The sequence below is a fragment of the Melospiza georgiana genome, chromosome 12 (assembly GCF_028018845.1).
Source record: "Melospiza georgiana isolate bMelGeo1 chromosome 12, bMelGeo1.pri, whole genome shotgun sequence".
Lineage (NCBI taxonomy): Eukaryota > Metazoa > Chordata > Aves > Passeriformes > Passerellidae > Melospiza > Melospiza georgiana.
In genome coordinates, this window is record NC_080441.1 from 6,550,185 (window position 1) to 6,605,737 (window position 55,553).

Consider the following 55,553-nt stretch of genomic DNA (forward strand, 5'->3'; position numbering starts at 1 on the left):
CATAACAGTTCAAATAAGGATGTGCTGGCACATACTGTGCCATCTGCAACATTTTTTTACTCATTGGAGAAAGTGCATTTGGTAGGTAAAATCATGTGCTGCTACATCTACTACTACAAGACCTTGATCAGCTGTAGTTACTGCTTTGTGTAACTGCCATTACCCCACCCAAAGTATTTGGGAGTTTTTCAGTCAATCAGCTAAAAAAACCCCAAGAAATAACTTGGACAGACTGCAACAGTTGTTTTGAGCAAAAAAGCTTTTTGGGGGTCTTGTCTAAAGAGGGTTGAAAAATAAAAAGCTAAAAACAAATAATCCAATGGCTCTCAGTTTTATTAAATAAGCAAAAATTTTTATATATATAAACTATAACATATTTCATATTATTAAATAATTGTGCAAAACATTTACATAGAGCAGGAGGGGAACAGGTGATAGCCTATACTTCTTTTAGATTCTTGCAATTCTTTTAATACATTTACAAACTTTAAATACAGACCAAAATGAGCAATATTGTATAATGACTCTTGAAAGGCTAACCAAACACTGGCATAAGAATAATTTATGTGATGGTGCAATTGTATTTTTCCAGTTGAAATATTGCAGGGAATACACTTAATGAGGGCTCTGTCACACAAACAAGCAATAGGTACATCAGGAGTGTGAAAGCTGAATGCTCACCAGAGAGGTAACTGGGACAGATGCTTCAGGTAAACTTTTGGCAAGTCAAGATCAAGTAATACTTCAACTTTGGAACAAAGTTTCACAGAAATGTTGCACGTTCCTTCCCCTTAGTGTGGAGTTATAAAAATTACAATAATCCAATGTTCCTGTTTGTGGATTGATATAGATCAGGTATGCATACAGGTCATCAAATATTTTTAATTTTATTATTTTAACAAAATGCCAAAATGCATAATTTGGGACAAACTGGCATTAGAAGTATGTAGGGGAAAACTCACCTACTTAGATGTTTTTGGTTTTGTTTTTTTTTTTTTCAATGAAGCTCCTTCTGCTTGTTCTAAGCAACCATACTCCACACCTATTTTTAACTTTACAGCTAAAGCATTTTTACAAAAGCTAAACAGACTCATGCTAGTAAATAAATTACATGCTGCAGCAACTAGAGCAGTGCCCACTTACCACTACAGAGATTTAAGAATACCACATACTGGTTTAACATCCATTTTCACTCATTTTGTCATTAAGACTTACATTATATTTGGGTCAACCAAAAAAACCCAAAGAGATTTATAAAATTTTACAACAATTAAACAGTAATGTTTAATTCTACAAATGAATAAAGCCAACTACTGCAGCTCAATATGACAACAACAGGACTAACAGCAGTGAAATCATGTACAATTTACTATATTACTGACATGTAATTCTTACAAAAAACATGAAATAATTTAGACTGACATCCCATAAAGCATTTGGTTTTTGATTGATGAATTTAAAGTTACACACTTTTAAGTGACAAATTATGTGAAAGTAATATAGCTGAAGATGAAAGAGAAGTAAATCAGAACTCCCAGAGAATGCTCTGGCCCCAGTAAAGCACTAAAATCTACTGCTCAACTCTTATCAACTGCAGTAGTCCATGATTTTACCTTCACACTTTTTCCCCCCTCATCTAGAATTGTTTTTTCATGGATTTTATTAAAATATAGTTTCTAGAACTGTTCTTTTACAGTTTTAAAAACATTTAAATACCATGCTCTAAAAAAGAGCATTTATACAAAGTCTTATATTTACAATATAGACAGTTATGATCAGGTGTTAATAAGATCAACTCTTCCATGTAAGAAGAAATCCAAGCTTATGCGCTAAAGATTAATGAACGTGTCAGTGTCCTGAACTGTCTTGTAAACATAGCTGAAAACAGGTGTGGATGACCAAATTATCACTTAAAGTAGTTGATCAGGAAAGACTACATCACATAGAAAAGTTGCATTACCTCTAAGGAGGACTAAACAAGCACAAAATTTGCAGGTTATTTCCACAAGGCTGCACTGCCAATTCTGTAACTATGCATGAGAGATGCCAATAGCTTCTCAGAATAAGACAATTTGCCTCTGAAGTGCCTTAGGGAAATAGTATGCTGGGTTTGTGTTCTCACAGCATTCCCAATGTTTAAAAAGGAATTCTTCCATCAGTAAAACAAAGGTTAGTGAAAATTAAAATGACTGGACAGATCCAACAAAAATGGATATCTCCATAAGCCACCCAGTGCTTCATACAGGAATCTTTGTTGAGTTTTCCACATTAGAAAACATCAAAATCACCTACTGATCCTCTCTTAAAATAGCTTATCTTTATAAATGGAGAAAAATGGAACAAACATTTTTCTGCATACAAATATTTAATTCCATGCAAGATGGAAAACATGAGTGCACAATAAACTTCATCTCATACCTAAATAATTTATAAATTAATTGGTTAGAATAAAATAGGGTCTATAGCAATTACTGTTACATTTTAAACACATGCAGATGAGTTAACAGCAACATTTTTACATAAAGTTTAGTGCAAGAATGTATCTGCTTAATAAATAGACTGAAGATACCTATGTAATGCTTTGAGGTGTACACGCAGTATTTGTGCACATAATAACCTGGTTCTCAAAAGTTGTCCCTGTTTGTCTATAAACTACAAGTGCCCATTTTAAATAAAAAAATCCATAATTATTCATGGGCTACTTCCCTGTGACACATGGTGTCACAAACGTTGTGGTGAAAATGTAATACTGAAGTTAATCTAGAGATTATTTTTTTTTATACACAGTTTTTATACAATCAAGAAAAAGAGATACAATTTGTATCAACAAACAAAAGGTCATTTCTGGTTATTTGAGGCATTGCTCTCAGCTGCTTATATCATGCAAGAGAAGAGAATAAGAATTAATTGCAAATTAAAAATATGAAATGTTTTTGAAAACCGGTCAAGAGTTAAATCTGTTTTCCCCCAGCTGTTATAAGTGTCTGAATCATTTTCCCCACTAACAGAGAGAATAACCAACTAATTGAAACTTAAGTTATTTGTAAGTACAGGATCATTTTCAAATTACTTCATTTCAGATACATAATGACATAGTCATTATATACATCACCTGTACCAACACAAGAAAATTTATCCTGTGTGAAATGATACAGTTATCAAATGTCAGTAAATTAACTGTAGTTGCACCCATAATTGTGGTTTCTTGTTGGTTCATTTGGTGGGTTTTTTTAATATGACAGGAACCTATTTTGCATGTGATAAAGAGCCCACAAGATTTTCTGAATCAAACCAACCACTACAGTAACACAAGTGGAGGAAATGATAAACTTTGTTTCTCAGACAAACAGATAACTAGAAAGCAGCATGCAAGCCATTATCAAAACACCAGAAACAACCCTGACTGCAGCCTCACGTTCTGTGTGTTTCACAGTAAGAAACATTTAGGCAGTGTCACACCTTCTCATGAAGAAACAAAAGGCCATAAACCAGGCCTTCTCAACTTTCATGAAAAAAACTACAGTAGAAGTCAACAAGTCCTAGCTCGAGACATGTCGAGTTAGTCATGGTTCAAAATGTTGAAATATACAGTGGATTCAAAAAAGGGCGTACAGTCAGTGCAGCTTAAAAAAACCAATAAACGCCTCTTTTGGAGACATTTAGCTACAAAGGTTCCCACCCTGAGCAAGATACCAGTTGCGCAAACAATGCCACACAAAATTAGCTCACCTGTTGAAACAGGAACTCTAAAAGCCTTCACGAGGCAAATGCACACCTTAGCGTGGATGTGAAGAGCAAAAACCAGGACAGCTCTGCCACAAACCCAAACTGGAGCATCTCTTTGCAAGCAGCAGCCTTCCCCCTCCACCCTTTCTGAAGATGATCTTGTACAGCCACCTTGAATGTCAGGCTCACTCAAACACCTTCCTCGCTCCCAGAGGAAGGGCTGCAGTTACTGATGAACTTCCATGTTAACATCCAGTTTTTGCTGCTTCAAGTTGAGTAATCCAGTTTACATAATACTGACAATTTATTTTCAGCTTGTCTAGTTATTTGGGCCAGCAGCTGCTTACTGCACATTTGAGAGGAGATTCTGGAGAGAAGCTACAGTTAAAGTTTCAGTTTACTGAATGGCACTCATGCCTTTACATTCTTTAATGTTTTGGTCCTAATTTAATAAAGTATTTGGCTTCTGTTGGATTGAGCCAACATATTGAACAATGTAATAATAGTTATTCAAACTCTTGAGGGACAGATCTGAAATTTAAGTATCAACAACTAAGCTGATATTGAAAACCTGAAATCAGTTTTTCCTTTTATAAACAATTTTAATTTTTAAATTTAGCAAATTTACTTTTTCTTCACTACTTAAGATGCCACTAGGCAGTGTCAAATGACAAAGCTGAAACCCTAAAAGTCATCTTGGTGTGTATAGAGCATACTTTTAGAGGCCGATTAGGTATTTATAAGCAAATTGTAAGTGTACACTAATACATGCAATATAATTGCTAACACTAATTTTGTAGTAACAGCTTTGAGACACTGATTGTGACATTATAGTTCTTAGTGAGCTATCCATGCAGCAAGGTATGCATTTCCTATAAAATACTATTAAAAATCCCTATATTTTAAAATCTTAAAATTTGCAATACAATCAACTTTTATATAGTGCCTCAGCATATATATGATTGCTACTGTGTACAGAACTTTATACTATCTTAGTAGAAAATATTTACAATAGATTAGCCTCTTCCTTCATGTAAGTTTTCCTCTGGGTCCTATGTGCTGTACAGGTTCAATTATCCAAAAGAGGCTGTACTGCTCTAACGCCCTGTTCTTAATTTGGCAACAATCATAGCTGCCAGCTGTTGTGCATCTGTCATGTGGGGATTCTTCTCCATCACAGAAAGGACAACACTTGGAGGGAAAATATTGCAGAGGTTCTTGTATGTTTGATACTGATGTTCTGGGATGATGTGAGGTTCCCTTGGCTCACCACATATCCCAATCCAGGGATTTCTCCAGAGCTGTTCCATCTTCTCAGGCATGCTTCTAACCATGACAGGTTCATAACATGGCTGCATGAGGTTGTTACTCAGTGGGTAGGAGTGGTAGGTGTAGGAGTCTGATGCACAGGGCAGTGGGTCCCAGCTGGCGTGCTGCTCCCGACACAGAGGTGGCCGTCTCTGCCTCGTGGGGTTACTCTCATAAAGCCGAGAGTCAGAAATGCTGTCCATTCTGGTCATCACCAAGGCACGGCTTGGTTGTGCAGTTGATGGATGAACGTTTTGAGGCACAGGGTATTCTCCTGGACAACTGGACCGTGCTCCAACAACTGGATGCTGGGCATGTAGGCCTAAGTGGGAAACTGACTGTTTGCGAAGGGATTGCTTAGGCTCTTCGGGTCCGTAACTCTGACCTCTATTTAAGGCTTCATGGTAACCATGAGGGAAAGGCTGAAGACGATTTTTCGATGGCAGTCTGTGGCTCTTCACATTGTCTTCTGGACTGGCATCTGCTACACCCAGATACAAGTCATTGTAAGAGGAATAAGAATCATTACTTGTATGGCTTAAGCAATTGTCAGGACAGGGGCTTGAGTTTCTAGAATACATCCCCTGGTCCATATCAGCCCCGTAATAATCTGAGTTACGGATACTACTTATGCTTAAGTTGGAGAAATCACTGAGTAAGGAGTAATAGCCATGGTCCCCCAGCGACTCATATTTGGGATACTGGTCAATATAGCTAACTGAGGTGCCATGGCTATTGGTGACTAGTATAGGAGGATATTGCACACTGGACATATGTTCCAGTGAGGATTTCTGATGTACGAACTGTGAGGAACCTGGCACCGGACTGCTTGCAGAACGAGTATTTAATGCACCAGCTGCATGGCTTTTTGGTGGAGGGAGCGTTGGTACACTTAATGCAGAAACCAGAGACGGGACAGAGCTGGCCTCGGACTTCCGGGCTGCTGATAACTTTTCCTCAGGCTCCACAGCTACTGACCTAATGCTTGGATCTGACTGACGTTTTGGGGCAATGCGTTTCACTTCAGAACTGATTTCTCCTTTGGAGCTGGATGGCCCTGTGCCACATTTGGCCAAGGCTCCCTCACTCATAGTTTTCACAGCAGATAATTTGGCACTTATTCGAAGCTCATCCGCTACTGACCTTTGAGGCTGGTTTGCACGTTCTGGGTGGTAATATTTACATTTGTGCCCATAGGTGCACTTTTTACCTGAAAGAAAAGGGTTTTCAGGTTAAATAAATCAAAAACTCATTCATACCACCAGTTGCTATCTTTTTTCTTTACATCTTTCACCACTTGGGAAAAGTAGTATTTCTATATTAAAACTCTAAGGATAATGATGTATTTTTTATATATACAGGCAGTCACAGACTCTGCTATCTGCATCCATGTCTATCTGCATCAAAGGCAAGACACACAATTTTTTTTCCTACTGACTTATGATTTCAATCATGACAACATACACACAGTGCTATAAAAACAAATCAGCTTTAACACAGTTTTATAAATTACAAATCTCCTCCCTTAAATACAAACCAGAATAAAATAGCAAAAAGCTGTATTATGCACAAGGTGTATCTCGTAATCCTCAATTTTCTGCTACACTGTTTTTATAAATATGTGCATGAGGGGTATAAAAGCAACATTGTGCTTGGATGGAAACATGAAAAGTAGTACATTTTGTTCTGATAATGACAAGATGTTGATTGCTAGCTTCACCTACCTTTAAATGCAACAAATCAATCTGACTTGGGCACTTACCATAAGGACACGGTTGTTTCTTATGTTCAGGAATAACTGGCCTTTTTCTTAAGAAATTTTCAAGGCTTGGACCATGACGTCCTAAAGGATCATCTGGAGGCATAAATCTAAGGGAAAAGAAATTAAACATGACCAGTTTTTCCTGAGAATGCTGAGCTAGCAAATTCATTTACTATTGAAGAAAAACCCCATACTTGTCATTCACAAAAGAATACATTAGCAGCCGCTCCTCTATGAACTTCTTCCACTCTGGCTTTTCATTCTGAAGATCCCGATAGTTATCATTGGACACAATGATGCCATCTGAGTCAAAGGCAAGTTTTACTATGAATCGATCATCATAGCAAACCACTCTTCTTCCCTGAACTCTTCGAGATGGGGTGAAAACAAGAATTTTTTCTTTCTCCAATTTACGCAAGATTTCTTGATCTGTAAAATAATTTTAGTTGAGCAGTTTTTAAAAACTTATTAAAAGAAAGAAATGCAACCTTTGCATTATGAAAATTCTTGCCTTTTTTGTCTGACAAAGTATCTTGCAGTTATATTCATACACAGCCCTCGTTATGATTAAAAACCACCTAGATGTGGATTTAATTTCTGAGGTTTCAAAGCACTGAGTAAATATTCAATATGTGAACTTCATAACCACTCTGTAGCCATGTACCTTTACTCAGTCGTCTTGAACACGTCAGAAATTCAGGTGTTATTGTGTTACTGTATTACTGTATTACAATAGCCTAGAGTAGAATGCAAGGATTTTCTATAGGTAAAAACACATGCTGCCTTTTCAGTGTTCAAGATAACCCTACTAACTGAGTCCCTGGCCTGTTAATACTTATTTCATGCTCACCCAGCAAATAAGATTCAGTTCCTGTATGCTCAACATTTGTGAATGGGAAAAATTCAACTGCTGCTTCTCAAAAGTGTTGAAACCACCCAATAATGTTACAAAACCCACATCATTGTTAACACATGCAGATATTTAAATGCTTGTTTCCCAACCAATGAAACTGTTGTGTTTTCAAACAAACAGTTGAGTGCAACATCACCATCACCACACCCACAGCCCAGTACTGGGACCCATCAGAAACATGACAATATTTTTTTTTTCCCTTTTTAACCAAGGGGTCAAAGAAAATCTTGGTGTTACCTGTAATTGGTGCATCAGGTCGAGACTGTTCTTTTCTCCATGCAGGTACAAACACAGTGATATCTTTATGTCCTTTTTCCAGAAACCAATCAACAGCTAGTTGAATTCCCCGGCAGGAAAATCCTTCTTTGTTCCCATGGCTGAAGAACATGCAAGTTTTAGAAACAGCAAGGACAAAAGTTACATTTGGTTTTGGTTTTTGTTGTGGTGGTTTGGTTGCTTTTTTCTTCTAAAGCTGCCATGGTCAAAGGACATAAGGAAAACAAAGTCTGTAAAGTTTTATTAGGCCACCTTGCATAATTGGAAAAAGACAACTGTACTGAGGTATTCAGGCATCAGATTACAACAACCATGCTATTTAAAAGTCTATAAATTATGCAATTTTACTATCCCCAGAGCAAAAGCAAGTAAACAGGAAGTTTTCAATTTTTTTTTCATTTTATTAGCTTACCTAATGAAAAATATCACTTTCCCCGACAAACTGAGTTCACCTTAAGTAGCACCATAAAATGCTACCACAAGAAGAGGAATGAACAATGCTGATTGCCATGGGTGATAAGTGCTTTTAAATATAAACTATTTTCCTCTGATACTAAATATTCTTCATTTTTATTAGAACTTCTTAGAGGAAAGAAGTTATTGTGTAAAAGTTGTTTAAGTCCCGTCCCAATCAAAAATTTGTTTTCTGAAACTCAAAGGAGTTTCTAAAACAGCATACAACTCCCTCATAAAAAAATCACACTTACTCAATGATAAGCAATGGCTAGCTGAACTCTGTATTCTACAGACATGTTCAAAAGTGGTATGGGACAGGTATCTCTTGGGTTAGTGTTGACTGAAGCAGCCAAGTGTACATAGAATATCCTGAGTCACAAGGGGCAAGCAGCACAGCCATGCTGGTCAGCAGGTTTAGCTCATGTGTTATCTCTGTTCTGACACAGCTGAATTGCTCTGAATACTGATCAGGCTCAATCATCAAGAGCTCAAATACCATGAGCTCAAATTCACTGCATTTCATTACCATCCACTGCATGTCACTTTGGAAAGAACCAAGATTTCCTACTGTACTTGGTTACTTTCCTTTAATGTCCAGAAACAATTTTCAGTATTGTTCAAGGACTTCAAAATACTAAACCCACCCACACAAAAGCACACTACAAATAGATTGCTTGAACAAAAGACTTGAGGTGAGAACTTGGATTTAAAATGAGGGCAGGGGAACTGGAATATGGATTACGTATAAAGGAGTAACAGCATAATTAAAAGCCTTGACTAAAGAGTCCATAAAATAGATGCATTATCAGTGTAATAGTCTACATGACTTAAAATGACTTTGCCATCAGTAAAAAGTATTTTTTAAAATATTTTAGTGATTTATTATTTTCAAATATTGTGCCAGGGACACCCACCTCATAGCAACATTGCTTCCATCAATGACAATTGGCCTCAAGTTATCACTGTTATCCACCACTTCATCTTCCAGTGACAATTCAGGGCTTGTTATTTCCTTTGGGCAAGGGCCTCTTGACACCAGAGTACCAGTGGTACTGCTGGCAGTGCTTTGTCCCTCTGATTCACTTTTGTTGCCAAGTCTCACAAGCTCTGCTAGAACATCATTGATGAGCGCATCCGCTCCCAACTTATTCAGTACAGCCTGGATCTGATCTCCTGCATACCCAAGCTTTAAAGCAAAATCCATTTTAGCTTGGTATTCCTTGTCCAAATTTGTTTTGCATTCATCTAGCTTCAAGTCTTGTGTGATACTGCTCTGTGAAAAGCTTGGGCGATCCAGGCATGGGGACCGGCAGAGCGGCCGATGCGGTTTGGTGGAAACCTCCTTTTCTCTCCACTGAGCACTGCCTCTGAAGTATGGTTGCTCAGGCTCACTTTCTGAGCTCGTCCATTCCTCAGATTCAGCACTGCATTCTCCCACATCTTGCTCCACATTTCTGTCTTCTCTGGAGTGCCTCTTCTCCATTTTCAGCTTCCCTACCATAGACCAGGCCGTCATCACGTTCAGCTTCCAGCCAGAGCGCTCAGTTCTCGTTCATTTCCAAAGCCACCTGGAATTCATGCCCAATTGCATCATGTTGGCCAATTAAAAGTTTACACAAGGCTGGAGCTAATCTGCCTTGCTTACTATATTCTGGCATAAGCAACACCAACATGAAGTTCCTTAAAAAGAAAGAAAAAAAAATTAAAATTAGGTTTTGATCAATTCTGCAAAATATTCAACTACAATGATTTTGTTTATAAGTCAGTAGATGTCCCCAGTCATTCACATTTCTATGTAAACTGATTATAATAAAGCATATAATTACACTGTCTGTGTAATCACAAATAAGACTCTCTTTCCCTCCCTCAGTTACTCTACCCACAAAAAAAGGACAATTCCCACACAATAAACATAGAACTGGAATGGATTATCTCAGTAATATTTAAAGATAATAACCCAGAAAAGGGTGAGCCACCATTTTCACTAGAAACGTGTCTTCTACTGCAAGAACAGCCTGTCTACACTAGGAACAACTGTGCAGTGTTCCAGTATGCATAAAATTTAACACAAACCATTTCAGCCTCCTTCAGTAAGGATTTACTATCAGAACTAACAAGTTTACCTAGCAAAAGTGTCTTCTGGAAAACAAACCAGACATTTAAAAAAATAACACAAGCCACAAAAGAAAATCAAAAGCATCACCAGCGTGCATATAAGTCAAAGCTTATTCATTTTTTCATATCCTTTTGGTTTTCGGTAACAAGATGCAGAAAATCACAGCACCTAATACATCACTTACAGAATCAGAGAACAGCCTCTTCACCATTTGTGAGAGGCCATCCCTAATTCCTCTGGGACAATTTACAGGTGTTTCCCTGCTGCTTCCTGGAGTGCAGGTGTTTCCTGGCTCCTCTCTGACACTCAGAAGCACATCTCTTCCCCTGATGAATCTAGTTCAAAGCTCTGCTAGTAAGTCTTAGAAAAGTTTCTTTCTTGACTGTTTCCCTACATTAAATGGTGGAGTTCTGTTGTCTATGGGAATATTTCAAAGAACAACAGGTCTAGAAGAGTGATAAAATTTGATAAGCAACACCATAAAAAAGTCAAAGGATCTCTGAGACAGGTCTATATTGGCCTAACCAACCCCCTAAAATTGTCTCAAAGTGAAACTGAGATTACTAACCTGCAAAACCTTTATATAGTAATATATAATAACTATAAACAGGCAAAGCAGTAACATTCTACCAGACTGCACTTTAATTTATGCAAACAGAAATGCACACACACACAGACAGCTGCTCAAAAGCCTTATTTCCTTAGGAAAATGCTAATCACTCATACCTAAAAAAAAAAAACAAAACTAAAAGGTCAAGTTTTGAGTCAATCAACATAATTTTTTAAAAAAGAATAACCATACTTTTTCATGATCCTGGAGGACTTCTTCCAACTTAAAGAATTCTGTGGTAGTTTAAGTCCTTTATGCCATATGAAATAAAAACACAATTGCATTTGAATGGAAATTCCAATCTTGACTAATTAGGTTTAAGTTAGACTTAAAAAACATCTGTTCTTTCATGCTATTTATTCAAATAGTATCCCTCTAAATACTTAGGTATTATTTTTACAGTATTCTCTTTTCATTCCAAGTGATTTTTCTCTCAGATACCACTAATGGCAGTATATTTACAACCCAAGTACTTGCCAACTTAGATGTATTAATAGCTTGACCTGGAATGGATTTTAATTAGGTCTTATACATAACCTTGTACCTTGCCAACATTAAAAAAAAAGGATATAAAAAATTATTATAAAAGAAGGGTAAAATACAAGGTTATCAGCACACTGTACCTACAGCTTACAAAATATTGCAATGAAGGAATGCTGTACAATACATGTGGCAAGACTAATTTTTTTTCAAATTATTGAGACTGTACTGCTTTGGCACTGGACAAAGAACAACATGATTCTGTTCATCCAAGTTTAAAGAGCTCCATTCTTCTTTGCCAGTTGTCATCTCTCTAAGCACAATGTCACAAGAATTTGGCTTTTGTTAAACTTATCATCTTGAAACCTCCATTCTCTCCCTGACCCTCACAACGCCTTTGGTGCCTCCCCAGACTGTCCAAGCCATGTGCAATCACAGAACAGTTTTTCCTTGCATCCCCACTGTGTCCCACACTCCCTCTGTCTGTGAGATGGCCCAGGCAGCCCCAGGCTCAGGGTGATGGGAGTCACCTTGACCAGCACAATTACATTCCCCCCAAAGACGGCCAAACATGAACACACACTTAAAGGAAAGCAAGCTATTACAAATATCTAATTTAAAGCTATTCCAGAAATACAGACACTGCAGCTTTAAAATTGTAATTCTCATGATGCTCGCTGCTAAGCAACCAACCAAGTTTCCTTCCTAAACACCTCTTTCAGCACAGTCACGAGCAACTAGTAGAACTGATAATGTGATTCAGAAAAAAGAGTCAGACAAAGTCATGTCTATTTTGTTCATAAGGCCCAAACTGAAAGCATGTCTTCAACTTTGATGGTATTAAAACAGAAAAAAAAATATCTGCACGGTAATAAAGTACTGTAATATAAACGAACACTTGCAAATTATTCAACAATCACTATTCAAATGACAATTACTATTTCGAGCTGGTCTAGAAATACTCTATTCAAAGCCTGTTCATTTTGGCAGGACCAACAGAAATTCAGGTAAAACAATGGACTGAACAGCTTCTTCTGGTCCCTTATGGCACTGCCTTTACCCGGACTGCCGGGTAAAGTGACGGCCCCGTGACGGACGGAGGAGAAGAGCGGCTCTGACAGAGCCCAGGTGGCTCTGCCATTGCCCCGGTAATGCCCAGGAGATAAAAGCGGCTCTGACAGAGCCCAGGTGACTCTGCCATTGCCCCGGTAATGCCCAGGAGATGGGAGTGGCCCCGGTAAGCGGCCCGGGGCCGGGGCTGCCTCTATTGCCGCTCCCCTGCTCGGGTGCGGGGCAGCCACGGCCCGGCTCGGCCCCTGCTCCGGGAACCGGGAGCCTCACCCTCCTGGGCCGCACCGAGCCGGGGAAAAGGCAGAGTTGAGTCCCTCGAGGAAACTAAAGTCACCTTTCTAGGCAGGAATGACTCCATGGCAGTTTGCACAATAACGAGTTTTGTTTGAGAGCCGAGGGCCGCCGTGAGCGGGGGTGCCCGCACCGCGCGCCTGTCCCGGGCCGCGGGCAGCGAGCGCTCGGTCTGTGCCACAAGCACTCAAAAGGGAAACACACATGTAAACTGATTATAACAAAACAAATGAATTGCTCTGAATACTGAGCAGGCTCAGTCATTAAGAGCTCAAATACTATAAATTCACTGCATTTCATTACCATCCACTGCATGTCACTATAGAAAGAACCAAGTTGTCCTACCCTACTTGGTTACTTTCCTTTTCCTGTCCAAAGAAAAATAAGTTGTTTTTCAGGCTCCCTCAAACCAGGCTATAAGTAAGCAGAGTCCTGTGTTAACCAATACCTTAGAATGGAAACAGCCAAGATAGTGTTAGTGCCTATGAAATGAGAACCTTTCTTAAAACCTTTAAAATATGAATTAGAAAAACACTGGGTGATTTATCAGTTTCTATTTGCCAAAGGAATACTTTAATTTTAAGATGCTTAAAATGAATACATGTTCAAATAGTTCTTGTACTTTTTAATCTAATAAATTAGACATGGTCTAAAGAAAGATCTGAGCTCAGATCCACAGTCACTTAAACATTTAGAGACATGTACAGTAGCATTCACAGAATATGTGCTAAGTCAAGCAGCATTTTTAACAGAAGTGTTAAAATGGCAGATCAGGCTTTTCAGTCCCTTGATAAATTAGAGCCACATAAATGACAGCATTTTGATTCAGTTTAATGGATTTTTTTTTTCTTATCTTGCTATGCAATGTCAGTCTCAACACATTCCTGGGAAGTCTCAACACTGTCATTTTGATGAACAGAGAAACCCTAAATTTACACAAATCAAAGGCCTAATACTGTATAGTCTTTTATCAAGTGAAACTCAGTGCAATGTCAAGAAAAATATTTTACTTTTTCTACCTATTATGGCTCCTCTGAAATAAAACACTAATATACATTAAATCTAAAGTATTAGCTATTTACACCAGCAGTGAACATCCTGCCCTTAAAATTAATATTGAAACATCAATTGAAAAATAGCCTGCTAACTATGATTAGTAATAAATTTTATTTAGAAGCTTCCTATTTTCTGAGTCAATTCAGATAAAGTATTTTAAAAGAAAAACAAACTTGCCATTTCTGTTTCTCCATCTGTCTCTCCCCCTCCCTTAACCATCTTTGGAGAAGAACAATAAGGAATGTGACTTAGCACTCCTCTATTACAGAGGCAAAGGACAAAGGAAAATTTTCAGTGTTGACTCACCAGTTAAGGTAAATGTAATTGTTACCACCACCCAACCCTGAAGGGGATGTTCTTCCTTGACAAATGCTGATGGAACACTTGTAATAGTAGGAAAAGTTCAGTTGTGCAGAGAGGGCTGAATTTCAGGAATTCATGCACCAGAATATATAGAACTGGGAATTATTTCAGAAATACCACTAGGCTTTAGCTTTCTGATCTACAATCTATATTGTAGTTCTTGTCTACACTGAACAGTGATGGAAAAACCCCATCCTAAACACACACAAATAAATACAGATAGATATATACATATATACATATACATGTAAATTCTAATTCTGTCAGTGTATCACTCAATAAATTTCATGGATCAGTTCAGAAAAGTGAAATAGAGCTCTTGCTTCCCAAATGCTGCAAAAACTTAAAAGTTTGGTAGTTATCCTTCCTCACCAAGCTCTAGCACACTGTTCCTGAAATCCTTTTATCATGGCTGGCTCAGTTTAACAAAGTTATGAATGTGGTTTGAGAACAATGGAAATGCAGGGTACTGCAAATGAAAGTAAATAAATAAAATGAATAAAGTAAGCCCCTGAGTTAGCAGAGCAAACATTTTTAAACATCATGAGAATATAATTGAGTGGGTATGAAAAACTAGATCCATGAAATCATGCCATGGACTTCACCAAAACACATTATTAACTAGAACCTGCTTGTTCCTGACTCTCCCTGGAGTATGAAGAAGCTGATGGACTCATCATGACAGCTGGAAAATGGATTGGGTGGGAATTTTTTGAGGGAGGAATTAGTTTGTTTCTTAAACACAGATCAAGTTTACAGTGCACCTCATAAAATTAATTACAGCTGTGCAAAAGGGAACAACATCTTGCAACATATAGGCAAGAAAGAACCATCATGACAGACAAAAACATATAAGCATTGTCATGTAAAAAAGTAATTGTGCAAGTGCCACCCTAAGGACCTAAGTTTCACACTTTCCTTTTCAACACTGCTGAATGCAAGTTACTGGTGTCTGGCTGGATTACTGAACAGGAATCAGGGAGTGACAGTATCCTTCAGCAATGACAAGACAAGCTGAATTAGATTCAAGAGCCTGTCCTTCCTTCCCCAACTGTGAAAAGTAATAAGCACAACTCTGCCTTTTAATGGTCTTTTTATTTCAGGAAAATTAGATTAAATACTGCATTTCTAGTGATCACGACTTTAAAAAAATCCAACCCAAAAACCTTAAGAAGAACATCCCATATCTGCAACTGAGTTGCTATACGTTTCAAATTTAGATTTAATTTATTTTTTGGCTGACCTTGATGAAAACTTCCTCATTCAGATTAGCAGAAATTGTACTGAGTTACTATGTTATTGCTCAACTTCGCAATAACATGCAAGAAACTAAATAGAAAAGCAGAGCACTTGGCTGCATCAGAAAAAAACCTCATAGAAGGTGCTCAAAACTTCATTTTACTTTTCTAGCTCTGCTCAAACTGTAGATTTGTACATCACAAACACTAGGTGTTTGTCCTGCAAGACTGACAACAATATGACTAAACATTTGTGGCACCTTTTATAAAGGGTTCAGAAATTAACCTAGAGAACTTTTGGAAAATGCCAGGAACAGAAAAACATAAACCTACCAACAGACACCAGGGAAATGAGAACAAGTATTTTGATTAGCTCTAAGTTGGAGAAATCATGGCTATTTCTGAAAACCCAAAATAAAATATATGAAATACTAGGGTCACAGTAGATATGGAACATTAAATAAAGCAATGTTTTCTTTGCTGTGCAAATATGTGATTAATCCTTTGGCCCAAATCTACAGCTTTTACTAAATCTAAACTTGCCAAGAAGTCATTTTGTTTTCATGACTACACAATTTAACTCAAACCACAAGACAGAAACAACACCATAGAATAGAGAACTTGGTGGGAAAGTATCCATTTTTACTGCACTCTTAGCATATTGTGAAGTTTTGTTAAACTGAAAAGTTATTCTAAAAAACGACAGCAATATCTCAATGTTTGAGGCACTTCCAATTTACTTCAGGAAATACTTTCAGTGATCACTGATTTATGTATTGGAATATACATAAAAGCAAGCTGGGTCTAGCATATCACATAGAGAAGCTGAAATTGCTTGTGAAGGAGTCAACAGGGGAAGTTCAGGTTGGATGTTAGGAGGAAGTTCTTCCCCTGAGGGTGGTTGGGCACAGGAACAGGCTCCCAGTGCAGTGGGCATGGTGCCAAGCCTCAGAGCTCATGGTGGGGTTCCTGGGTGAAGGGCCAGGAGCTGGACTTTGATGTCCTCACAGCTTCCTTCCAACTCAGGATATTCTATAATTCTGTGAATTATAAATCAAGAGAGAACTGAAGAGAAATGCAAAAGTAGTATAACATTTAAGCACCTTGCCTCAAACTTCATTGATTTTGTCATACTCATAAGTATGAATTCAAAAGGACAGGATAGACATAGCTGGAATTCTAAACAGAGGAAACAGCATTTTAGTTCTTTCTTAAATTACATGATTCCTGTTTGGAGTTAACCCAACCTAGAAAGAACAGGTAGTGCTGAGCACAAAACAAGTATAAAGTACAGGCTTTCTGAAGGGAAGAAAATGGAGTATTTCTTTTGTATTAGGTATTTAATCATTATTTCCTAAGGCAGAAAAAAAAAAAAGCAAATAATTATACAGTAAACACAGACTTAAAAATAGGTGTTCTAACAATTATATATAGTACCTTTTCCCCACCAATTTTCTCTTTCCAATAATCTTAAGGAGCTACAGCTAGCATTATTGCCACTCAAAAGATCTGCTGTCCCTACTAAGGCAATGTTTACACTTCAGCAGACAACATGACATAAAATGAGAGCAGACATGTAACTCCTAAAGCTTATTTGTGGGCAGTTCCTTTAAACTGAGATGATTTATTTGGATCTGTGACCAAAGGAATACACTAGTTCTCCTATTCCACATTCTGATAGGAGGCCATTTGGTACTACCTACTCTGCAGATATAAATGACTCATTATTGCTCTGTGAAGGGAAAAAAAAAGTTGTGATTGCAGCTAAGTCAAAGACACATCAAGGATGTGATGCATCTTAACTTATACCAATTCAATTTGTAATTGAATATTTAGAATACTACTCTGGCACACTAAACCAAATGCTCCTTTAACCAAAATTCTCATCCAAAAGCAGCCTCTGAGAAACCTGAAAAACAAAGGGTGCTGTTTCTAAAGAACTCAATATACTGGATGGACCCTCACATGCTGTGCCATCCAGGAGGCAGGACGGACTCACCTGTTAGGATAGAAGCTTTCTGATAAACTGAAAAAATCACTTTATAAACTACCAAAAAAAAAAAAAAAGTCTGAAGCTGTTGTGGTGTGATGAAGCAGAGAAAGACGCCTCACCCAGTAAGTATCAAACAGCACCTTTATGGAAAGCAGCAAGAGGAGCTTGAAGGCATCTTGTGGCTTTATATTTTCACTCCAGTTCCCTTGCTTTTGCAAAAACAAAGTCAGTACACATCTAATTAAGTCTGCAATAAGGATGGTGTTGGACTAAGTGATCTCCTGAAGGAGGTCCAACACAAACAAACTCTTTTTCACTAAGATTCCTTTATTCATATGATAGCAACACTGCTCATTTCCAAGGTGAAGAAGCTGGAAAGCCATCATCAAGGAGACAAGCCAAAAGCCAACCGTTCTGTTTTGAAAATTAAAATGGCAAATCCCTATGCTCCAGCAAATTCATCACTCCCTTTCTAAAGGGAGATCTACCCATGGACAAGACTTGAGGGAGGAAGGTTTTCTGGTGTGATGGATTATTTTGTTTTAGGGGTGGAGTTTTTGTTTGTATTTTAAATCAATGTATTTAAACTTAGGAATCAGAAAAGGTAGAGACTTGGCAAAGAGATGGAAACTAGTATTTGATCTTACAAAAAAAGAAAAAGCATTGCCTCAGGGGGGCAATTGCATGTGGTTTTAGGTTGAAATTGTCCGACTTAGTTTTGACTTTATGTGATTTGGCTGATGTGTCTGTGGGCTCAATAAAGGAGTGCATATTTCTTGTGGATATCTTCACTAAAGATAGGAGTCTAAACCTTTGGCTTTAACCTAATGTTCATACTCTGCTCTGTTACAGCATTCAATTAAAACTGGAAGTCGTGTCAGCTAATGAGAGCAGATATTAATCTTGATGAGGGTCTCTCTCCAGATGGAACAAATGCAGAAAGGGGCTCTTAAATTCTGGCTGTGTACCAAACAAACACCTTGGCCAAGGCTGGGATTTGTAAAATGCTTTAGTTCTACTGTACAATGATTTTCTGATGAAATTCCAGAAGAGGCCTACAACAAATGATGTAAAGCCTAGGTTTTATTTTGACATGGTGAATCAATCTGCTTTCTAGCAAGCCATGTCAAAAATAACCCATGAAAGAAAATTACAATAGGTACCTTTACAAGTCAAAGATACTTAGCTGAAGTACTTATTTAAATATAGAACATATATATTTGAGTCAAAATTGCCAGCTAATGAAGATTTTTTTCTTATTATAGCCATGAATAAATTGGTCACCTCAGAAGAATGAAACTACATCTCAGGAGATATTACACTGCTCAGCTCTGCACTTGCAAATGTGTTTCCTAACTCTGAAATATATCTAATGCAATTCTACATGTTGTGGCACCAGACAGCCTGGATCTGTAAAGGTGGTCATGGTATTCTTATTTCCAGGTGAAATATCTGTGATACCATGTACACATCATATAAAATATAGCTTATCAACAAAAAGGGACAGTTCACAGGAAACTAAAACCACCCCACATTAACAGATGGCAAAGCCTTTTAAAAATACCACTATTACGGCTCAAACAAGCTTTTCATTTACAATGTATAAAAATCAGCCTTTTACAATAAAATTACACACACAAAAAGTTGCTATATTAAAAAGTATATAGTTGTCCAGCCATGAAAACATGGCTCTTCAAAGCCCTTTATGCCTAGCAGATTCCTTGATGCAAACAAGGACAGCATTCTCAGGTATGTGTAGCATTACAGCCATTTTTAATTTTTTTTTTTTTCACATTATAAGTTGGACACATCAATATATCAAATTAATTTCAAATGTGGCAACACCTGGGAATTTCTTCAAAATTCATAAATTGATTTTCTTCATCTCTCTGAGCCCTACTTTCATACCTGAACTGAGATGTTGCCTTCCTTATTACCAAAAAGCCCCAGTGCTCCTGCTCTTGATTCAAACAGAATAAAAGTTCAAGTGATAGAAGCAATTTGTTTTACTTCTACTAATTCACACATTTATAGTAGAATTATAAGTGTTCAAGAAAATAACATTTCAGTTGCAAACTGTACAGTGGCAAGGAAAGTCAAAACCAGCAGATGTCTACAATGGAATAATTTGCATTGGAAAAGGTTTCCAGAAAGATCAAAGAACAGAAAATCAGAACTTACCTATCCCTTCATCCATCTTAAACCCTTTTCTTGTCATTCTTTCCAAATAGTGAGTTTGGGTTAGGTTTGGATTTAGCAGTTAAATTTTCTTTTTTAAAATACTTTTTATTGCAATCATTCAAATGAAATTGACTTAGGAAGCTTTATGGATTGCTTCTATTAAAACTTGCTAAACATTAGATTATTTTAGAAGGCAAACAGATCCAGAAAATGTCAACACTGACAGGACTGATATACAGAAAACATGTGACATTGGAGAAGAAATTACATATTCCAAAGGCAGCTAAATTACTCTATATTTGAAGATGACCTTGAAATTTCCACTAACTCATTTTTCCATTAAGAGGCAAAAATAATTTCATCAGTAGCACTAGCCAAATTTGTGAAATATACCTTCCAGTCATACATACCATAGTTCAGTTACAACATTTGGCAAGCAGAAGATACATCTTATCAACAAAGGATCCTTCCTATACAAAAAAGACTACTTGACAGGCTCTTCTATTTCAATAAACAAACATAGAAGGAATAGAAAATCAGATGGACCTGGAATGCTGCATATTCCCAAGCACTCAGAACTAATGATCTGCATAATGGAAGTTCATAAATGACCAGCATTTTAATATGCCTCCTATTCTTACTCCCCATTTATGGCAACACATGCTAATCACTGCAACACACTGCAAGACTAAAACAAAAAAAGTAAAACAATATCAGACGTATTTCAATAAACCCAAATAATTTAGATTCACGCCTATCAGAAGACACAATCTAGCTTTTGCTGCAATTTTACTGTTTTGCTAGCTTGTGAAGTAAACGGCTCCTGTGAAATATAATTTCCAAATTATTTAATAACAATTAGAAAAACAAACAGCTGTGAAAAAAAATAACATTTTCAAATGAACTGATTAAAAAAGTATCTCAAACCTCAAGCATACTGCATGAGTGAGCAGTTCCTTATTCACAGGTGCATTATAAAGCAAAATGGAAGGATGCAAGTGGCAATCATCAGGTATCCTCTACAAAAGTAATTTCCTTATTTCACCACCTTTCTTCCTTAATGCAAGTTTCCTGCATTGTTCTTTTGTTCAGACAGGGAACACCTTCCCAAACAGCGTGCTAACGCAGCCTGTGCAATCTCTCCTTGGTGTTTTCAATGACTAAATGCCGGGGAATTCCCCGGCTCCGTCCCCCGGTGCCCAGGCCGCTCCACCTGCCCTGTTCCGAGCGCGGTGCCGCAGCCTGGGCGAGGATGCTGCCATGGGTCCCAGCCAAGGCCTCGCGTCCCGAGCCCAGCGTGCGGCTGCTGCGGGCCGGGCGGCAGCGACCAAGGGCAGCGGCCCCGCAGCGCGGAGGGACGCGCCACGCCGGCGGCCGCCGCTCCGGTGCGCGAAGGGCGGCAGGGGCGCCCCGGGCAGCGGCGGGAGCGGCCCCGGGCAGCGGCAGGGGCCCCCCCGAGCAGCGGCGCTGCCCGCGCTGCGCCCCCCGCTAGCGGAGCGCGGTCGGACGGCGGCCCAAGGCCGCGCCAAGGCTGCCGCCGGGCCCGGGCCGCGCCCGACGAGCGGCAGGGGGCGCCCCGCAGCCCCGCTCCCCCCGCCGCGCGGACCCCGGGGGAGGGGAGCGCTCCGCCGGGCGCCGCCGCTCCCCCGCTCCGAGCCCCCGCGGCACCCCCGCGCCCGGCCGGGGCCTCACCCGCTGCTGTCGCTATGGACACCGTCCGCGGCTCCCTGCGGGGTCTGGCGGCGAAGAGGTGAAGGACGGCGGGGCTCGGCGCGGCCGCGGCACGGGCCCCACTCCGGCCGCTCCCGCCGCATGGAGGGGGAAGGGCTGGCCGGAGCGAGGGGAGATGAGGGGGCGTGGAGGAGCAGAGCCAGGACGGGACGAGATGGGGAGGGATGGGGGAAGTGCGGGCGCGGAGTTCAGCGCCGACGGGAGCGCGGGGGCCGCTGCCGCCGCCTCATCGCCGCCCGCGCCGCACCGGGCCCGCGCCGCCGCCGCCCGGCCGCCGTCGCCCGGCAACGCGCGCGCCCCCGCTGCCGCAGGCGCGCGGCTCCGCGCGGCGCTCCGCGCGCTCCCGACGCCCGCGCACGCGCAGCCTCGCGCGCGGCGGCGCGCGCCGGCCTCCCCTCCTCCTCCTCCTCCTGACGGCAGGGGGCGCTGCAGGCGGGAACGGGAATCGGGAACGGGGACGGGGACGGGCACGGGGAACGGGAACGGGAACGGGAACGGGGAACGGGAACGGGAACGGGCAGCCCCGGCTGAATACCGAATGGCGGGGCCGAGCCACGGTTGGGCTCCGGAGGGGAACGGGAAAAGGGAGATGTGTCCCCTGGCGCTGTCCCCTCCGGCCATCCCATCCCTGCTGGAACAGCAGGAGGAGGCTCGGGGCGGGCAGATGGATGCTATTTTATTGCAATATCGTGTTCTCCCAGTTCTGCAGGTCACGGGGTTGGAGGATGAAATAAAGGACATGACCAAACGCAGGTATATTTAGGCACAGCTTTGGGATGGGCCAAGATTAACATGTGTGAGCACTTAAACCTTTACCTAGGCAGGATGCTGCGGCACAGGATTAATAATATTTGCAAATACTTTAGGCTTTGCGTAAAACATTGATATTTAAGGACTAGATACTTTAAAAATCTCAGGGCTAGCATCAAACTGATTTCTATCAGTTTCATTGTTGCTATACCTTCAGATTCCCAAAGCATTCTGAAACCAATACCAGCTTTCCCTTAACATATGAAATGGCCAGTGGAATTGGGGTGACCTACTCATAGGAAAAAAATCTATCAAATGTGAAGAGTATGTTTTGAAAGCTCAAAACCCCAATGGGATACGGAAACAATCTATTTCCAGTTCAGAAACTCAGTAGTTTAAAGCAAATTTCATTACTTGGAATGCACCACTTTGACTCATCCATTTTCTGATATTTAGGTTTTACAATATTGCTGCACGTTCTGCTTATGGTGGTGACTTGTACCTAATCCAGCAGTATAGTAACCCAAGTTTAGTTCTGTTGTGTGTTTTACTGGGGGCTCTTCTCCACTACTCTTTAATCTCTAATATTTCTTTAAATGCTATTTATTTCATAAAACATGTTGCACTTTTTAAAAAATGCAGTTAGAATATTAATATTTAATAGTTCGGTTATAAGGGTCCTACATTGCAGCACTACATCCAGACTTTTAGAATTAATTGCTGTAGCTGGGATAATTATCTAGGGAGAAAAAAAATTCTTCCCATTGGAATTGTTCTGAACTAGATTTGTTGTCATAATGCTAAAGTGTATGGACTGATGTTAGACTGCTAAATGGAAGCAGTTGGGGATTTTTCCATAAAAATTCAGTCTGTGCTCAATGAGGTAAGGGAGTATTTTAGGCTTGGTTTCATTCTGCATAATACTGCAACTTATTTTGAAATCTGTTTGCCTGTTGGCTCTTGGTTTAAGAAGGATCAAACAACAACAAGAAGGTTGAATTTTTCAGGATCAGCTGAAGTATTCTTTCAGATAAGTACCTTAGCTTTCTTTGAAAAAAATCCAGTTCATATGCCGGAAAAAACTGATCATTGTTTGCATCCAAAATGTATCAAAGTTCATAAATAGCACCAGAATAAATAATACATACCAGTGTGGTGATTTCAGATCGTATAAAGAACTGTCAGACCCCCTTTGTCTAGGAGAAAAATTGAAACACAGACATTAAAACACTTGACCAAAGGCATGAAGCACAAGTTGAATGCTACTAATTTGTATGTGCTGGGACTGCAAGTGTCAAACTTTTTGACTATTTTGCAGTGCTTTGAAATGTGAAGATGTAATATTTTCTCTCCTTTTTTAAAACATGGAGAGGAAAAATAACTGCTAAGGCTTGTGGGTGGGTTTACTTCCCAAGAACTTCCAACTGATTTACAACAGTTTGTGAAGTGGTTTTCTTAGTGTCATTCAAAGCAGAGTAAAGGAACAAGTTGAACTTGCATTTTCATTTTCAGCCTTCAACCTTTTAGATTAACTTGTAAAAACAAGAATCAAAAAATAGGATAAGCAGTGCAAAAATAGGCTGGGATTCTCATCACTCCTGTTTGAGGGCATTTTCCTTCTCTCCCTCTTGTCCTCACCCTGCCTGCTCTCCCTCCCTCACTGTCTTGGCAACAAGACTCACTGGCTGACTGTAGCTAACTTGTCTTCTACCCCCTCAAACCAATTAGTTCATCTATTTAAATCATGCATTGAAGAAGCCTGTCCCCTCTGAGCACACAGCTCACTTGGGGTTCAGTCCTACAACCTTCAATTTTTAAGGCAGCAAGAGTTTGCAATTGACTCAGAGTACATGAGGATAAGACCTTTTATGTTCTAATTTCTTTGCAAAAGCTGTAGGGTGATGAAGAGGATGCTGGTGCTATCACTGTTTTCCTTCATCTATCTTTTTTTAATTTGAAGAACACAACAATATAGGGAAAAGTCCTTAAATAATGGAGAAAGTAAATAAAACATCTATTCACATGTCACCATGATTTTTTAAGATTTTCTAAGCCTTCTGATGTTTAAATTCTTGTAATGAACTTTCTCACACACTTTCTGTAAATAACTTATTGTTTTGCGTTCTTTTATGGAGGAGGAGAAATTTGATGGACTCTTGGTTTGTCCAGTGTCATCGGAGAGGTGGCACTGTCACCCTCCAATCCACTGTCACTTTTGGAATTCTATAAATGTTGGAGTCAGAAAATAAACTTCCCCCTTTTTACCTTGAGAACAGCAGTGCCTGCGTGTCATGTTATTTCGTGTCCTGTAGTGACAACCTCTTCTATTCACAAACGCAGCTTATTCATTATCAGTCCCAGAAACTTGCAAAGATTGGATTTGGTGAGCAATTAGAACATTCAGTAGAAAGCTCAGAGCATCCAGGAGAAAACAGCATTGTAGTAGTAATGCCTAGAGCATCCCTTTTTGTCAAAGCCTTTAATCAAAATCACAAACCCATCAAGTGCATATTCTAACGAATATGCACAGATCTCAGAAGGAAGCCTCCTGCTCTTTTTGCACTCCTAACAACCTCTGGCATAATGAGGCGTGACAAATTGATTTAAAATGTACTTGCAGGAAGAAGGGCAGGCGAGCTTTGCTCTGCCTTGTGGGTGTTGTAGTCGTTTTCCAGCCTCTCTGCCTGGGCAGCAATAGGAGCCCGGACTCGAAGTCCCACAGCTCCCACTAGAGTTCTGCCGCACAGGCTCAGAGCCCATATGCGAGCAGGGGGTGACTACATTGTGTCTATTGTATGGTTTTTTTGTTTTGGTTTGGTTTCGGTTTTTTTTCCCCCCCGGGCATTTTGTGCCTTTCACAGGAGGTGTAAACCGGGAGTAAAAAGCATGGCAGATGAACAAGAAATAATGTGCAAACTCGAGAGCATCAAGGAGATCAGGTATGTTTGCTTTGTGCCCCATCGCTGACGCGAAGCAGCTTTTTCCTCGGGGGAGCCGAGGAGTTGCATCCATCCGAAAGTAGCTATTGTGCTGCTGAGGGAAAGAAAACTACCGCTGGCTTCACGACGGGAGCTCAAAACACATTTTTCTAAGCAGGGAGGGAGCATCTGCTGCTGGGAATCGCGGCTGGAATGCGAAGTGCAGGGCGGCAATGGTCGAGCATTTGCAGAGCGCAGCGCCGAGTGATGGCACGGGAGAAGGCGGAGTGCGCGGGGGGAAGGACCGAGCGGCGGCGGGGGAGTGGTGTCGGGCTGTGCAGGGGCTTCGCTGCTTGTTTGTTTGTTTTTAAGTCCTTTGAGTTAGTATTTCATATTCATGAGGCTCTGAATGTGTTATTTTGCCCCACTCGCTCCCGGGCTGAGAAGGAATCGGGTATGGCAAGGACAGCAGCGTCTGACACCCAAATATCCAAAGGTGGACGTGCCCTCGGGCAGGACCGGGCTGGGCAGCGCTGCCGGCACCGGGGTGCAGGACAGCCATCTGTCCATCCATCCACCCGTCTGTCCGTCCGTCCGTCCATCCGTACGCCGCAGAGGGCGGCGGTAGGGCAAGGCCCGCCGGGGAGCGGCGGATCCGTGCGGGATGAGAGGGGAGCGGCTGAGCCTCAGCGGCTTCTGCGCTATCCTCTCTCTGTCCCTGCCCACCCTTCCTTCGGGCAAAGGCGGGGAGCGACCGGGGAGCCCCGCCGAGATGTCCCTGCCTGCTCGGGGATGGGGACACAGCGGGGATGGGGACACACCGGGGATGGGGACACAGCGGGGAGGGGGACACACCGGGGATGGGGACACAGCGGGCACACCGGGGATGGGGACACAGCGGGGATGGGGACACACCGGGGATGGGGACACAGCGGGCACACCGGGGATGGGGACACAGCGGGGATGGGGACACACCGGGGATGGGGACACACCGGGGCTTTTTCATCCATGCCCTCCTGCCACAAGGCCCGGGGGCTGCGGTTCATGCCGTGCAGAGCACCGGGAATTTGCTATCCTTTGTAGGGTGAGCTGCAGGATGCTGTGGGAGAGGGGGCTCATTAAAAGCCAGGCAGGGTACCGCTCGTTCCTGCATCAGGAACCTTTTCCATAACTTTCGGCAGGGTGTTTCCACTCCTTGGTTTGGGGCACCGATTTTCAGCATTAGGCCTGAGCTCTCTGTTTAGTTGGAGCCAAACACCTTAGAGAGAGCAGAGGTTTTGAATGCAGCTCAGAGTGGAAGGCATGCTGACTGTGAAACCCAGAGCCATGAGAAGTGTTTGGGACATGACAGCCAGAGAGGGCTGGCAGAGAGAGGAGAGAGGGCTGGCAGAGAGGATTCCCAGCTCCCAGGTGATCACAGGCACTTGTGGCTGGTTACAGCATCTCTAAGGAACACTTTATTCATGGAACAAGTGAATTTGGCAGCAGAGTATGGGCCTCAGCTTTCTTCACACAATACCACAGAGGTGAACAAAGATCAAGCCAAGATATTTGCCTGTCTAGTATCCCCAAACTATTTGAGATGTGACAGTGTAAGAACAATGATTTTGTGCTCAACAGGTACACAGGCTCTGTTTTAGAAAACAGATCTAAGTATGGCCTACTACAGTGTGTGGTCCAATTACTGTAACACTTATAGTAATTTTTCAGTGAGTGGTATCCTGTATTTGGAAATTTACAGTGCATTCAGTTTTCTAATCACACATTCAAAGGTGAAGTATTAACTGCACTTGACGGATTTTTGCTATTATTTTGTGGTATAAGGTAGAGAAAAGGTGATGCTTAGCTTTAGTGTACAGTGAAGTATCAAACAAGTTGCTTGAGTGTATTTTAAATAAAAAAAAATCAGTGTCGAAAAGCCAGTCCTACTTGCAACATTGATGTCCATTTTGAGTCACCTTTAACAAAATCTGATCAAATAAACCTATTTATTCATTGAAGCTTGCATTCTGTGAAGAATTTCCTTCAAAACAAACATGAGATTTCCTTATATTTACAGATTCACCTTTGATAGATTTAGCAGACTTTATTTTAATCTGCATTTCATGTATTCTACAGACAGAGGCTTGGAATATGTAGCCATAATTAATTGTCCAAGTGACTGACCATGCTTTCTGCCATGCTCTTCTGGTCAAAACCTCACAACATTCTATTAATTTCATATTTCTATGCAAGGATTCTCTTACCACTGAAAAGCTCAGCAAAAGAGCTGGCATTAGAATTCAGTATTCTCCTTGTATTCACCCTCTCTCAGACTCATTTCGTCTCATTCTTGTCTATTGCTGCTATTGCCCTCTTTCCTCTACCTAATCCCATATAAACTGACACCCCACACAAATATGTGTCAGTGACTTACTGTTGTCTCTCTGTGTTTTAATCGTCACCGGGATTCAGGAATAAGACTTTGCAGATGGAAAAAATAAAGGCAAGACTGAAAGCAGAATTTGAAGCCCTGGAGTCTGAGGAGAGGCACCTGAAAGAATACAAACAAGAAATGGACCTGCTGCTGCAGGAGAAGATGGCTCACGTGGAGGAGCTGAGGCTGATCCACGCTGACATTAACGTGGTGAGTGCCGGCCCGGCTCAGACACTGACTCAGACACAGCTGCACGTGAATCATCCCCCAGCTTGTGGAACTGTGCACGAGGGAAGCATCACCGGTTCAATACGTGCACTTTACAACACCATCCTGGGATCCTGCAGAGAGTGCAAAGCAAATACACCTCAGGATAATTGTTATTTCTCTTTGTAGGGCAGGATATTTTATAATGCTGGCATGATAAGCTGTTGCACTGAGAGGATAGATAAGATAACTAAGCCTGTTGTGGCTGTGACTTTACCAGAGCCACAGTGATACCACACCAGCTGTCCCATAGAAAACAGTTCTTCCTGTTAGTCTGTTCTCATTTAGCACACAGAAACTCTGGCAGCTAGGTGGGACTAGGAGATTTTGAGAAAATACAGAGTGTTTGTTAAATTCTTAGTAAGAGCTGACCTTCATCCCACAGTGGAATCACCAAACATCAAAAAGCACCAGCTTGAAGGGAATTAATACAAAAAAGAGAAAAAAGCAATTTGTAAACAGGGAAGATTAGCCAATTAGAGGGGCTGAATTTGGAATATATTTTTAAATACATTTTTAATGTCATATTAGAGCATTTACATGGACGTTTTAGCTCTGAAGGTATCTGTGTTGCACTGGAAGAAAAAGGCTCCAACAAGTGAAAAAGTACAAGCTATGTACTGGCTGTGCAGACTGCATTTATTTATGGCTTCAAATGTCTGTTCCCCTGCCCAGCTGCACAACCTCAGCCTCTGTTCCATCCTCCTCTCTTTGTGCAGTCAGATTGTCTTTTTCTCTGCTGCTTTTCCCACTTGCTGCTTAAGAGAAGCAGAAACCTTTCCTTAGATTGTTTGTTAACTTCTGCCAGTCAGTGTTCAGGTATCTTAGAAACACAGAAAATTAGTTTATCCTACTTTAAGTTCTTTTTAATGTCTCTTGAGAGTCTTCCATAGCTCCTCACTTGCCAGCTTTATTTGTAGCCTGTCTCTCTGCTTTTTTTGTTGTTCAGAGGGTCCTATAGGTTGAGTGCACTTTTTAAAAATGAAAATGCATCTCATATGTCACTTTCTGTTGCTTCTCCTTTGCCCATTTTTCATCCTCCCAATACCTTAAGTCTTTGCTTTACTATTTCATTGTCTCAAATCTCCTCCAACTTGAGTGAGAAAAATCTCCTGTTTCTGGTCCAATCTGCTGCTCAGTCAGAGAGGAACAGCTCTTTAAATGCATGCCCAACCTGCTGTTTCAGATGGAGAACACCATCAAGCAGTCTGAGAACGATCTGAACAAGCTCCTGGAGTCGACTCGCCGGCTGCACGAGGAGTACAAGCCCCTCAAGGAGCACGTGGATGCCTTGAGGATGACCCTGGGTCTGCAGAGGCTGCCAGACCTGTGTGAGGAGGAAGAGAAGCTGTCCCTCGAGTAAGTCTCCAAAGCAAACATTGTCTGGCCCTGTGCTTTCTTTCAATTCTACTGGTTATTTTCTCATCTTAATTTTGTTGGTAGGTGGAAAAAAAACAACCCTAGAGGTAAGCATGAAAAACACAAGTTAACAAGAAAGGGATGTGGAGGACATGTGTTTGATAACATTCAGTCTGAATTTGTTTCAAGTTAAATTTAGGTTATTCCAGGCTACAAACTCTACATACCACATGCAAACATTTAAGGGTGGTTGTTAGCCTTCTAGGTTTTATACTCTATGTTGCTTTTTCTATATTTTTATTTTTCCTTGAAAATTACTTCTTTAGCGAGCGATAGCAGGAGGCAATACATGAGAGGGATGCAAACCAGGTGTTCTTCAGTTGGGTTGTGCTGCTCCTAGTCAGTTTTACTTTTTGCTGCCTGCACATGGCAGTGGCTTTTAGCCAAATACCAGTGACTGTCAACAAGTTTCCCTGAGATGTGAAATGGATTTGGATAATAAATCACAGTCTCATTTTTACATATAACCTAGGCAGGGCAGAGTGGCAGAATTAGCTACTATTCAAAGAACAGTGTCCTTTGCTTAATAGACCTTTGCTTAATAGTTTTAAATGCAAGGGATGTTTTAATAAGCATGTACTGCTCTTATTGCCCAGCACAATTAATATATATACTTTTACAATACTATACAGTATAAGTACAATTACTATAGTACTATTATTATATACAATTAATATATATTTTATATATATATTTACACACACATACAGTTTTCAAGATTTCCCTTGTATTTCTATAGAAATGTTGTTTTACATTCCAAACACCTTGACACTACAAATAATGTATTGATCTGTTTATTAATCTGTTGTGTGCAAAAGTTATTAATTTTAACAGAAAAAATAGAAAAACTGTTTGACAGAGGTGCATCTGAAGCTGTTGCCTATTTTTCTTCTGTACATGTCTGTCTGTTTTTCATCTTACTGGATTTACATCTAGTCTGGAATCTGGCTGAAGTGTAGAAATGCAGAAGGAAACACCACATATTCTATTTATGAACCAGTCAATGTGTAGGCAATTTGGCAGTTTGACTCTAGTGGAGGAACACGATAGGGAAATGTGATCCACTGTATTTTAACACCAAATATCCTTTACAGACTAATGAAATACTGCAGAAGGTGGTTACATTTTTTTTGTTTGTCATTCTTTTGTCTAGCTACTTTGAAAAGCAGAAAGCAGAATGGCAGACAGAACCACAGGAGCCTCCCATCCCAGAGTCTCTGGCTGCAGCTGCAGCAGCTGCCCAACAGCTGCAGGTGGCCAGGAAGCAAGACACCAGACAGACAGCAACTTTCAGACAGCAGCCACCTCCAATGAAGGTCAGCAGATGGAATGTGCTCGGTTTTCTCTTTTGTCATTGGAATGCATTATGTTCAGAAGGTGATTGATGTTTGTGAAAAGGAAAAATTACGTGTTCTGATTGCGATTTTCCTTGCAGTGGTTCAAAACAAGAGCAAGCAGTAGACTAAAGTAGTAGCACCAGTCATCAACGGTTAAGGATAAGAATCTTTTAGGACTTAAGAGTCACCCTCAGCAGAGATGTAGGCACTCCCCATTCCTCTTGTGTCTCACAAGGGAGCAAGGCATGTAAGGAAGAGAAAAAACTTGGCAAAAGAAAAAGTAGTGGCTCTTACTTAATGCCATATGGAGTCATATTAAAAACAGTGCACATATTTTATGTGGGAAATTACCAATGGTATAAATTACCAGGAAAAGCTATTGCTTCTGCACTAGGGATCTTCATGAGTAACATGTGGATTAATGTAACATAACCACAGGCAATTCAGTGACAGTTTTACTGAGCTCCTTATGTAGTGAGAAGAGTTAAGTAGTTACATTGGGGTATTCCTCCCACCCAGGTTCCAGAGTCACTAAGAAAGCAAACTGATGTAGGTACACTCCAAAGTAATATACTTACTATCTGTAGCTAGGCAATTGAAAAGCCATTCTGCAAGTAATAGGCTTCAGTCAAACATAAATTACAGGGCTTAGTCTGGAGCAAAAGGGCAGAGTTCTGTACCTGTGTTAAATATGTGGAATTCATCCAATCACCTACTCCTGCCTCCAACTCTGTGACACTGCAGTTGGCCATCACTGTAACTTCTCTGACTCAGTGAGCTATTAGGCAGGTAAACACCTTTAAAACATCACTGTAACCTTTAACACAAAATAGAATTTAAAGTTACTGGTACATGTGTGAGCCATATGTCTGCAGAAATGCAGTTTTAACTCAATGAGATGCTCTGTTTTTCAGTAAGCCTGAAATTACAATCCACATAACCTAGGTAGTATAGAATACAGCAGCAGTCTGCCTTTGCAGGCAAGGAGCCTTGGTTTTGTCTGTACTGGAACTCAACAACTCTAGGACAGTCAGGATGCATGGAGATGAGAGATCTCTGAAGCCAGGTCAGGAACTTGGGGTTTATTGCAAAGGGCCTGGGTGCAGGGCCCTGCTGGGAGCTGCCAAACACAGCTCAGAGCAGGCCCCTGAGAAGAGAGGGGGAGAGAGGATGAGAGGGTGAGAGAGTAAAAGGGTAAGGGAGTAAAAGGGTAAGAGAGTAAAAAGCATAAGAGAGTAAGAGAGTAAGGTTCCCGTTACAATACAATAAAGCTTCTTCTGTGTTGAATATTCTAATTCTCACTAACCAATCTAGTACAAGATAAAAATCCTATAGCATTTCCATACAGCCTATAAGAATCATTACATTACCACACTGTGTTACATTTTAAACCCTAAAAACTCCTCTTTGGGCCCCTTCTGCCAAGCTGGCAGGGTCTGCTCTGACCCTTGGGCCTGTCTGCAAGCAGAGGGTGTTGTTCCATCAAAAGGAGATTACCTTCACCTGGCCACACCATTGTTCTCCAGTTGTTCAGTAACTAAGGCTTGGTATCTCAAAGCTTGCCTTCATTTCAATCTCGCTTATAGTTTCCATATTCTCAAAATCTTTTGCCAGGCAATCATATTTATAAGGCATTCCTGTTTCATCTTCCCCAACAAATAACCTGTGTGCCAAGGCCACTTTGGTGTTTGTAACCAGAGGCTGCAATTGCATTTCAGGCGTGTCTGTCGTGTCACCAGCAAATCCACCGGAACGCGCCCATCTGTCCCCTGTGCAAAGCCAAGAGCCGCTCTCGGAACCCCAAAAAGCCCAAGAGGAAACAGGATGAATGAAATCCAGAAGATTGTGACCAGCTCCTGTCCCAGTACTCTTCCAGTAGAATGGCAAATTTGCCCAGACTTTGCTGAATTGCAGACTCAAGTATGACTGTCTCATTGTTTTCTATTTAAATGCAATGTAAGCACAATGATCCTGCTCTAAGTTCCTTCCAGTCTTTAAGATTTGGTTTTAGGAAAGTAAATATTACTGGTGCTACAGTTTAACATTTCAATTTCTCCATCTTTTGTACTCCTAAACAAACTGGAATTCTTTGTGCAAGTATCCTAAATGTCAGGCTATTTCTCTTGATCAAATGTGATTACCACAAATGCTTTTATGTTCCCTTTTTGAAAAACAGATGTTACTAAAAGATTATTCTGTTTTCTCCTGATAACAGGGGACTGTTTGAAGTGCTGAAAGAGCAGACTGTCTGTTTGTTTCACTTAAGAACAATTTGTTCTCCAATCTCATAAGACTGGGTAGGTTTGGGTATCCAATGCAACTCTTTTTAAACAGAAAATGTTCAGGGAAAAGGAGACTTGTTATACAGAAAATCAGTGCACTAAGGACACACGTGGGTTTTGATTTACTGAAGCTGATTGTACCATTCCCTCAAACTTGACTTAAAACTTGAAAAGGTGCTGGCTGTGTATGAATTTCTAAAAATGATGTAATTTGTCATGCTTTAACATCTTAACAGGTTATTCTTTTCAGTAGTCAAAAGACTGATTGACTTAAGAACAAGGCTGAAGTGAACTGTATTGGTGGTCCTCCTAGTCTTTATGGCTGACCAATGCTCTGTGGTTCTCTAGGAAACATGCATGATATATCCCAGATCTCTGTGTGCACAGACTGCACATCACCCATTCTGCATGTCCTCTGTTCCTGGTTTCTACAGCCAAAATCTGGCAGACATGTCCTCCACTGGAGCATAGGAAAGTTCAGGAACATGCATGAGGAGCAGTGTCAACTAAAAATTATGTATTTCACCAGAACCAACAAGCTTTGGTGTCACTGTCCTCCCTCAATCAAAACTTTCTAATTTTCTGTCTTTTAATAGGTCATTTTCAAATAAGCTTTACTTCAGGCCAGTTTGTTTTCTTATTCCCTGTGTGCCAAAAGAACCCTGACTAAAGTATCTGGAGTTGATCACTCCCTGTATGTCTTCCCTTTCTTTCATGTAATTTAACAACAGTTCTTGCAGTGGGGAGGATGGCAATGATCCACTTACAGAACTGGCACCTGAAATTTACTCATCTCTAATCCCAGTTTTGTGACCACCTCTGTTGCCTAAATTGATTTCAAGTGTTAAATATTCTTTTCACTAACTCTGGGACGCAGGATCTGCTTGATCACACTTCTCTCTTTAGCCCAGGTTTCTCTCTATATTATGTTAGAGTGGTTATATTGGGAATTTGGCTTGTTAGACAGGAAGAACAGGGAAGCCCCAAGTCTCTGCTCCAAGAACTTTGCCAAATGCTGGCAACTGTAATAAATCCACGTGATGCAATTTTGCAGGCCAAATCACATACGTGGCCATTAATTTCCTAAGTCTGCCACGAAGTACACGGGTGATTTGCTGAACATAGTCCTAAAACTTGAACCAGGTTCAGGAGATATACCTCCATTTTAATGTTACATAGTCAATATCTTTTAATGCTACAAATCAACATCTTTAATGTTTTAATGTTACAAATCAACATCTGTCAACAGCAGACACAATGTGAACTATCTACCCCTGAAATTATGTGAAAAGCAGATTCTGCCAGCTGAACTACAGGGATTTGGTCTCTGAGATAGCAATAATGGAAGAAAGTCTCCATGCTCCAAATGGCAATAGTGTGTTATGTATGTTTTGTAGCACAAATACTGGATTTTACTGTTCCAAATGTCAGGGTGGTCTCATGCTGTGTGCCCTGTTCAGAGCAATTCCTATGGAGTTGAAGGGAAACTGCACAGAGTTAAAAGACAGAATGTGGGCTTCCCCAGAGTGCATACAGGAGAGCAGCATACTTTGATGGTAGTTGTACATAAATTTAAGAAGTAGTGACAATGAAGTGGGTGAATGGTCTGCAATGATGTAGTGTGAATAGCAGGATTGATTTGTACTTACAGTTCTGAAATAGGTAGGGTTAGTCATAGTTGTTCTCACTTTCCTGTTACTTTGCCAGGTTCTTTCTTTCTTGGGAGATCCCTGAACTGAAGTATACTTAAGGATGCATCATTTACTAAGTTAGTACAACAGTTTTGTACTTTTACTTTTTTAAACTAGTTTCATGTTCTTTTGTGTTTACAAGGTTAGAGTTTGGTTTATGGTTTTTTTAAAGTGAATCTGACACACTGTGTTTGCATCGACTGTACTAGTATTTACAATTTTTACATCCTTTACAAAGGATATTCTGCCATACGAATAGCATCATTGCTGAGGGTGAGTGTAACTGGAGATGAGTCAGCAGGGTGCCCTGGCTGCCAGAAGGGCCAACCACAGCCTGGGGTACATGCAGCACAGCATTGCCAGCTGATTGTCTCACTCTGCTCTGCACTGGTGGGGCCTTGGGGCAGTTTGGGATGCCCCAGTGCAGGAAGGACATCAGACTGTTACTCTGGAGTCACCTGTGTGACCAGGACAAAACCTCTGAGGAGCAGCTGAGGACACTTGGCTTGTTCAGTTTGGAGAAAAGAGGGCTGAGGGGTGCCCTCATCACAGCCTACAGCTTCCTCCAGGGCAGGAGGAGGTGCTGATCCCCCTCTGATGACCAGCAACAGGACATGAGGAGATAGAATGAAGCTGCATTGAGGGAAGCTCAGATTGGACACCAGGAGAAGGTTCTTCTCTGAGAGAGTGCTTGGTCACTGGCCCAGTGACCCAGGGAAGTGGCCAAGGCACCAAGCCTGTCAGGGTTGGAGCATCACCTGGATTTCACTCTCAGCCATACAGTTTAATGCTAGGCAGTTGGACCTGATGATCCTTACGGATCTCTTCATACTTGAGCTATTCTATGATTCCAGCCATTTCAGGAGATAAAATATGTGTTATGCATTAGGGGACCATGGGGTGGGGGCAGGGAGGGAAGCAGTGTCTCTCATAGGGAACGAGTTCTCTTTTCTCTCATGGAACAATCACAGAAGTTTACCTGAAGAACTCTTCTCGTGACAGCCCCAGGCTCTTTTCTCCCAGGCAACTCTCTCAAGAGACTGGAGGAGTAATTATGAAATATTGATTTCTTGCTATTCAGACAGAAGAGGAAGCTGTCTGAAGTACAGCTCTTAACACAAGTCTGCTGCATTTTTGCTTCATGGAGCAACAATGGCTTCTTCGTTTGTACCTGAAGTCTTTGTGGGTATGTCTCCACTTCACTTAAATTTATTCTTATTTGGGTCAAATTGTCTGAGTAGCCACAATGAGACCCTCCTCAAAGCTTAGGAGACGTTAATATTATTGAAGTCTGGTTTAACCCTGTCTTTGTCGTTCTGTTTTTAAAAGGGGTATCCATGCAACAACAAAAGAACTGGATTCTCTTGGTAAAGATGGTTTTCAGGGTCTTTGTTCATCACTTGCCTCAAAGGATAGTCCTGTTCTTCTGCAACCAAACAGAAAAAAACCAAAATCCCAAGAATTTCACCCTGCCATCAGCCCTAAGCTCATAAGTAAAAGGATGCAAACACTGTACTGCATCTAAATGCTTTGCTACAGAAATTTTCACACCCAAGCTGGGGTGGATCAGTTGTCCAAACTTCAGTGCCAAGGACACATTAACTACAGAGAAAATGTAAGGCAAATTTAAATACTTGCACTTCCTGAATTCAACCTTAGCTTTATAAACAGGACCCTGACTGAACCTGACAGTGGCTTCAATTTACATAATCTAAATTTGAAAGAGTAGACATTGATGTGTTACTTTAAATAGCATACTATTCAAGAAATTAAGACTTCACTAGCACTTTAAATACATTAAAAAGTGCTTTATTCTTTTATTTTACAGTTTCCTAATTCCTCCAGCATACATTTTCATTTTAGTATTTAGGTATTCTAGCAATATCTGGTGTTTTCACTGGCTTCTGTGTTTTAAGTATTTCACTCCTGTGCCTCATAGGAGTAACAGTGTGAGTTTAATTTGTCTGTACAGTCCTTTTAAATAAATGTTTGTTTCATGTCATGCTTTCTTCCTGCAGAGTACTTTCACATCTGTTATTTGCTTATGCTAAGAAGCCCTGGTGGTAAAACTCAGCTCTCTGATTTTAAAGAATACACTTAGCCACAATTCTGTTATACTTTTATAGAAACTTTAAGGAAATAAATATGGGGTAAGAAAGATCCCTTCAAGTGGGCTTTAGAAAATAGAAAGGGAGATAACAGGTTTTAACCTATGTCTCTAGGTCACATTTTTTGTTTTGGTCCTACAAATAAAGATACATATGGGCTTGAAAATACAAATGCAACTTCTGTACATATAAATTATATAAATGAAACAATAAAGGGCTTGAAAACGGGAGAAAAAAACCCGATTTCTGTGCAGGCAGCGGGAGCAGCTCCGCGCGTTTCGTGTCGCTGCAGAGCTCAGCGCTCGGGTCGCTGCCGCCGCCTGGTGGCAGCGCGCGGTACTGCAGGCCAGGAAGGGCACCGCGCCCCCGAACGCGCCTGCGCGGCCACTCGGACGCCTCGCGGGCGCCCCCTGCGCGTCAAAGGCGGCGCTGCAGCCCAGAAATATGAACGAGACCATCGCAGGGACTTGGGAAGCGCCGGGGCTTTTTACACTTCGTACACTTTCTTACTCTTTTTACACTCTGTACACTATTTACCCTTTCTACACTCAGTGCTGCCGCCAGAAAGAATCTCGAGTACTGGAGCTGGAGACGGGGCTGTCCGTGGCCGCCGCTGCCTCCCGCTGGCCGCAGCGCGGCCACACCGTGATCTCCCCGAGCAGCGGAAATCCAGCACCCAAACCCACCCAAACTGCCTCCCCTCCGAGCCGGGCAAAGAAATCCAGCCCCAAACCCACCCAAACTGCCTCCCCTCCGAGCCGGGTAAAGAAATCCAGCCCCAAACCCACCCAAACTGCCTCCCCTCCGAGCCGGGCAAAGAGGGACCACCCCCGGTTAGAAACTGCCGGAAGAAGCCCGCTCCCCCCTCTCTCCCAGAACCATTTCAAGGGTTGGTCATGGGAGTCGGCTTTTGTCTCTGTTGGAATTCAGGACATCCCTCTGGCTGTCCTGGACTGCCGAGACCCCTCCCAGGGGCTCAGAGACCCTGGTACGGAGCCCAAGAACCCTGTGGTTTTGATTATGACCCATGGAGCAAATGACCAACCTTAGATGAAGATCTGCAAGGCACGACAGTTTAAGGATAGTGAATTTATCGCGGGGTGAAAAATAGATTTTTGGGGTTCTAGAGTGGGGGTTCAAGGGGGCAAGATGGAGGAATCTGGGTGTGTCCAGCCTTTCTCCTTCTTCTTCTTCTTGGCCTCCGTCTTCTGCTGTGATGTTGGCACTTGTAGGTTGGTTTAGAGTAGAAGTTCACTGTCTAACACAGGTGATACGTCCTGGCTGCCCCAGGGATTCCTTCACCCCGACCAGGGCACAGCAGTGCCCACATCACCAGTGCCTGCTGGGGCTGGAGGGGTTGGTCCTGTGCCCTCTGATTCCTGCCCATGGCTGGGGCTGTTTTACCCCTGCCCCTCATGGCAAACCTCAGGCAATTCTGTGGTTTCATTCAGACACATTTATTCTTAGTGCATCCTCATGCCATCCACACTCTGCTGTGGATATTTTGTTTGGGGATTTCTCCTTTAACTCTTTGAATTCCTCTGTAAATAGGCAGCTGCCTTTACTTAGCAACTGCCTGAGTCATTTCCTCTCTGAGCAATCCTCTGGGTTCACTCTGCAGTACTTCCTCTTAACATTTGCTACATCTTCTGGTATTTTTCCTTTCTTAGCTGAAGTAGGCTGTTAAAATTAGCAACAGGATTTCACTGTGTATTTGTAAAATCGATACCACCACCCCAAAGATCTCTTGATGTTCTTTCTCAGAATAATTTCCATTTTCAGTTGTATAATTATTTAGTCTTGAGGCAAGAGAAAAGTTGCATTTTAGTCGTCCTAAAAAAAAAAAACCCTTTCTTAATGAAGATATGAACTGCTTCAATATGATTCAGGTTTCTGTTTTGAAACATTACTGAAATAATATTGGCATAAACAATCTTGTCAATAGGAAAAACAGACTTAAGGGATGAAAGCTTTTAGCCACCTTTTCATTCTCACCAGATGCCTGGAGGATATCCAAGAATCATAGAAGTTGGAGTTTTTAAGGTTGGAAAAGACCTCTAAGACAAGTTCAACTGTTAACCCTGCACTGCCTAGTTCATCACTAATCCACGTCTCCAAGTGCCACATTCACACATTTTTTTAAGAACTCCAGGGATGGTGATTCCACCACTGTCCTGAGCAGCCCCTTCTGGTTTCTGACAACCCCTGCAGTGAAAAAATTTTCCCTAATATCCAATCCAAAATCTATGTACATACATATAAAAATTGTATATACTGGTTTTCAATACACTCTTCTACACTAGTTGACATTGACTATCACCTAGAACTGTCCTAATATGAGTTTATTTTTCGCTGTACAGAATTACCAAACTTCTGGGATGTGAAAGCCCAAGTAAGTCAGTGGAATGAGATGTGCTGTGCCAAGATAATTTAAGGGGAAAAAAACCCCCAAAAAAACACCACCAAAAACAAAAAGCAAGCAAACAAACAAACAAAAACAAAACCACCACCAAAAAAAAAAAAAAAAAAACCAAAACAACCCACCCTGGTTTTAGGTAAAGGAGGAGTTTGGGATTTACCAGCTACAGTAGCATTGCTTTAAGGAAAAAGTGTCCTTGTCTCACTTCAGCGCAAGGACCTTGTTCAGACCATGGAGAATGAGGCTTAAATATGAGGCTTCCCAACACACATCCAGCAAAATGTCCTTCCTGAAAGGAGAAAAGCCACACCTGATAGCCAGTGGCATTTATGCCATCATCATCCATACTTAAAATTATTCACCACAGGTTGTTTATCAGTTTCACTGGAGGTGATTGCAAAGGATCTGGAACGCCACAAGAGGGACTCTCTCTCTTAATTCAGAGGCAGACTCCAATTGAACAGCCAGCATCCTGCACCCATTTCTAGTCAAAACTTTCATTTAGAAGATTTAGAAGATGTTTTTTAGGACTTAGAGCAGGAAAAAACTGTGTCTGAGGAGTACAATGAAATGAAGCAGAGAGCCAGAACACAGAACACATTCAGGCTCACTATGGCCATTCAGATAAAAATAAATTTTGCTTTATGTTGGATGAGTGAAGATTTTTGCCAGGAGGTTGCTGTGGTGACTTTTCAGCTCTCCCAAACCTCCTTACACTGTAATTACATCTCAGAGCCCAAGAGCTAAGAATCTGTAATTCTTTGGAGGAAGAATGCAGGTGGCTGACTCTTCAGGATGTTTGTTAACCAGCCATTTTTATTCTAAAACAAAAAGATCCATATATTTGTGCTTTTAACAGGTGCCTGCAGTTTCTGTGAACTCTTCAGGCATTTCTGGCTGCCATGTCCCAAGACCTTCTTGAATAACTTCTAAACTAAGAGGCTTCCTATTCAGAACACCTCCATCCTGCAAAGGTTAATTAAAGGATGTTTAGCTTCAGTTAGGCTGAGCTTTCTTCAAATCACTGCACATTTCACTTTGGTACCTAAACTAAAAAGCACACAATGACAGGAGCATTCTTGCATTTCCTCAGCTTTTGTAATTTATATTAGTTGTCAGTGACTGAGCACTGAAAACACAGAAAGCTGTGCAAATGTTATTCACGCTCTCTAGCCATCAGACTTATCCAGTTCTGCCCAGCTCCCCTGAGATAAGGCACCATTAAAAAAGAATTAAAGGCCAGAACACATATTCTTTGATTCAGTGTAAAATACTGAACAGCAAAGGGAACCGGTACTAAGTTTCAACACACAATTCTCACTCTTTTTCTTCAAAACAGATGCATCACAGCTGCCCTTTACAGCCACACAGCACAGGGGCCTGGCTGCACAGGGCAGTGGGACAAGGGAGGGCTGGAACTACCCTCAGAACACTGACCTGTAAATAGCATCATAAAACCATAACAAATACCATTTAGAGTTCATGAACTAGAAACCAGTAAATTTTATTGTAAAATATTCAATTGTTTCACTATGTAAGGGCAAGAAAAGATAGCAGGGTGTTTAATTTCCTGAGAGCTGACAGTTAGCCCATACAAACTTCTAGATTACAAATTGCTTTAAGTACAAGATTGACTTTGTGAAAAATGCATGTATTTTATGATTGGCTTTTTGCAAATATTAAAATGAATATTATATGCGTTGTGTAAGAAAGTAATGCCATATTAATTCTCTTAAGTACTGTGTTAAATATAGTTTTAGGTTACAAAAACTGTTAAAATAGAAATGATGTTATGTAGTGTACTTTTTTTAAAGAAAGGACTCACAGCGAGATAGCAGCCACAGAACACCTAAATCTTTCAGAGGAAAAGAATTTATTGCCCTCTTATCAGAAGAAACTACCTTCTTCCTGCCTCAAAGGGGCTGTTAGGATTCAGAGGAAGAAGTTGACGATAACAAGACAGAATCCCATATTTGTTGTTTTTAAGGGTTAATCCTTTGTCAACGTGGGTCCTTTTTTGGGCTCGTGCTGCCCAGAAAAAGGTACCCAGATGTCCATAACTCTTTGTTTTTATTGTCTCATATTGTCCTAATTCAATTTGTCCAAATTGTTATTACTCTAATTGCATTACTATTTTTTTAACCATTTTATTACTATTAAACTTTTAAAAAATTGAAAAACAAGTGATTGGCATTTTTCACAGACTTTATTTTGGTTTTGTTTTTTTGGTTTTTTTTAATTTCACAACTTGGAGAAAATCTTTTTGACCATGAGCTACTGAGTCCTGCAGCAAGCATTCCAGAAACCTGGCTAAAATCCCCCCACTCCAAGGTGCAGCAGCTCCAGGCATGACCAGTGAGGACGAGAAGGGGGCGGGGGGGCAGCTCCTGCCAGAGGCTGCTTTACCTGGGCACACTCGCATAGGGAACTCTCAGCGCAGAGAAGGAAATGGAAATATCCCAAATGTCCCTCGGGGAACGGCGGTCGGAGCATCCAGCAGGGGCATGGAGTGGGCCGGTGCGCCCGGGCACGGAGCCCCGCTTGGAGAAAATGCCGAGGGAATCTTTGTCTATTTTTCCCCTTCCTTTGAATGGGTTTGTTTGTTTCCCCTTGGAGACTGTACACACAATAGGGAGATTTTTCAATTAAGCCATTTTTCCCCACTTTTAGTCTTCAGTGGACCCCAGGTGCCAATTGTTTGCTGCTTGGTTTCTGCCTTCCCTTTCCTGCCTACAGCTTAACAGCTTTTTCTCCTTCCTGCTTTTTGGCCATCACTGGTCATGCAGCTGATGCTGATGCAGATGGCTAATAAATAATTATCAGACAGCTTGGGAATGGTCTGTATCAGTAACATTAAAAGATGCATGATATGGACAATCAACCAATGAATTTAGCAACAGTTGGATGCTAAGTAATCATATTTCCTTTGAAGTCCTCTTCATAGCATATTTAGTTATAAAAGGAAAGCATTTGGATTTTATTTTAAAAAATATTACAAATCACCAATGGACAGCTTAAGTGAGCATAGAAGACTAACAGAGACACTGTCATGTTTTTCTTTTAAAAACACTGCCGTAAAGCGCGACTGTCGTTAAAGGGGCCGTAAAGCGCTACTGTCGTGAAGGGGGGGGCATAAAGCACGACTGTCGTAAAAGGTGCCGTAAAGCGCGACCGTCGTGAAAGGTCGGTCCATAAAGCACGACTGTCGTAAAAGGCGCCGTAAAGCATGACTGTCGTAAAAGGTGCCGTAAAGCACGACTGTCGTAAAAGGTGCAGTAAAGCACGACTGTCGTAAAAGGTGCCGTAAGGTACGGCTGTCGTAAAAGGTGCCGTAAAGAGCGACTGTCGTAAAAGGTGTCGTAAAGCACGACTGTCGTAAAAGGTGCCGTAAAGCGCGAACGTCGTGAAAGGGTAGTCAGCAAAGCACGACTGTCGTAAAAAGGGTGCCGTAAAGCGCGACTGTCGTAAAAGGGGCGGGGCCTTAAAACGCGACTGTCGTAAAGTTGGCCACACGCTGCAATTGTCATAAAAGGGCGTGCCATAACAATCTGCTTGAGGGCACTGCTTCTACAACCTCGAGGTTGGTAACACACGGGTCTAATAATGGAACAAACTCACTCTGCCCACAGCAGAGATCTCGATAAGCAACTCAGTTCCATGCTAAGTCAGTTACCACAACGGGATTCAAAAAAATCTCAGAATGCACTTAGTTGAATTTCCCAAATGCTGATTTTCAGCTGTGTTTACCAGAGACTTTTGCACACAGTTGGAATAAAGCACTTTAATTGTTATCTCCTGCCGGGCCACGGCTCCCGCGGTGCTGCTCCCACCCTGAAGGGCGCAGCTTGAGCTATTTGCTGCACGGGGGATGCCCCGCAGCAGCCGCCCCGCCGAGCTCCGCCCCCGCGCGTCCCCAAAGGGACACGCCCCCCATTCCCCGTCGGACGCCACGGCTCCGGTAACCGCAGCCCTGCTCCCCGCTGTCGCCCCACCCCCTTCCCACGCGGTCCCAACAGCCACCCCCGCCATCCCGTTGGTCTCAGCTGTCCCGGCTACCGCGGGCACCGCCCCTCAATCCCGCCCACAAGCGGCACCGCCGCCCCAGCCCCCCCCGCCGCTTCCCGCGAGTGCGGCCGCTCCTCCCGCCCCCCCCCCCCCCCCAAGTCCCCCTCGCTCCCTCTGCCGACACAGCGGGGCCGCTGCTGGCCCAAGTCCCGTCGCTGCCGCGTCTTCGCAGTCCCCGGCGGCTCCCGGCTCTGCGGTGCCGAGCGCGCCTGGCGCTGCCGCGTCCCCGGCGCCCCCTGTGCGCGTTGCCGCGGGAAGCCGCCTCCCCCACCCCGCCCCGGCGTTCAAGCAGACGCGGCACAGCCCGAGCCGCCCGCGGGCACCGCGGCAGCGCAGACGCCCACGGCAAACCCTGTCCCTGCCGCCGTTTCGGCGCAATCCCCCCGTCCCGGCACAGCACCGCTTGCGCTGGCACCGGAGCGCCCCAGCCCGCGAAGGCGCCTCGTGCCGGCACCGCGGCGTCTGCACCCGCTCCCGTGCCTGCCGCGGCTCCGGCCCAGCCTCCTGCCAGCGCCGCCGTGCCCGCCCGGCCAGCAGGCACCCCAGCTCCCAGCGGCTGCACGCCACGGCCCCCCGCAGCAGACACCCGCCGCCTCCACGCCGCTCCTCCTCCCCCCGCCACCCCGGGATCATCTCCCGCTGCCGAGGCCGCCCCGCCGCCGCCCGTGCTCCGCTTCCCCGCTCCTGCCCCGCCGCCGCCGGGCGGGCTGCGCATGCGCAGTTGCTACAATGCCGCGGCACTGATATCACTCCGCGCCGCTTCATCCAACCACAGCGCTGCTTCCGGGATCACCCGCACGCATGCGCAGTTCTATCCTCACGGTCCCGCCGCCACCCCGCCCCCCCCCCCCCCCCCCCCCCGCTTTCGCCGCAGCTTTGGTACAGCCCGGTCCTGGTTCCGAGCCGCTCCGTGCCGCTGTCCGGCCATAGCCGGCACCCCCGTGCCCTGTCACGCCGCTTCCGCCGCCACCGGGTCTATTCACGGCACCGCAGCAGGCAAATACTGCAGCGCCTTGCATGTATCCTTCCGCGTCTCTGCCTCTGCCGGACCTTGAGGACTCACATCACCGAGAGATCACTCCGCAGCGCGGGACACTGCACAACCGACACTTGGTGTGCCTCCGCGTATTCGCCTTCCACACTCCTAGCACAGAGTGGGACTACTTTGTGTCACGATTCGTCCGCACAGCCACATCCACGCACACAAACCGTGCAACGAGGAGGGGGAGGCTGGAATATAACAGCTGGAATATAACAGCTGCTTTAATAAATACAGGACAGACAGAGAATTATTTTGCCCCTGCAAATGCCAAGCTGCATCTTAGTTCATTTCTAGTGTTCAACTCTGCAGTGTGTTCAAGTGGATGATTTCTGAGGGGCTGTACTGCATCAGAGGCTTTTAAGGAAAATAGTCCCTAAGGAAAGCAGGATGAAATCTGAATGTAGAGAACAGCTTTGTGCTTGTACCACTTCTCTCTGGAGCTGTTTGTCAGAAAAGCAGCAAGCAGGCATGAGTAGTTCTCCTTTTATTTCTGCAGGTGGCACCAAACATTTAGTTCTGAAACATGTTTGTCCTTTCAAAGCTATTTTGAACTCCTAAGAGATGTTCTGCTGCTGTGCAGACCCTCTGTGGCTGCACATGGCCTCTCTGCAGCTCTGTGAGCCCATGCTCCAGGAGGGGATCCCCATCCATCCTCGCTGTCCCTGGGATGGTGCTGGGAGCTGAGGTGAGAGCCATGGATAGCCCAGCCGGGGTGAAGTCTGGACAGGGGCCGGTGGCACGAGTGAGTGTGGGATTGCAGCTGAAGCAAGGCAAGAGCCTGGCAGGGGTGTTGCTGATCAGACCCCTGTCCCAGCCCTGCAGTCCCATCCCATCCTCCCAGCACGTCTGAGCTGCTGCTGTGCCCAGACTGCTCTCACAGGGTCATTTCTCGGCTGACTTTGGACACAGAGACACCAAAGGGCTGGTGCTGCATGGCCAGGGCAGCCTTTGAGCTGTGAGGTCTGCAGAGCCCCATGCAAGGACCAGGCCAGAGATCCCTGTTCTGTGACAGCTCTAGCTAATCCACACAGACCCCATGCTGACCTGGTGAGCCAGGGAAAGAGCCAGGACTAAAGTGGACAAAGCACAGAAATTATGTGTTTTAAATAATAAATTTTATTTATTCTATTATTAAATTTAATTATTAATTTTAATATTTACCAATTCTTTAAATATTAATACTTAATATTAATGATAGTTAATATTATTAAATATTGATAATATTTAATAATATTATTAGATATTGTTATTTAATAATGGATATTAAAATACTAAATATCCATATTCCTAACCACTTTCCATCACTGTAAAACTTCAGTGCCACACTCACAACTCTCAAATTTGCCAGATGGAAGCTGCCACATACAACCAGGCTGGGTGCTTTGAGTTTTTGAGCCAGTCGCCTTTTTGGGTGCCCCTTCCCACAGACGGCCTGGCTGGCTGCCCCGTGTCCCATCCAGATTTGATTTCACTGCAGCCCTTGGAGCTGTCACTCTATCCCCAGGATAACCTGTCTGCCATGCTCACGTGCAGAGCACGCACTGACAGCTGCCTGGCCCCAGCCCAAAAGCATGATCACTTATTAATTTAGCAAGGCAATTAATTCACCACTGGCAGCACTGGCTGAAGAGCAAAATGAGGAAGTCAGATTCATCCTTGTCTTCAATGCATCAAAATAAAAGAACATCTGTAGTGTGCACAGCACACTCTTGGCAACCAGCAGCTCCTGGGCTGGATATTGGAGGAAATAACTGGAAATCAATGGTGCTGTACCTGCTCCATCTGCCTCCAGCCCTGCTCTACTCTGTGATCAGATTGTGCAGAGGTTTTGCACTACACCAAATATTGGGGTTTTTAGCAGCTATTTTAGTCTGCTTTTCCATGCTCTGAAGGTACACACACTACAAATTTAAAACTGATGAAGATTTCCTTTTGCCATGGGGACAGAAACTCCTGGATGATTTCCCTTAGGAGGCATTTCTGGCCTACCACTGAGTGTGCAGCTGTGCACTGAAGCATGTACTTGTTAGAATATGTTGTAGAAACATTATAATGCTTAAAAGGTAGATAGTGTCTTATCATTTCAAAGCACTGTATAAGCACTGACTAATTGAGGTTCATGGCAGCACTTTTAAGCAGATAAGGAACTACCACTGAAAAATAAGTAGCAGCCAACACTTAGTACCCTGAGGTCTGAACTACAGCAGTTATTTTTTCAGGTGTGGAAAGGCAAAATATTCGAGTTTGCTCAGATGCCACAGTACAGTAATAACTGGCAAATGTCAGATTTAAATGAAACTTCAGATGGAAACCCCCCACCTCCATCCACTCCCCACGCACTCAGCAGCCACATTTGTGCAGCTGAAATGCTGCCATGACAGGACTTGTCACAGCCTCTTTACACACAAGTTACACAGCCTCGATACCCCCTTGAGCACTGGGGTGCAGGTTGGCTGAAAATCCTGCCCCCAGGAATTGCCTGAGAGAGGACAAGGCTCCAGCCCTGCTAGGCTGAGCAGGTTGTTGTCACACTAAGAAGCAGAACCAGTATTGTTGGTGGAGAGCCAGCACCTCGTGCTCAGCCCTGCCAAGGCACTGCCTGCTCCTTTCTTCTTCATTTCCTGTAGCAGAACAAGTTTCAAAGGGCTCCTGTGACAGCCACCAGCTTTGATCCAGGCTAAAACACCTTGAGGTGGGAATCTTGGAAACCAAAGCAGGTGCTGCAGCACCATAGCTAGGCAAAGGAGAATCTCTAGGGCTCTTCAGACTTCTCTCCTTTTTTCTTCTTCACTAAACAAACCATTCAGCCTCAGCCATGCTTGCAGCCCAGTTTATGCACATGTGGGTATCACCACACAGTGCTCATTGATACCAGGCTACTCACCACAGGATTTCAAACCACCCAGGGCTCACCACTGCTGACTTGAGACAGAAACCTTCACACGTGAAAGCCAAAGTCGTGGCATGGAAACCAGTGGAAACTCTATTAGCAATGCTGTGACCTGCTAATTAGCAGTCATACTGAAAGCCATTAACTCCCAGAAAACAAGAGACTAGAGGGTTCTGTTAGCTGAGCGTGGATTGGACAGTACCAAGACTGAAGGGTTTGCCTTGAAAAGCTCACAGAGTTTGTGCTCAGTGCTTGACTGAAGCTGTTTTGCTGGGATTTCAGGTGGCTGCTGTGCCTGGTTCACTGAGCAGGGCTGTGGAAGGGAATTACCCTATGGAGGGTTCTTCAGGACACACTATAAATTATCACCCAGCATTGCCACAAAATGTATCTAAAGGATTCCTACATGCTATGCTACATCTCATTTATTTCAGACGTATTTAAATGTCTTGCTAGTTTGGCCCCTAAATTTCTAGAAGGAAGAAATCTGTGTTCTTGCCAAAGATGTAAATAAATGTAGATCTAGAAGGCACCAGACTGGACAGAATGGATTTCATGGAGGGGCTACAATCCTTCATTGCTGCCCACAGCATCAATTTACTCATCATGAGGAACTTACCTATTATTTTACACTCACAGTGCTCCAGGAACAGAGCCAGTGCTCATTACTGTCAGCTACACCGGGGGCCTAATTGCAGAGCACATCCCTGATTGCTTTGGAGGGGCTGGGTAACAATTGGCTCTGCAGGCAGAGGGCCACTGCCAGACTGTGAGCATCTGCATGATTTGTGTCTCTGACTTCCAAAACTCCAGATACCACAGAAAGGACTCACACAGACAGACAGACAGCCTCACATCAATCACCTTCACACAATCCTTCTTGTTACATTACCTGCCTATTAAAAACTGATAATTTTATAATAGTTAATTTGATAAATTAATTTTTTTAAGTGGAGAACATGTCTTTTTTCTCTGGTGTAAAGCCTAATTCTTTTGCACAGCCACATTTTGAAATGTGTTCTGCTAGGAAAGCTAGAAAATGCTCTCTTAGATTTACTCTTGAAGACTTCACAACTGATATTAAATAAAAACATGAAGCCAGAGGAATCATGGACTGGTTAACTTTTGAGGAAGACACAATCAGAAAATGCTCAAGGAGTAACATCTGGCCTTCCTCTTCCTGCTCCATGCCACCAGTCAAAGCTTTTTATGAAGAGTAACCCAAATGGAAAACCTGCTTGTTGCAGATGCAAGCAATTCATTAGGGCTGTCCCTGCAATGCAATCCACAGTGTCAGGAATAAATGGCACTGCTGTGATTCTGTAGTAACAACTTCACAAAACAACCCCACCAGGCAGGGAAACTGGCCACAGATGGGCTGGTGCTTGTGTTTAAGGCTCTCAGCTCCAAATCTGGCCAGTTATCTCTCCTCCTGGAGTCTGAGGTCCTCAGCAGCACAGCTCTTGTTGGGCTGTTTACAAGGAGCTGTTTAGTGCATCCAAAAGTGGTTTGTGGATGAAATTCAGAAAATAAAAAAGTGAAAAAAGAGAGTTTTGTGTGTGTAAAATGAGCAGAAGTCTGATCAGAATCTGACCCTGCATCTCTCGCTGTGTGTGCATGGATGTGTAGGAGCAGGAAGGCAGAGGAAATATGTGAGAGAAGCCATAAAAGCTCCCAGATAATGCCTCCAAAGTATTTCTAAGCCATTGCACAAGGAACAATATACAGAGACTTAAATTCACACAATTTAATTTAGACACAAGGGATCTATTTACGTGGCTAGAAGAATCCTCATGTGGAATACGCTTACAAAGAACCTTCTTTGGGCAAAACAAACAAACAAACACTGCAGTCATTTATCTGCTTGCCCTCTTCCTGTGCTGGAATACAGGAGCTTCACAGTGCTGCAGTCCCAAAGCGTGGCAGGGGCCTCCCCCTGTCCCTGCAGAATCCCACTGCAGTTCATTCAGCTGGGCAGGAGGGAAGGGCCCATTTCATGGGAGGACAAGGTAGGGTCTATGGTGAGGCAGCCTGTGAGACCAGGGTCTTTCCAAGCCATGTAAGGAGCCAGTGGGAGTTGCCAAGGCAGCAAACTCCAAGCCAAAACAGGAAGGAGCACCATAGAGTTCAGTAGCAACCACACTGCTAAAGCTCTTCTCCAAATGCATTTTCTTACAGAAATAAACATTGCTGTTTGCCTAAAGATTGTTTCAGTATGAAATTGGTCTCCTGAAACTGATTAAGTAATCCAAGAGCTGAACATTTTTCTTGATGCTGCTGAATAGGACCCATAGACTTTACTCCATACTGAACTTGGTAAGATTGGATTAATTGAAGGGAGGAGAGGCAAATTCAGTAACAGAATTAACACATTGGAGTAACTGGTTGTTACTTCCAGGTGAAAAATGGAATCACAGCTCCTCAGCAGGGTGAATGCAGCCAGCACTTCCCTGTGCCAGACTCACCTATGGGCATTTATGGTGCAGCCTCAACAGCATCCATCCCACACCAAGAGCATCTTTGATCCTGGGGAGAGGAAAGGAAACTGGAGGAAGTCATCCTAAAACACAATTTGTTAGTGCCCACACCCCTTACAAACTGCTTGGAACAGCAGCTAGAAGGCATTGGGATAAAGGAGGGATTTTCAGGTAGGTAAATGTCAAAATACTGCAGAAAGTTAAAATTTGGATTAAATTAGCTCCAGATATCAAGTGCGTTCCTAAAATCAATATTAGATTTTTGGTGTATTTTTGCTGCTGCTGCTGAAAAGCCATTTCTTTGTTGTCTCTTACTGTGTGAGTGGGACAGTGTAACCATCATTTCCAGGGTTCTCTTTGGCTCGAGTCCCCTCTCCTTCAGAATGGGAATGGCTGGCCAAAGGCAGCCCATTGCCTGCACCAAACCTCTGCAGGGAATCCAGACAATGTAATGGGGCTGTTAAACCCAGGCCTGCCAGGAAATGTGGGGAGAGCAGGTGGCAGTCTGAAGCAAAAAGTCTGCACAGAGTCTGGGAAATGGGAACTATTGAACTATTCCTGACAAATCTTGTTTTTACTGCAGGAAGAGCCACTCTTCAAACCCCAAGCAAATATCTTACATCACCTTAGGGAAGCAAATACTTCAGACCAAGTTTCTGTCCTTGCACTAAGAATGTTCCCCATCATCCCTACAACCTGCTCTTTATTCTTGCTTTTTCCAAAGGCAGTGAGGCAGTTACCAGGGACTCTCCTGTTCTCTGCCAAGGAGCTCTGCACAGAATAAAATTTGCATGACTGGCTTTTCTTCTTTTTGTCCAAGGAGACTTCCTGGACAACTGATCTTTCAAAAGCAGTGACCTTCAAACTGTTACAAAGAAAAACATCTAAGCAGTGCTAAGTTACTTAGAAATATTTTCATGCTCAAACAACTGAAAAATTATTCTGTATTTTCATAGCTCCCAAAAGTGCTCACTTCTAGGCAGGGATCAATCAGTCAGATTTTTAGATCATTACATAGATTTGAGAAGTCTTTTAAGAGTCTTCAAAAATGTCCTTTCAGTCAGATGCACAGCACTGCTAACAAAATACTGTAACTCACATCAGTGACTTATCTCAACACCACTTGTTATAATAAAATATTCATAAAAAGCCCACTGAAATATATTATCTCATCAGCACGTGGTGATAAGATTAAATTGTTTGGCATTAGAAGTGATAAGGATTACCGTATCAGTGTTTAGCTTGTTGAAATCATATTACCTAGTGCCATTGATGGTAATCACACTGAAATTCTGGATAATTTCAAATGATTCAGTAATAATTACCACACTGTGCTGTAGGCAAAGGGAGATGCTGGAATCTGCACAGCCAGTGCTGGATTTGTACAATGACTCAGTGTGATGGGATTTGTACCTTAAGAAAATTGACTGAGCTGATTCCCCTTAGTCTTTCCTTTGGGGAATGTACTGCTCCAAATCAGAGCAGGGCAGGAAGGAAACAGCATGGAAGTTATTTTAAAAATTATCCAGCTGCTCTACAGCTCCTTAGGAAATTCAGGACAAGGTTTGGGCTCTTTGGAGCAGGGAGCAGCCTACTGTGGTCTGTGTTTATCCATTATTCCTGCAGCCTCACAGACCATGTGGCAACACAAGTAAATAGGCAGTGATGACACATGCAGTGAGAACTTGAGCACAGAGCATCTCAGTTTGGCTGAACAGATGCAGCTTTGACACACACTGCTAGGCAGCCACTGTCACAAGAAGTGGCCTGAGAGCTTAACTTTTATAACCTACTATTATTTTTTTACTATCTTCAGTGTGCTCAACCTCCCAGACACACCCATACACAATACAGCAACTGCCAATCTCAGGGAGAGCTTATGCTTGATGGAATGCCACAGAATAAATAAGGAGGTCCATAAACACTGAAAAGATGAGAGATGGTGAGAACAGACTTACTTATCCCTATTTTGACCCCTGCAAGCACTTAAATTTGTGTGGGAATATGTTTTCTAAGACAACACATAGGTATAATTCTGTGAAGTGAGAACTGGTGGGCAGGCACAGGATGGCAGATAGGAAAGGAGAGGATCTGTTTCCATGTGTTACATGTGCATGTTCTTTCACAATTCCTTCATGTGTAAATTGGTCTCCTGCCCTGACTAAACTATTATACATGAAAGGATGGTCTTAGAGACAGAACTGGTGTTAGGCACTGAAGCATCAAACCCTTTCTGCCAGCCAACCAAGCAGCCACATGACCACCATGTCTTCCCTTGAACTCATTTATCTTTTGTCACTGCTTAGAACACTCTGTCTAATTTTAGAAGGCAGTTCTGCAACCCTTGCAGTGAATAATACTTGTTCTGGCCAATAGTCCCAAAAGGCACAAGTAGGAGTGCCAGAATCACAGAAACACAGAGCTGAGGCAGAGCTCAAGAGGTCATGGGGTCCCTCTTATCAGACCTGTCTTTCTGGGCTGACATTCACCCAGACACAGACCCCCCATGCTGGAGCTTTACTATTCCCCAGCAATCCATCCCACTATTATTTCCCCACCCCTACCTGATGATATTCTCCTTTAAATCAAATAATCTTCCCTGATTAAAATCACATCAATCATCTTTTACTATCTCTGTTTCAAAGAAAGCAGATTCTCATCCTTCATTTCCCTCTTCATTGGACTGAAAAAAAAAATTCAAATTCTTTAACTTTCTTCATTCATTCTCTTATTATTTCCTCTGACTTGCTCTAGATGTTCCCCAGCTGGCTTGCATCTCCTTGGGCAGCACCCCCAGAGTGGTCCTGCTGCTCCCCAGTAGTGCTGATGAGCAGAGAGGGGCTGTGTGTCCCAGAGCCTCTGTCCCTGCTCTGGGGCTCTTCCCTTTTCACAACCAGGCCACTGTTGACTCATGCTCAGCTTGTGACACCCAGATTATTTTCTGCTCTATCTGCTATTAGCAAGCTGTCCTCTGTCATGCCTTTCCACAGTGAATTGTTTTTGTCTAAATGTTTTCTCTTGCATCAGTCCCTATTTACCCTCATCTTCTCCTGGAGTGTAACTTTCAGAATTCTATGCTTGTACTCTACCATATCAGCAGTGCATACAGATGATAAAGGAATGTTTCCCCTTCTATCATCCACGTAACTAATAAACACACTGGGACAAGGACAAACTAACAGCTGAATTCTGTAGCTCTTCTATTAGGCAATCCTGTCTAATAACTTCACATCTAAGGAATTATTCACCCAGATAAATACAAGTGAACTTGAGCCAGAGCTGAGAAATGAGGTCCTAAGCATACAGATGTATTAGTTACACCAAGGTTTGCAGGTATTTGTCCCAGCAGGAGAGCAATAAACAAGAATGTGCAGTTAAAGCCCAGTAGTTTTCATGCCATCAATTTCCTTTCCATCAGCCACGACAGCTACATTCACCACAGAAAACCCACTCTAATCTGTCACAATACAGGCCTTACACTTTTGGACTTACAACATTTTGAAACACTTGTTCATAAATCTTCCAAATCCTACACATGGATATTAATATAAAGATACATTTATTTTCCCTGGTTTCTTTTTTTAGCTCTTACTCAGCAAGACTGACACAAATGAAGTTGAATACACACGAACATTTCAGTGTTAGATACTTCAATGACCAAAGGAATGAAGAGCTGCAGTCTCAAAGAAAACAAAATCTGGGAGCTGTTTTTTTGAACCATTATATCAGATTTCAGATTGAATCCAGAAAAGCACAACATCTAATACTGTGTAACAATGGATACTTTGGGAAACAGGGTAAGGAATAAATTAATGGGTGGGGGCTTCTTCCTCTGGCACCCTCCCCAGATCTATCAGTGGCTTAGGTATTTTCTGAGCATTTCTTTTTGCAGCTGGGCCATCACATGTGCAAGTTCTACCTGGCTAATTTCATCCACTATTTTCCAACAACTTTCAGTATTCTTTAAACTGAAATGGATAATATAACCCCCTGGAATCTCACATTGCATGCAGTGCCAGGGCTCTATTGATTCTGAGCTCGCAATGCCAATATGCACCCATCAGTGATTTGGCCTGAAACAGCTTTGAAGATTTGTCAGAAACTATCACATGAAAATTAAAAGGACAGAAGAAGTGACTGTAAAATTAAATTATTCATTTTTCCACGGGGACATGGAAAGAAGGAGTCTTTCAAGGATTAGGATAAATCAGCTACTACAATCAAATCTGCAAATTGTGCGAAGTTGAAAGGCAATTCCAAGTCCTCCTGATGCCACGTGAGGTCAAAATTTTAATGAAGTTCCACTAAAAATGCAAAAGCAGTAATTGCATGATTGAACTGAAAATCTGAGAAACAAGGTCTAAAAGGAAATAACATTATTATAACAAATGTTACATTTACAATTGCTGCAACATTAGCTCAAAAATTCCTAAACTGCTCATCAAAGAAAATGATAACACATTTTCCACATTGGGGCAGATTTTCTCAGCTCAGTTCCTGTGTGCCTAAAGATAAAAGATTTGCTTGTCAAGCAGTTTGTAGATAGATGGAGAGCAGGGAGGGACAATGCCCCACTTCTACCTCAAGAGTCCTTTTATCTCTCATGAATTTATATGTGCTTGGCCTTTTTATTTTAACTTTACAGCCTCCACTGCACCACCACAAACATCCTGAGTGTGCAACACTTGGTTTATTTCCTTTCCTGTAATTCATAGCTTCTACTCTGAAGCTTTGCACATGCAGAATATCAGGCAAGTCAAATTGCAAGCAGTGAGACCACTCATGTATGTGTTGGTTGAAGTGGAAAGAAAAGAAAATGCCATCTCATTTGAAAGTGAATTTTAGTTGCCCATTCTGTTTGCAAGCATTCCCTTCAGTGTGATTGCTCCCATGCCATTTCTCAGAAGAACAAAAATGTATAAATAGACTCTGACCCCTTTTATTGCAGTGTGGTAAAGAAATGGGAAAGTCAAGGAAAATAACTGTAACCTAATAAAAATTCAGAGGCACCTCAAAACATTAATGAACACTTTATTATTACAGATATGGAAAGTACAGCCCCGTAACTTCATATTGCTTTTGGGGCTTGCAAAACATAAAAATTACATTCTCTCAGGCAGTTTGACCATTTTTTTAATACCACATGTATTGTATTTTTTGCTGTTGAGAAGGCATACGAACCATTTTGGTGATATTTTCTGATAGTTGCTGATTAAAGGAAGATGGAAAAATACATGGATACAGAACAAGGAATCAAGAAACCTGGGCTGGGCTTTTTTGCTGTGCTGCTTTGCTCATGACATAACCAGAGACTTTGATTTCAATGACTCAGTCTTCTCATCTGCAAAATACGGATAACATCTGAATGTCTCTCAGTGGAATGGTGAAATTTGATTTCAGCATGTGTAAAAAGGACATGGAGATTGCTAAGTGGCAAGGTGTTATTACCATATATTATAAATATAAACCTAGGAAATTTGGCATTGAATGTGTAGGGGATTTTTCCCCTTTAGCTGCCCTTTAGTTTTAAATACTACTAGCAATAATTGACATTCTATTAACACTGAGAGGAAACAACAGACAAAGGATTCTGTGCACACACATATAGCCAACATAAAAAAAAGAAACAAAGAACAGGGCAAGTCTGTGTGTGCTCTGAATATTCAAGCTAAAATGGAGCTGTACTTGGAATATTTAAAAGGTTCCTTTTTCATTCTCTTGAAATACTACCTGATCTTACTGCTACTTTTTCTGCATTCATCACAATTATGGGTTAATTTTTTGGCCCACTGGCAGGCAAACTTTCATGATTGCAAAGGGAGTTTCCTGCACAAGGCCCAAAGAGCCTGCCCTTTGGAATGGCCATGGATGCTGCTTTACCTTCATTCTTCCCAGAGTGCA

At 42.4% G+C, this 55,553-nt stretch overlaps 2 protein-coding genes across 2 annotated transcripts; one reads left to right on the plus strand and one right to left on the minus strand.

Annotated features, from left to right (window-relative positions):
* Positions 1-315: 315 nt before the first annotated feature.
* On the minus strand, positions 316-21,791 carry ZC3H12B (zinc finger CCCH-type containing 12B). Its single transcript, XM_058032989.1, has 6 exons — positions 21,533-21,791; positions 9,356-10,121; positions 7,947-8,086; positions 6,991-7,225; positions 6,797-6,903; positions 316-6,244 (listed from the first exon to the last, which is right to left on the minus strand). The coding sequence occupies exons 2-6, from the start codon at positions 9,955-9,957 to the stop codon at positions 4,824-4,826; spliced, it is 2,505 nt and encodes an 834-aa protein (XP_057888972.1). The 5' UTR covers positions 9,958-10,121; positions 21,533-21,791; the 3' UTR covers positions 316-4,823.
* A 3,282-nt stretch (positions 21,792-25,073) lies between these two features.
* On the plus strand, positions 25,074-35,118 carry ZC4H2 (zinc finger C4H2-type containing). Its single transcript, XM_058032996.1, has 5 exons — positions 25,074-25,260; positions 27,694-27,865; positions 29,109-29,281; positions 30,495-30,657; positions 32,397-35,118. The coding sequence occupies exons 1-5, from the start codon at positions 25,082-25,084 to the stop codon at positions 32,508-32,510; spliced, it is 801 nt and encodes a 266-aa protein (XP_057888979.1). The 5' UTR covers positions 25,074-25,081; the 3' UTR covers positions 32,511-35,118.
* Positions 35,119-55,553: the final 20,435 nt, after the last annotated feature.

Excerpts from the sequence above, each read along its gene's own strand:
- ZC3H12B (XM_058032989.1), bottom strand. The coding sequence starts at position 9,957 with ATGACGGCCTGGTCTATGGTAGGGAAGCTGAAAATGGAGAAGAGGCAC. Across the intron at positions 6,904-6,990 it reads TATTCTTTTGTGAATGACAA|ATTTATGCCTCCAGATGATC; the intron begins GTATGGGGTTTT and ends CTTTTCCCTTAG. Across the intron at positions 6,245-6,796 it reads GAAACAACCGTGTCCTTATG|GTAAAAAGTGCACCTATGGG; the intron begins GTAAGTGCCCAA and ends CTTTTCTTTCAG.
- ZC4H2 (XM_058032996.1), top strand. The coding sequence starts at position 25,082 with ATGCGAGCAGGGGGTGACTACATTGTGTCTATTGTATGGTTTTTTTGT. Across the intron at positions 27,866-29,108 it reads TCCACGCTGACATTAACGTG|ATGGAGAACACCATCAAGCA; the intron begins GTGAGTGCCGGC and ends CTGCTGTTTCAG. Across the intron at positions 29,282-30,494 it reads GAAGAGAAGCTGTCCCTCGA|CTACTTTGAAAAGCAGAAAG; the intron begins GTAAGTCTCCAA and ends TCTTTTGTCTAG.